The sequence below is a fragment of the Taudactylus pleione genome, unplaced genomic scaffold, assembly GCF_031769625.1.
Source record: "Taudactylus pleione unplaced genomic scaffold, aTauple2 ptg000556l, whole genome shotgun sequence".
NCBI lineage: Eukaryota > Metazoa > Chordata > Amphibia > Anura > Myobatrachidae > Taudactylus > Taudactylus pleione.
This window is the reverse complement of record NW_028284958.1, coordinates 20,631,490-20,703,578: the sequence shown is the minus strand read 5'-3', so window position 1 is coordinate 20,703,578 and position 72,089 is coordinate 20,631,490. Positions and strand designations below refer to the sequence as shown.

General features: G+C 45.4%; 2 protein-coding genes across 2 annotated transcripts; both read left to right on the top strand.

The window, feature by feature from the left end:
• Positions 1-60,653: 60,653 nt before the first annotated feature.
• Positions 60,654-62,737, top strand: LOC148481949 (uncharacterized). Its single transcript, XM_088452704.1, has 3 exons — positions 60,654-60,995; positions 61,135-62,563; positions 62,664-62,737. The coding sequence occupies exons 1-3, from the start codon at positions 60,654-60,656 to the stop codon at positions 62,735-62,737; spliced, it is 1,845 nt and encodes a 614-aa protein (XP_088308830.1).
• Positions 62,738-62,858: 121 nt separating this feature from the next.
• Positions 62,859-63,728, top strand: LOC148481948 (uncharacterized). Its single transcript, XM_088452703.1, has one exon. The coding sequence runs from the start codon at positions 62,859-62,861 to the stop codon at positions 63,726-63,728; it is 870 nt and encodes a 289-aa protein (XP_088308829.1).
• The last annotated feature ends 8,361 nt before the right edge of the window (positions 63,729-72,089 follow it).

Here is a 72,089-nt window from a genome sequence, read left to right as displayed (position 1 = left end):
GCCTGTGGATAGAGCCCTCCCTCTCCTCACATCCACACCCCCAGGACCCAAACCAGCTTTTCTCTAAAGCCGACATTTCTAGTCTGTTTTCCCCAAACAGACTTCTCCTGGGGGTTTCAGAACACATATGACAGGAACCTAAGACATACATATAAGCCATTCCACACTTCTCCAGTGCTTCTATCACATATCCCCCCCTTTTGTTTCGATCTGTGAGGCGGAACAACTGCAGCCCCCAAACAATGGACACGTGACAAAGCATATGCATTGGCCAGCTGGCTTCCTGGCCTGTGTTCTACCATAAATTGAAAGGTTTGTAATGCCAAGAACCATCTCGTTATTCTCGCATTACTGTCCTTGTTTTGTGAGATCCACTTCAGAGGGGCATGGTCTGTGATCAATCTGAACTTTCTTCCCACCAAGTAGTACCTGAGAGTCTCTTAGGTCCACTTTATGGCCAATGCTTCTTTCTCGACCATAGCATAGTTTCTTTCATGTACATTTAATTTCCGTCTTAAGAAGAAAATCCGGTGTTCTTCACCCTCTTTGCTTTGGGACAAGATCGCTCCGATGCCTACATCTGACGCATCGGTTTGTACAATAAACTCTCTGTCAACATCAGGGGTCATCAGAACTGGTTGGGTACATAACGCTATTTTAAACTCCTGGAAAGCCTTCTCTGCTTCAGGACCCCATTCCACCATGACTTTCTGTTTGCCTTTGGTAAGGTCAGTCAGTGAGACTGCAATGGTGGCAAAATTGGGTATAAACCTCCTATAATACCCAGTGATCCCTAAGAAGGCTCTCACCTGCTCTTTATTCAGGGGTCGTGGCCAGTTTTGGTTTGCCTCAATCTTATTGAGCTGTGGCTTTATCAAACCTCTGCCAACGGTGTACCCAAGATATTTTACTTCTTCCATCCCCAGACAACACTTTTTGGGGTTGGCTGTCAAACCTGCCTTATATATGGAGTCCAACACTGCTTGTACTCTGGGCAAGTGAGACTGTCAATCAGGACTATGAATGACCACATCATCCAGATAAGCAGCAGCAAACTGTCTATGTCATACTTAGAATCATATCCATCATTTTTTGAAAGGTAGCAGGTGCCCCATGTATCCCAAATTGCAACATTTTGTATTAAAACAACCCGTCAGGTACAGAAAAAGCGGTCTTTTCCTTGGCATTCTCAGTTAACGGCACTTGCCAATACCTTTTGGTTAAGTCAAGAGTAGTTAAATATCTGGCTGTCCTCAGCCTTTCAATTTGTTCGTCCACCCTAGGCATAGGGTAGGCATCGAACTTTGACACACTGTTCAATTTCCGAAAGTCATTGCAGAATCGCACACTCCCGTTGGGTTTTGGAATGAGCACAATGGGATTTGCCACTCACTATGCGATTCTTCAAATACACCCAACTCTAACAATTTCCTTCGACACTGATTCTCTTTGGGCTTCTGGTAACCTATAGGGTTTTAGGTTAACCTTAAAACCTGGGTCAGTGATTATGTCATGTTTGATAACCGTGGTTTTCCCTGGTAGGTCAGAAAACAGCACCCTATTTCTGATCAGAAATTCCTTAACTTCCTGCTGTTGACTGGCTGACAGGGTTTTTGCCACTCTCACTTCGGGTACCATGGGCCCTGGGTTAACTGGAGAGGCTCGGACAGCTGACAGCTGACAGTGTTGCTCTATCCTTCCAGGGTTTTATAAGATTTCCATGGTATATCTGTACTGGCTTTCTTTTCCCCGGCTGGTAAACTTTATAATTGACCTCCCCCACTTTTTCTAAGATTTCAAAGGGTCCTTGCCATTTAGCCAAAAGTTTACTTTCTACTGTGGGAATCAACACCAACACTCTGTCCACAGGAGCAAAGTTGCGTAAGCAAGCATTGTGGTTGTATACCCTCTGCTGTGCCTGTTGGGCCTGTTCCAAGTGCTCTCTTACTATCGGCACTACAGCAGCAATTCTTTCTTGCATTTGAGAAACGTGCTCAATAACTGTTTTATATGGACTGGACTGCCCCTCCCATGTCTCTTTGGCAATGTCAAGTAACTCCTTTGGATGTCTCCCGTACAATAAATCAAAGGGGGAAAACCCTGTGGAGGATTGGGGAACCTCTGTTATGACCAACAGCAAATAAGGTAACAAGTAATCCCAATCGCTACCATCTTTGTCCACTACTTTTCTTAGCATGTGTTTTAAAGTTTTATTAAACCTCTCCAGTAGCCCATCAGTCTGGGGATGGTACACAGAGGTTCTTCATTGGTCAATTTTAAACAAGCGGCATAACTCGTTCTTGATTTTTGACATAAATGGGGTACCTTGGTCAGTCAGGATCTCCTTAGGTATTCCCAACCTGCTAAAGACATGGACTAATTCTCTAGCAATGGCCTTGGTTGACGTATTGCGTAATGGTATCACCAGAATATATTGATGGCCCCAGGCAGTTTTCATTAATGGCCCAACCAAATCCATAGCTATTCTTTCAAACAGAACCTCAATAATGGGTAACGGATCCAAGCGACTTTTGAAATGTGGCCTTGGAGCATGATACTGACATTCAGGGCAGGATGCACAATAGTCAGAAACCTCTTTATGGACCCCGGGCCAAAAAAACCTCTGCACAATTGACTCAGTAGTTTTCTCTACCCCTAGGTGGCCTGCCATTATATGAGCATGGGCCAGATCTAATACTGTTCTTCTGTCTGCTTTGGGAACTATTAATTGTTCCACAATATCTTTTCCCTTCTTAGTCACCTGATACAACAAATCCTGACATACTGCCATGTGAGGATATGACAAAGGATTATCAGGGTCTATGGGTTTACCATTGATCACCTTGACATTCTCCCTGGCTTTTACCAGAGTAGGGTCATTCAACTGCTCCACGGCAAAGACCTCTCTCCTGACCTCAAGATCATGCAGGCGGTCCACGGGCTCAATAACACTCCCCACCTCAGTGGGAGGCACACCACTTGGCGAGCCACCATCAGGCTCCGCATTCTCTAATTCGCCAATCATACTAGAAAAAGGGAACATCTCTGACTCTGCTACTACGTCAGTAACCCTCTCAAACGAGTCAGGGTGATTTACCTCTGTGCAAAATCGGCTTTCCCACAACTTCCAGAAGTGAGCAAAGTCTCTCCCCAATATTGCATCATATAACAAGCCCTGTATCAAACCCACAGAGACTATCACGGAACCACATGGTGTTTCTATGTTTATTTCTGCAGTATCATAATACCGGGTATCCCCATGAATGCAGGTCACATCAACAGTTCTCCCCTTACGCTTCAAGGGGTTCACCAGTTCAGCTTTCATAAGTGTAACCAGGCTACCAGAAACTAACAGAGCCTCTACTTGGTTACCTTCTACAGTGAGTATACACATGTGCTTATCTGTCTCAACCTGCCGGTCAGCAGTACAGGCTGGCTGTGCAAAGAAAGACATCCTGCGGTCGACATGAGCAGTATCACATTGCATATGTTCAGAGGTAAGTGAACAATTAGCCGCAATATGGCCTAAACCACCACATCGGAAACATTGAATTACATTAATATCTAGTCTTTTATGGGGTATCAACCTTTCTGGCCTGGCTGGCCCATCTCCAGGTTCCACACCCCCAGTCTTGAGTACATTCAACCGCCCAGGAACAGTCTTACCAGTGTCAATGGGAGTTCGCCGATGCGCCATCGGTGGGGCACACTCATCAGCTCCTCGGCCGCCAAGTACCTCTCCACCAGTTTGACTAGCTGGTCTGCGGACTTAGGGTCTGCATGGCACACCCACTTGCGCAGAGACGCAGGTAGCGATCACAGATACCGGTCCATCACGAATCTTTCCACCATCTGTGGTCCTGTCAGCGTCTCAGGCTGCAGCCATTTTGTGGTTAGATGGATGAGGTCATGCATCTGTGAGCGTGGTGGTTTTCCCATTTGGAACTCCCAGCGGTGGACTCATTGAGCCCGAACAAATGAGGTGACTCCCAAGCGGGTTAGGATCTCCCGTTTTAACTTGGCATAGTCCTTGGCATCATCCAGGCATAAATCATAGTAGGCATTTTGTGGTTCTCCAGACAGGAAGGGTGCCACAAGACTTGCCCACTGCTCTTTAGGCCACTTCTCTCTCTCGGCGGTTCTTTCAAAGGCCGGGTGGCATGCCTCCACATCATCACTCTGGGTCATTTTTTGCAGAAAGTGACTGGCCCGTATGGTGTGAGTGTTAGTTAGAAGAGCAGGGGAAGCATCTCCAGACCGGACTACAAGCTGTTGTACCAACTCTTTTATGGCCTTGCTGTTTTCCGCTATGGCCTGGCAGGTTTCCTCGATGGTGACTTGTTGTTGCCTCTGGGCTGCCTCCAAGGCCAATAGTTGCACCTGGGTGGATTCCTACTGAGCCCTGGTAGCTTCCTGCTGAGCCCTGGTAGCTTCTTGCTGAGCTGCCATAGCTTGGAACAAGGCTTTAACCATGTCCTCCATTTTGTCCTGGGATGTAGGTTGGAAGCAGAATCTGGCTTCCCTAAGCATGTGCGGATGCCACCTCTATGGACATCAAAGGACATAACTTTATATCCACCCTGACGAATTGGTATCTGTCCCTTTAAATTTTAAACGAAAATTTTTCCTTGCTGCAAACTTCAGTGTGTGACTGCCCGCATTCTCCACCAAATGTGACACAGTCAGGATAGGGGTCCCTCTCCTGGGGTAGATGGACTCCCTCTTTACACACACAGCAGCTGTAGAAACAGGATACAATTTAGGGGTTCTCATACAAACTGGTCGGTGCCAGTCTTTATTGTGCCAAATGTATATAAACATAAACAAAACATAAACATAAGTCCTAGCCCGGCTGGGCACTAGCTACACAGCAGATTCCCTCCCTATAATAGTGGTAGGGCCTATTACCCTCACCATCAACAAAACAACTGCACAATACTTACAAGGATTATCACCAAGTGTCTCTGAACAGGCTAGTCTGCCTGCTCTCCCAGGTGTGAGACACTCAGCCACAAACAAACCCAGCTTATATTAGCCATTACCAGCTGCAAGCCCTAATGAGCCAGTTACCAGGCTGAAAGGCCCAAAACCTGGAGTGGCCTGTGGATAGTACCCTCCCTCTCCTCACATCCACACCCCCAGGACCCAAACCAGCTTTTCTCTAAAGCCGACATTTCTAGTCTGTTTTCCCCAAACAGACTTCTCCTGGGGGTTTCAGAACACATATGACAGGAACCTAAGACATACATATAAGCCATTCCACACATCTCCAGTGCTTCTATCACATATCCCCCCCTTTGTTTCGATCTGTGGGGCGGAACAACTGCAGCCCCCAAACAATGGACACGTGACAAAGCATATGCATTGGCCAGCTGGCTGCCTGGCCTGTGTTCTACCATAAATTGAAAGGTTTGTAATGCCAAGAACCATCTCGTTATTCTCGCATTACTGTCCTTGTTTTGTGAGATCCACTTCAGAGGGGCATGGTCTGTGATCAATCTGAACTTTCTTCCCACCAAGTAGTACCTGAGAGTCTCTTACGTCCACTTTATGGCGAATGCTTCTTTCTCGACCATAGCATAGTTTCTTTCATGTACATTTAATTTCCGTCTTAAGAAGAAAATCTGGTGTTCTTCACCCTCTTTGCTTTGGGACAGGATCGCTCCGATGCCTACATCTGACGCATCGGTTTGTACAACAGACTCTCTGTCAACATCAGGGGTCATCAGAACTGGTTGGGTACATAATGCTATTTTAAACTCCTGGAAAGCCTTCTCTGCTTCAGGACCCCATTCCACCATGACTTTCTATTTGCCTTTGGTAAGGTCAGTCAGTGAGACTGCAATGGTGGCAAAATTGGGTATAAACCTCCTATAATACCCAATGATCCCTAAGAAGGCTCTCACCTGCTCTTTATTCAGGGATCGTGGCCAGTTTTGGATTGCCTCAATCTTATTGAGCTGTGGCTTTATCAAACCTCTGCCAATGGTATAGCAGCAGCATACTGTCTATGTCATACTTAGAATCATATCCATCATTCTTTGAAAGGTAGCAGGTGCCCCATGTAGCCCATAGTGTAACATTTTGTATTAAAACAACCCGTCAGATACAGAAAAAGCGGTCTTTTCCTTGGCATTCTCAGTTAACGGCACTTGCCAATACCCTTTGGTTAAGTCAAGAGTAGTTAAATATCTGGCTGTCCTCAGCCTTTCAATTTGTTCGTCCACCCTAGGCATAGGGTAGGCATCGAACTTTGACACACTGTTCAATTTCCGAAAGTCATTGCAGAATCACACACTCCCGTTGGGTTTTGGAATGAGCACAATGGGACTTGCCACTCACTATGCGATTCTTCAATTACACCCAACTCTAACAATTTCCTTCGACACTGATTCTCTTTGGGCTTCTGGTAACCTATAGGGTTTTAGGTTAACCTTAACCCCTGGGTCAGTGATTATGTCATGTTTGATGACCGTGGTTATCCCTGGTAGGTCAGAAAACAGCACCCTATTTCTGATCAGAAATTCCTTAACTTCCTGCTGTTGACTGGCTGACAGGGTTTTTGCCACTGTCACTTCGGGTACCATGGGCCCTGGGTTTACTGGAGAGGCTCGGACAGCTGACAGTGTTGCTCTATCCTTCCAGGGTTTTATAAGATTTACATGGTATATCTGTTCTGGCTTTCTTTTCCCCGGCTGGTAAACTTTATAATTGACCTCCCCCATTTTTTCTAAGATTTCAAAGGGTCCTTGCCATTTAGCCAAAAGTTTACTTTCTACTGTGGGAACCAACACCAACACTCTGTCCACAGGAGCAAAGTTGCGTAAGCAAGCATTGCGGTTGTATACCCTCTGCTGTGCCTGTTGGGCCTGTTCCAAGTGCTCTCTTACTATCGGCACTACAGCAGCAATTCTTTCTTGCATTTGAGAAACATGCTCAATAACTGTTTTATACGGACTGGACTGCCCCTCCCATGTCTCTTTGGCAATGTCAAGTAACCCCCTTGGATGTCTCCCGTACAATAAATCAAAAGGGGAAAACCCTGTGGAGGATTGGGGAACCTCTGTTATGACCAACAGCAAATAAGGTAACAAGTAATCCCAATCTCTACCATCTTTGTCCACTACTTTTCTTAGCATATGTTTTAAAGTTTTATTAAACCTCTCCACTAGCCCATCAGTCTGGGGATGGTACACAGAGGTTCTTCATTGGTCAATTTTAAACAAGCGGCATAACTCGTTCTTGATTTTTGACATAAATGGGGTACCTTGGTCCGTCAGGATCTCCTTAGGTATTCCCAACCTGCTAAAGACATGGACTAATTCTCTAGCAATGGCCTTGGTTGACGTATTGCGTAATGGTATCACCAGAATATATTGATGGCCCCAGGCAGTTTTCATTAATGGCCCAACCAAATCCATAGCTATTCTTTCAAACAGAACCTCAATAATGGGTAACGGATCCAAGTGACTTTTGAAATGTGGCCTTGGAGCATGATACTGACATTCAGGGCAGGATGCACAATAGTCAGATACCTCTTTATGGACCCCGGTCCAAAAAAAACCTCTGCACAATTCGCTCAGTAGTTTTCTCTACCCCTAGGTGGCCTGCCATTATATGAGCATGGGCCAGATCTAATACTGTTCTTCTGTCTGCTTTGGGAACTATTAATTGTTCCACAATATCTTTTCCCTTCTTAGTCACCTGATACAACAAATCCTGACATACTGCCATGTGAGGATATGACAAAGGATTATCAGGGTCTATGGGTTTACCATTGATCACCTTGACATTCTCCCTGGCTTTTACCAGAGTAGGGTCATTCAACTGCTCCACGGCAAAGACCTCTCTCCTGACCTCAAGATCATGCAGGTGGTCCACGGGCTCAATAACACTCCCCACCTCAGTGGGAGGCACACCACTTGGCGAGCCACCATCAGGCTCCGCATTCTCTAATTCACCAATCATACTAGAAAAAGGGAACATCTCTGACTCTGCTACTACGTCAGTAACCCTCTCAAACGAGTCAGGGTGATTTACCTCTGTGCAAAATCGGCTTTCCCACAACTTCCAGAAGTGAGCAAAGTCTCTCCCCAATATTGCATCATATAACAAGCCCTGTATCAAACCCACAGAGACTATCACGGAACCACATGGTGTTTCTATGTTTATTTCTGCAGTATCATAATACCGGGTATCCCCATGAATGCAGGTCACATCAACAGTTCTCCCCTTACGCTTCAAGGGGTTCACCAGTTCAGCTTTCATAAGTGTAACCAGGCTACCAGAAACTAACAGAGCCTCTACTTGGTTACCTTCTACAGTGAGTATACACATGTGCTTATCTGTCTCAACCTGCCGGTCAGCAGTACAGGCTGGCTGTGCAAAGAAAGACATCCTGCGGTCGACATGAGCAGTATCACATTGCATATGTTCAGAGGTAAGTGAACAATTAGCCGCAATATGGCCGAAACCACCACATCGGAAACATTGAATTACATTAATATCTAGTCTTTTATGGGGTATCAACCTTTCTGGCCTGGCTGGCCCATCTCCAGGTTCCACACCCCCAGTCTTGAGTACATTCAACCGCCCAGCACCCTTCTCCCCTGGAACAGTCTTACCAGTGTCAATGGGAGTTCGCCGATGCGCCATCGGTGGGGCACACTCATCAGCTCCTCAGCCGCCAAGTACCTCTCCACCAGTTTGACTAGCTGGTCTGTGGACTTAGGGTCTGCATGGCACACCCACTTGCGCAGAGACGCAGGTAGCGATCACAGATACCGGTCCATCACGAATCTTCCACCATCTGTGGTCCTGTCAGCGTCTCAGGCTGCAGCCATTTTGTGGTTAGATGGATGAGGTCATGCATCTGTGAGCATGGTGGTTTTCCCATTTGGAACTCCCAGCGGTGGACTCATTGAGCCCGAACAAATGAGGTGACTCCCAAGCGGGTTAGGATCTCCCGTTTTAACTTGGCATAGTCCTTGGCATCATCCAGGCATAAATCATAGTAGGCATTTTGTGGTTCTCCAGACAGGAAGGGTGCCACAAGACTTGCCCACTGCTCTTTAGGCCACTTCTCTCTCTCGGCGGTTCTTTCAAAGGCCGGGTGGTATGCCTCCACATCATCACTCTGGGTCATTTTTTGCAGAAAGTGACTGGCCCGTATGGTGTGAGTGTTAGTTAGAAGAGCAGGGGAAGCATCTCCAGACCGGACTACAAGCTGTTGTACCAACTCTTTTATGGCCTTGCTGTTTTCCGCTATGGCCTGGCAGGTTTCCTCGATGGTGACTTGTTGTTGCCTCTGGGCTGCCTCCAAGGCCAATAGTTGCACCTGGGTGGATTCCTACTGAGCCCTGGTAGCTTCCTGCTGCCTGGTAGCTTCTTGCTGAGCTGCCATAGCTTGGAACAAGGCTTTAACCATGTCCTCCATTTTGTCCTGGGATGTAGGTTGGAAGCAGAATCTGGCTTCCCTAAGCATGTGCGGACGCCACCTCTATGGACATCAAAGGACATAACTTTATATCCACCCTGACAAATTGGTATCTGTCCCTTTAAATTTTAAACGAAAATTTTTCCTTGCTGCAAACTTCAGTGTGTGACTGCCCGCATTCTCCACCAAATGTGACACAGTCAGGATAGGGGTCCCTCTCCTGGGGTAGATGGACTCCCTCTTTACACACACAGCAGCTGTAGAAACAGGATACAATTTAGGGGTTCTCATACAAACTGGTCGGCGCCAGTCTTTATTGTGCCAAATGAATATAAACATAAACAAAACATAAACATAAGTCCTAGCCCGGCTGGGCACTAGCTACACAGCAGATTCCCTCCCTATAATAGTGGTAGGGCCTTTTACCCTCACCATCAACAAAACAACTGCACAATACTTACAAGGATTATCACCAAGTGTCTCTGAACAGGCTAGTCTGCCTGCTCTCCCAGGTGTGAGACACTCAGCCACAAACAAACCCAGCTTATATTAGCCATTACCAGCTGCAAGCCCTAATGAGCCAGTTACCAGGCTGAAAGGCCCAAAACCTGGAGTGGCCTGTGGATAGTACCCTCCCTCTCCTCACATCCACACCCCCAGGACCCAAACCAGCTTTTCTCTAAAGCCGACATTTCTAGTCTGTTTTGCCCAAACAGACTTCTCCTGGGGGTTTCAGAACACATATGACAGGAACCTAAGACATACATATAAGCCATTCCACACATCTCCAGTGCTTCTATCACATATCCCCCCCTTTGTTTCGATCTGTGGGGCGGAACAACTGCAGCCCCCAAACAATGGACACGTGACAAAGCATATGCATTGGCCAGCTGGCTGCCTGGCCTGTGTTCTACCATAAATTGAAAGGTTTGTAATGCCAGGAACCATCTCGTTATTCTCGCATTACTGTCCTTGTTTTGTGAGATCCACTTCAGAGGGGCATGGTCTGTGATCAATCTGAACTTTCTTCCCACCAAGTAGTACCTGAGAGTCTCTTACGTCCACTTTATGGCGAATGCTTCTTTCTCGACCATAGCATAGTTTCTTTCATGTACATTTAATTTCCGTCTTAAGAAGAAAATCTGGTGTTCTTCACCCTCTTTGCTTTGGGACAGGATCGCTCCGATGCCTACATCTGATGCATCGGTTTGTACAACAGACTCTATGTCAACATCAGGGGTCATCAGAACTGGTTGGGTACATAATGCTATTTTAAACTCCTGGAAAGCCTTCTCTGCTTCAGGACCCCATTCCACCATGACTTTCTATTTGCCTTTGGTAAGGTCAGTCAGTGAGACTGCAATGGTGGCAAAATTGGGTATAAACCTCCTATAATACCCAGTGATCCCTAAGAAGGCTCTCACCTGCTCTTTATTCAGGGGTCATGGCCAGTTTTGGATTGCCTCAATCTTATTGAGCTGTGGCTTTATCAAACCTCTGCCAATGGTGTAGCAGCAGCATACTGTCTATGTCATACTTAGAATCATATCCATCATTCTTTGAAAGGTAGCAGGTGCCCCATGTAGCCCAAAGTGCAACATTTTGTATTAAAACAACCCGTCAGATACAGAAAAAGCGGTCTTTTCCTTGGCATTCTCAGTTAACGGCACTTGCCAATACCCTTTGGTTAAGTCAAGAGTAGTTAAATATCTGGCTGTCCTCAGCCTTTCAATTTGTTCGTCCACCCTAGGCATAGGGTAGGCATCGAACTTTGACACACTGTTCAATTTCCGAAAGTCATTGCAGAATCGCACACTCCCGTTGGGTTTTGGAATGAGCACAATGGGACTTGCCACTCACTATGCGATTCTTCAATTACACCCAACTCTAACAATTTCCTTCGACACTGATTCTCTTTGGGCTTCTGGTAACCTATAGGGTTTTAGGTTAACCTTAACCCCTGGGTCAGTGATTATGTCATGTTTGATGACCGTGGTTATCCCTGGTAGGTCAGAAAACAGCACCCTATTTCTGATCAGAAATTCCTTAACTTCCTGCTGTTGACTGGCTGACAGGGTTTTTGCCACTGTCACTTCGGGTACCATGGGCCCTGGGTTTACTGGAGAGGCTCGGACAGCTGACAGTGTTGCTCTATCCTTCCAGGGTTTTATAAGATTTACATGGTATATCTGTTCTGGCTTTCTTTTCCCCGGCTGGTAAACTTTATAATTGACCTCCCCCATTTTTTCTAAGATTTCAAAGGGTCCTTGCCATTTAGCCAAAAGTTTACTTTCTACTGTGGGAACCAACACCAACACTCTGTCCACAGGAGCAAAGTTGCGTAAGCAAGCATTGCGGTTGTATACCCTCTGCTGTGCCTGTTGGGCCTGTTCCAAGTGCTCTCTTACTATCGGCACTACAGCAGCAATTCTTTCTTGCATTTGAGAAACATGCTCAATAACTGTTTTATACGGACTGGACTGCCCCTCCCATGTCTCTTTGGCAATGTCAAGTAACCCCCTTGGATGTCTCCCGTACAATAAATCAAAAGGGGAAAACCCTGTGGAGGATTGGGGAACCTCTGTTATGACCAACAGCAAATAAGGTAACAAGTAATCCCAATCTCTACCATCTTTGTCCACTACTTTTCTTAGCATATGTTTTAAAGTTTTATTAAACCTCTCCACTAGCCCATCAGTCTGGGGATGGTACACAGAGGTTCTTCATTGGTCAATTTTAAACAAGCGGCATAACTCGTTCTTGATTTTTGACATAAATGGGGTACCTTGGTCCGTCAGGATCTCCTTAGGTATTCCCAACCTGCTAAAGACATGGACTAATTCTCTAGCAATGGCCTTGGTTGACGTATTGCGTAATGGTATCACCAGAATATATTGATGGCCCCAGGCAGTTTTCATTAATGGCCCAACCAAATCCATAGCTATTCTTTCAAACAGAACCTCAATAATGGGTAACGGATCCAAGTGACTTTTGAAATGTGGCCTTGGAGCATGATACTGACATTCAGGGCAGGATGCACAATAGTCAGATACCTCTTTATGGACCCCGGTCCAAAAAAAACCTCTGCACAATTCGCTCAGTAGTTTTCTCTACCCCTAGGTGGCCTGCCATTATATGAGCATGGGCCAGATCTAATACTGTTCTTCTGTCTGCTTTGGGAACTATTAATTGTTCCACAATATCTTTTCCCTTCTTAGTCACCTGATACAACAAATCCTGACATACTGCCATGTGAGGATATGACAAAGGATTATCAGGGTCTATGGGTTTACCATTGATCACCTTGACATTCTCCCTGGCTTTTACCAGAGTAGGGTCATTCAACTGCTCCACGGCAAAGACCTCTCTCCTGACCTCAAGATCATGCAGGTGGTCCACGGGCTCAATAACACTCCCCACCTCAGTGGGAGGCACACCACTTGGCGAGCCACCATCAGGCTCCGCATTCTCTAATTCACCAATCATACTAGAAAAAGGGAACATCTCTGACTCTGCTACTACGTCAGTAACCCTCTCAAACGAGTCAGGGTGATTTACCTCTGTGCAAAATCGGCTTTCCCACAACTTCCAGAAGTGAGCAAAGTCTCTCCCCAATATTGCATCATATAACAAGCCCTGTATCAAACCCACAGAGACTATCACGGAACCACATGGTGTTTCTATGTTTATTTCTGCAGTATCATAATACCGGGTATCCCCATGAATGCAGGTCACATCAACAGTTCTCCCCTTACGCTTCAAGGGGTTCACCAGTTCAGCTTTCATAAGTGTAACCAGGCTACCAGAAACTAACAGAGCCTCTACTTGGTTACCTTCTACAGTGAGTATACACATGTGCTTATCTGTCTCAACCTGCCGGTCAGCAGTACAGGCTGGCTGTGCAAAGAAAGACATCCTGCGGTCGACATGAGCAGTATCACATTGCATATGTTCAGAGGTAAGTGAACAATTAGCCGCAATATGGCCGAAACCACCACATCGGAAACATTGAATTACATTAATATCTAGTCTTTTATGGGGTATCAACCTTTCTGGCCTGGCTGGCCCATCTCCAGGTTCCACACCCCCAGTCTTGAGTACATTCAACCGCCCAGCACCCTTCTCCCCTGGAACAGTCTTACCAGTGTCAATGGGAGTTTGCCGATGCGCCATCGGTGGGGCACACTCATCAGCTCCTCAGCCGCCAAGTACCTCTCCACCAGTTTGACTAGCTGGTCTGTGGACTTAGGGTCTGCATGGCACACCCACTTGCGCAGAGATGCAGGTAGCGATCACAGATACCGGTCCATCACGAATCTTCCACCATCTGTGGTCCTGTCAGCGTCTCAGGCTGCAGCCATTTTGTGGTTAGATGGATGAGGTCATGCATCTGTGAGCATGGTGGTTTTCCCATTTGGAACTCCCAGCGGTGGACTCATTGAGCCCGAACAAATGAGGTGACTCCCAAGCGGGTTAGGATCTCCCGTTTTAACTTGGCATAGTCCTTGGCATCATCCAGGCATAAATCATAGTAGGCATTTTGTGGTTCTCCAGACAGGAAGGGTGCCACAAGACTTGCCCACTGCTCTTTAGGCCACTTCTCTCTCTCGGCGGTTCTTTCAAAGGCCGGGTGGTATGCCTCCACATCATCACTCTGGGTCATTTTTTGCAGAAAGTGACTGGCCCGTATGGTGTGAGTGTTAGTTAGAAGAGCAGGGGAAGCATCTCCAGACCGGACTACAAGCTGTTGTACCAACTCTTTTATGGCCTTGCTGTTTTCCGCTATGGCCTGGCAGGTTTCCTCGATGGTGACTTGTTGTTGCCTCTGGGCTGCCTCCAAGGCCAATAGTTGCACCTGGGTGGATTCCTACTGAGCCCTGGTAGCTTCCTGCTGCCTGGTAGCTTCTTGCTGAGCTGCCATAGCTTGGAACAAGGCTTTAACCATGTCCTCCATTTTGTCCTGGGATGTAGGTTGGAAGCAGAATCTGGCTTCCCTAAGCATGTGCGGACGCCACCTCTATGGACATCAAAGGACATAACTTTATATCCACCCTGACAAATTGGTATCTGTCCCTTTAAATTTTAAACGAAAATTTTTCCTTGCTGCAAACTTCAGTGTGTGACTGCCCGCATTCTCCACCAAATGTGACACAGTCAGGATAGGGGTCCCTCTCCTGGGGTAGATGGACTCCCTCTTTACACACACAGCAGCTGTAGAAACAGGATACAATTTAGGGGTTCTCATACAAACTGGTCGGCGCCAGTCTTTATTGTGCCAAATGAATATAAACATAAACAAAACATAAACATAAGTCCTAGCCCGGCTGGGCACTAGCTACACAGCAGATTCCCTCCCTATAATAGTGGTAGGGCCTATTACCCTCACCATCAACAAAACAACTGCACAATACTTACAAGGATTATCACCAAGTGTCTCTGAACAGGCTAGTCTGCCTGCTCTCCCAGGTGTGAGACACTCAGCCACAAACAAACCCAGCTTATATTAGCCATTACCAGCTGCAAGCCCTAATGAGCCAGTTACCAGGCTGAAAGGCCCAAAACCTGGAGTGGCCTGTGGATAGTACCCTCCCTCTCCTCACATCCACACCCCCAGGACCCAAACCAGCTTTTCTCTAAAGCCGACATTTCTAGTCTGTTTTCCCCAAACAGACTTCTCCTGGGGGTTTCAGAACACATATGACAGGAACCTAAGACATACATATAAGCCATTCCACACATCTCCAGTGCTTCTATCACATATCCCCCCCTTTGTTTCGATCTGTGGGGCGGAACAACTGCAGCCCCCAAACAATGGACACGTGACAAAGCATATGCATTGGCCAGCTGGCTGCCTGGCCTGTGTTCTACCATAAATTGAAAGGTTTGTAATGCCAGGAACCATCTCGTTATTCTCGCATTACTGTCCTTGTTTTGTGAGATCCACTTCAGAGGGGCATGGTCTGTGATCAATCTGAACTTTCTTCCCACCAAGTAGTACCTGAGAGTCTCTTACGTCCACTTTATGGCGAATGCTTCTTTCTCGACCATAGCATAGTTTCTTTCATGTACATTTAATTTCCGTCTTAAGAAGAAAATCTGGTGTTCTTCACCCTCTTTGCTTTGGGACAGGATCGCTCCGATGCCTACATCTGATGCATCGGTTTGTACAACAGACTCTATGTCAACATCAGGGGTCATCAGAACTGGTTGGGTACATAATGCTATTTTAAACTCCTGGAAAGCCTTCTCTGCTTCAGGACCCCATTCCACCATGACTTTCTATTTGCCTTTGGTAAGGTCAGTCAGTGAGACTGCAATGGTGGCAAAATTGGGTATAAACCTCCTATAATACCCAGTGATCCCTAAGAAGGCTCTCACCTGCTCTTTATTCAGGGGTCATGGCCAGTTTTGGATTGCCTCAATCTTATTGAGCTGTGGCTTTATCAAACCTCTGCCAATGGTGTAGCAGCAGCATACTGTCTATGTCATACTTAGAATCATATCCATCATTCTTTGAAAGGTAGCAGGTGCCCCATGTAGCCCAAAGTGCAACATTTTGTATTAAAACAACCCGTCAGATACAGAAAAAGCGGTCTTTTCCTTGGCATTCTCAGTTAACGGCACTTGCCAATACCCTTTGGTTAAGTCAAGAGTAGTTAAATATCTGGCTGTCCTCAGCCTTTCAATTTGTTCGTCCACCCTAGGCATAGGGTAGGCATCGAACTTTGACACACTGTTCAATTTCCGAAAGTCATTGCAGAATCGCACACTCCCGTTGGGTTTTGGAATGAGCACAATGGGACTTGCCACTCACTATGCGATTCTTCAATTACACCCAACTCTAACAATTTCCTTCGACACTGATTCTCTTTGGGCTTCTGGTAACCTATAGGGTTTTAGGTTAACCTTAACCCCTGGGTCAGTGATTATGTCATGTTTGATGACCGTGGTTATCCCTGGTAGGTCAGAAAACAGCACCCTATTTCTGATCAGAAATTCCTTAACTTCCTGCTGTTGACTGGCTGACAGGGTTTTTGCCACTGTCACTTCGGGTACCATGGGCCCTGGGTTTACTGGAGAGGCTCGGACAGCTGACAGTGTTGCTCTATCCTTCCAGGGTTTTATAAGATTTACATGGTATATCTGTTCTGGCTTTCTTTTCCCCGGCTGGTAAACTTTATAATTGACCTCCCCCATTTTTTCTAAGATTTCAAAGGGTCCTTGCCATTTAGCCAAAAGTTTACTTTCTACTGTGGGAACCAACACCAACACTCTGTCCACAGGAGCAAAGTTGCGTAAGCAAGCATTGCGGTTGTATACCCTCTGCTGTGCCTGTTGGGCCTGTTCCAAGTGCTCTCTTACTATCGGCACTACAGCAGCAATTCTTTCTTGCATTTGAGAAACATGCTCAATAACTGTTTTATACGGACTGGACTGCCTCTCCCATGTCTCTTTGGCAATGTCAAGTAACCCCCTTGGATGTCTCCCGTACAATAAATCAAAAGGGGAAAACCCTGTGGAGGATTGGGGAACCTCTGTTATGACCAACAGCAAATAAGGTAACAAGTAATCCCAATCTCTACCATCTTTGTCCACTACTTTTCTTAGCATATGTTTTAAAGTTTTATTAAACCTCTCCACTAGCCCATCAGTCTGGGGATGGTACACAGAGGTTCTTCATTGGTCAATTTTAAACAAGCGGCATAACTCGTTCTTGATTTTTGACATAAATGGGGTACCTTGGTCCGTCAGGATCTCCTTAGGTATTCCCAACCTGCTAAAGACATGGACTAATTCTCTAGCAATGGCCTTGGTTGACGTATTGCGTAATGGTATCACCAGAATATATTGATGGCCCCAGGCAGTTTTCATTAATGGCCCAACCAAATACATAGCTATTCTTTCAAACAGAACCTCAATAATGGGTAACGGATCCAAGTGACTTTTGAAATGTGGCCTTGGAGCATGATACTGACATTCAGGGCAGGATGCACAATAGTCAGATACCTCTTTATGGACCCCGGTCCAAAAAAAACCTCTGCACAATTCGCTCAGTAGTTTTCTCTACCCCTAGGTGGCCTGCCATTATATGAGCATGGGCCAGATCTAATACTGTTCTTCTGTCTGCTTTGGGAACTATTAATTGTTCCACAATATCTTTTCCCTTCTTAGTCACCTGATACAACAAATCCTGACATACTGCCATGTGAGGATATGACAAAGGATTATCAGGGTCTATGGGTTTACCATTGATCACCTTGACATTCTCCCTGGCTTTTACCAGAGTAGGGTCATTCAACTGCTCCACGGCAAAGACCTCTCTCCTGACCTCAAGATCATGCAGGTGGTCCACGGGCTCAATAACACTCCCCACCTAGTGGGAGGCACACCACTTGGCGAGCCACCATCAGGCTCCGCATTCTCTAATTCACCAATCATACTAGAAAAAGGGAACATCTCTGACTCTGCTACTACGTCAGTAACCCTCTCAAACGAGTCAGGGTGATTTACCTCTGTGCAAAATCGGCTTTCCCACAACTTCCAGAAGTGAGCAAAGTCTCTCCCCAATATTGCATCATATAACAAGCCCTGTATCAAACCCACAGAGACTATCACGGAACCACATGGTGTTTCTATGTTTATTTCTGCAGTATCATAATACTGGGTATCCCCATGAATGCAGGTCACATCAACAGTTCTCCCCTTACGCTTCAAGGGGTTCACCAGTTCAGCTTTCATAAGTGTAACCAGGCTACCAGAAACTAACAGAGCCTCTACTTGGTTACCTTCTACAGTGAGTATACACATGTGCTTATCTGTCTCAACCTGCCGGTCAGCAGTACAGGCTGGCTGTGCAAAGAAAGACATCCTGCGGTCGACATGAGCAGTATCACATTGCATATGTTCAGAGGTAAGTGAACAATTAGCCGCAATATGGCCGAAACCACCACATCGGAAACATTGAATTACATTAATATCTAGTCTTTTACGGGGTATCAACCTTTCTGGCCTGGCTGGCCCATCTCCAGGTTCCACACCCCCAGTCTTGAGTACATTCAACCGCCCAGCACCCTTCTCCCCTGGAACAGTCTTACCAGTGTCAATGGGAGTTCGCCGATGCGCCATCGGTGGGGCACACTCATCAGCTCCTCAGCCGCCAAGTACCTCTCCACCAGTTTGACTAGCTGGTCTGCGGACTTAGGGTCTGCATGGCACACCCACTTGCGCAGAGACGCAGGTAGCGATCACAGATACCGGTCCATCACGAATCTTTCCACCATCTGTGGTCCTGTCAGCGTCTCAGGCTACAGCCATTTTGTGGTTAGATGGATGAGGTCATGCATCTGTGAGCATGGTGGTTTTCCAATTTGGAACTCCCAGCGGTGGACTCATTGAGCCCGAACAAATGAGGTGACTCCCAAGCGGGTTAGGATCTCCCGTTTTAACTTGGCATAGTCCTTGGCATCATCCAGGCATAAATCATAGTAGGCATTTTGTGGTTCTCCAGACAGGAAGGGTGCCACAAGACTTGCCCACTGCTCTTTAGGCCACTTCTCTCTCTCGGCGGTTCTTTCAAAGGCCGGGTGGTATGCCTCCACATCATCACTCTGGGTCATTTTTTGCAGAAAGTGACTGGCCCGTATGGTGTGAGTGTTAGTTAGAAGAGCAGGGGAAGCATCTCCAGACCGGACTACAAGCTGTTGTACCAACTCTTTTATGGCCTTGCTGTTTTCCGCTATGGCCTGGCAGGTTTCCTCGATGGTGACTTGTTGTTGCCTCTGGGCTGCCTCCAAGGCCAATAGTTGCACCTGGGTGGATTCCTACTGAGCTCTGGTAGCTTCCTGCTGAGCCCTGGTAGCTTCTTGCTGAGCTGCCATAGCTTGGAACAAGGCTTTAACCATGTCCTCCATTTTGTCCTGGGATGTAGGTTGGAAGCAGAATCTGGCTTCCCTAAGCATGTGCGGACGCCACCTCTATGGACATCAAAGGACATAACTTTATATCCACCCTGACAAATTGGTATCTGTCCCTTTAAATTTTAAACGAAAATTTTTCCTTGCTGCAAACTTCAGTGTGTGACTGCCCGCATTCTCCACCAAATGTGACACAGTCAGGATAGGGGTCCCTCTCCTGGGGTAGATGGACTCCCTCTTTACACACACAGCAGCTGTAGAAACAGGATACAATTTAGGGGTTCTCATACAAACTGGTCGGCGCCAGTCTTTATTGTGCCAAATGAATATAAACATAAACAAAACATAAACATAAGTCCTAGCCCGGCTGGGCACTAGCTACACAGCAGATTCCCTCCCTATAATAGTGGTAGGGCCTATTACCCTCACCATCAACAAAACAACTGCACAATACTTACAAGGATTATCACCAAGTGTCTCTGAACAGGCTAGTCTGCCTGCTCTCCCAGGTGTGAGACACTCAGCCACAAACAAACCCAGCTTATATTAGCCATTACCAGCTGCAAGCCCTAATGAGCCAGTTACCAGGCTGAAAGGCCCAAAACCTGGAGTGGCCTGTGGATAGTACCCTCCCTCTCCTCACATCCACACCCCTAGGACCCAAACCAGCTTTTCTCTAAAGCCGACATTTCTAGTCTGTTTTCCCCAAACAGACTTCTCCTGGGGGTTTCAGAACACATATGACAGGAACCTAAGACATACATATAAGCCATTCCACACATCTCCAGTGCTTCTATCACATATCCCCCCCTTTGTTTCGATCTGTGGGGCGGAACAACTGCAGCCCCCAAACAATGGACACGTGACAAAGCATATGCATTGGCCAGCTGGCTGCCTGGCCTGTGTTCTACCATAAATTGAAAGGTTTGTAATGCCAGGAACCATCTCGTTATTCTCGCATTACTGTCCTTGTTTTGTGAGATCCACTTCAGAGGGGCATGGTCTGTGATCAATCTGAACTTTCTTCCCACCAAGTAGTACCTGAGAGTCTCTTACGTCCACTTTATGGCGAATGCTTCTTTCTCGACCATAGCATAGTTTCTTTCATGTACATTTAATTTCCGTCTTAAGAAGAAAATCTGGTGTTCTTCACCCTCTTTGCTTTGGGACAGGATCGCTCCGATGCCTACATCTGATGTATCGGTTTGTACAACAGACTCTCTGTCAACATCAGGGGTCATCAGAACTGGTTGGGTACATAATGCTATTTTAAACTCCAGGAAAGCCTTCCCTGCTTCAGGACCCCATTCCACCATGACTTTCTATTTGCCTTTGGTAAGGTCAGTCAGTGAGACTGCAATGGTGGCAAAATTGGGTATAAACCTCCTATAATACCCAGTGATCCCTAAGAAGGCTCTCACCTGCTCTTTATTCAGGGGTCGTGGCCAGTTTTGGATTGCCTCAATCTTATTGAGCTGTGGCTTTATCAAACCTCTGCCAATGGTGTAGCAGCAGCATACTGTCTATGTCATACTTAGAATCATATCCATCATTCTTTGAAAGGTAGCAGGTGCCCCATGTAGCCCAAAGTGCAACATTTTGTATTAAAACAACCCGTCAGATACAGAAAAAGCGGTCTTTTCCTTGGCATTCTCAGTTAACGGCACTTGCCAATACCCTTTGGTTAAGTCAAGAGTAGTTAAATATCTGGCTGTCCTCAGCCTTTCAATTTGTTCGTCCACCCTAGGCATAGGGTAGGCATCGAACTTTGACACACTGTTCAATTTCCGAAAGTCATTGCAGAATCGCACACTCCCGTTGGGTTTTGGAATGAGCACAATGGGACTTGCCACTCACTATGCGATTCTTCAATTACACCCAACTCTAACAATTTCCTTCGACACTGATTCTCTTTGGGCTTCTGGTAACCTATAGGGTTTTAGGTTAACCTTAACCCCTGGGTCAGTGATTATGTCATGTTTGATGACCGTGGTTATCCCTGGTAGGTCAGAAAACAGCACCCTATTTCTGATCAGAAATTCCTTAACTTCCTGCTGTTGACTGGCTGACAGGGTTTTTGCCACTGTCACTTCGGGTACCATGGGCCCTGGGTTTACTGGAGAGGCTCGGACAGCTGACAGTGTTGCTCTATCCTTCCAGGGTTTTATAAGATTTACATGGTATATCTGTTCTGGCTTTCTTTTCCCCGGCTGGTAAACTTTATAATTGACCTCCCCCATTTTTTCTAAGATTTCAAAGGGTCCTTGCCATTTAGCCAAAAGTTTACTTTCTACTGTGGGAACCAACACCAACACTCTGTCCACAGGAGCAAAGTTGCGTAAGCAAGCATTGCGGTTGTATACCCTCTGCTGTGCCTGTTGGGCCTGTTCCAAGTGCTCTCTTACTATCGGCACTACAGCAGCAATTCTTTCTTGCATTTGAGAAACATGCTCAATAACTGTTTTATACGGACTGGACTGCCTCTCCCATGTCTCTTTGGCAATGTCAAGTAACCCCCTTGGATGTCTCCCGTACAATAAATCAAAAGGGGAAAACCCTGTGGAGGATTGGGGAACCTCTGTTATGACCAACAGCAAATAAGGTAACAAGTAATCCCAATCTCTACCATCTTTGTCCACTACTTTTCTTAGCATATGTTTTAAAGTTTTATTAAACCTCTCCACTAGCCCATCAGTCTGGGGATGGTACACAGAGGTTCTTCATTGGTCAATTTTAAACAAGCGGCATAACTCGTTCTTGATTTTTGACATAAATGGGGTACCTTGGTCCGTCAGGATCTCCTTAGGTATTCCCAACCTGCTAAAGACATGGACTAATTCTCTAGCAATGGCCTTGGTTGACGTATTGCGTAATGGTATCACCAGAATATATTGATGGCCCCAGGCAGTTTTCATTAATGGCCCAACCAAATCCATAGCTATTCTTTCAAACAGAACCTCAATAATGGGTAACGGATCCAAGTGACTTTTGAAATGTGGCCTTGGAGCATGATACTGACATTCAGGGCAGGATGCACAATAGTCAGATACCTCTTTATGGACCCCGGTCCAAAAAAAACCTCTGCACAATTCGCTCAGTAGTTTTCTCTACCCCTAGGTGGCCTGCCATTATATGAGCATGGGCCAGATCTAATACTGTTCTTCTGTCTGCTTTGGGAACTATTAATTGTTCCACAATATCTTTTCCCTTCTTAGTCACCTGATACAACAAATCCTGACATACTGCCATGTGAGGATATGACAAAGGATTATCAGGGTCTATGGGTTTACCATTGATCACCTTGACATTCTCCCTGGCTTTTACCAGAGTAGGGTCATTCAACTGCTCCACGGCAAAGACCTCTCTCCTGACCTCAAGATCATGCAGGCGGTCCACGGGCTCAATAACACTCCCCACCTCAGTGGGAGGCACACCACTTGGCGAGCCACCATCAGGCTCCGCATTCTCTAATTCGCCAATCATACTAGAAAAAGGGAACATCTCTGACTCTGCTACTACGTCAGTAACCCTCTCAAATGAGTCAGGGTGATTTACCTCTGTGCAAAATCGGCTTTCCCACAACTTCCAGAAGTGAGCAAAGTCTCTCCCCAATATTGCATCATATAACAAGCCCTGTATCAAACCCATAGAGACTATCGCGGAACCACATGGTGTTTCTATGTTCATTTCTGCAGTATAATAATACTGGGTATCCCCATGAATGCAGGTCACATCAACAGTTCTCCCCTTACGCTTCAAGGGGTTCACCAGTTCAGCTTTCATAAGTGTAACCAGGCTACCAGAATCTAACAGAGCCTCTACTCGGTTACCTTCTACAGTGAGTATACACATGTGCTTATCTGTCTCAACCTGCCGGTCAGCAGTACAGGCTGGCTGTGCAAAGAAAGACATCCTGCGGTCGACATGAGCAGTATCACATTGCATATGTTCAGAGGTAAGTGAACAATTAGCCGCAATATGGCCAAAACCACCACATCGGAAACATTGAATTACATTAATATCTAGTCTTTTACGGGGTAGGAACCTTTCTGGCCTGGCTGGCCCATCTCCAGGTTCCACACCCCCAGTCTTGAGTACATTCAACCGCCCAGCACCCTTCTCCCCTGGAACAGTCTTACCAGTGTCAATGGGAGTTCGCCGATGCGCCATCAGTGGGGCACACTCATCAGCTCCTCAGCCGCCACGTACCTCTCCACCAGTTTGACTAGCTGGTCTGCGGACTTAGGGTCTGCATGGCACACCCACTTGCGCAGAGACGCAGGTAGCGATCACAGATACCGGTCCATCACGACTCTTTCCACCATCTGTGGTCCTGTCAGCGTCTCAGGCTGCAGCCATTTTGTGGTTAGATGGATGAGGTCATGCATCTGTGAGCGTGGTGGTTTTTCAATTTGGAACTCCCAGCGGTGGAATCATTGCGCTCGAACAAATGAGATGACTCCCAAGCGGGTTAGGATCTCCCATTTTAACTTGGCATAGTCCTTGGCATCATCCAGGCATAAATCATAGTAGGTGTTTTGTGGTTCTCCAGACAGGAAGGGTGCCACAAGACTTGCCCACTGCTCTTTAGGCCACTTCTCTCTCTCAGCGGTTCTTTCAAAGGCCGGGTGGTACGCCTTCACATCATCACTCTGGGTCATTTTTTGCAGAAAGTGACTGGCCCGTATGGTGTGAGTGTTAGTTAGAAGTGCAGGGGAAGCATCTCCAGACCGGACTACAAGCTGTTGTACCAACTCTTTTATGGCCTTGCTGTTTTCCGCTATGGCCTGGCAGGTTTCCTCGATGGTGACTTGTTGTTGCCTCTGGGCTGCCTCCAAGGCCAATAGTTGCACCTGGGTGGATTCCTGCTGAGCCCTGGTAGCTTCCTGCTGAGCCCTGGTAGCTTCTTGCTGAGCTGCCATAGCTTGGAGCAAGGCTTTAACCATGTCCTCCATTTTGTCCTGGGATGTAGGTTGGAAGCAGAATCTGGCTTCCCTAAGAATGTGCGGACGCCACCTCTATGGACTTCAAAGGACATAACTTTATATCCACCCTGACGAATTGGTATCTGTCCCTTTAAATTTAAAAAAAAAATTGCTGCAAACTTCAGTGTGTGACTGCCCACATTCTCCACCAAATGTGACACAGTCAGGATAGGGGACCCTCTCCTGGGGTAGATGGACTCCCTCTTTACACACACAGCAGCTGTAGAAACAGGATACAATTTAGGGGATCTCGTACAAACTGGTCGGTGCCAGTCTTTATTGTGCCAAATGAATATAAACATAAACAAAACATAAACATAAGTCCTAGCCCGGCTGGGCACTAGCTACACAGCAGATTCCCTCCCTATAATAATGGTAGGGCCTATTACCCTCACCATCAACAAAACACGTGCACAGTACTTACAAGGATTATCACCAAGTGTCTCTGAATAGGCTAGTCTGCCTGCTCTCCCAGGTGTGAGACACTCAGCCACAAACAATTATTTAGGTGGCACTCCCATGTATAAACCACAAAACTTGCCTGGTGCCCTCCGTAGGTACCCGCAATGCAGGGTCCAACATATAGCTTGTAATAACGGCGGCACTCAGTATAAACTGGATACAGAAGCAGCATTTCAACATTTCGATATGCTTTATTGATAAAAAATACTTCATCCACAATCAGCTCCCGAAGCCGGACGCCATACAGTGACGTCACACGTGCGACCCGCTGACACAAAACATGTATGCAGGCTGATCACTATGCGCGGCACCCTTCAATGACGCAACTTAAGCCTTCGTAGCCATAGTAATGATAGTGAATCTAAAAATGACAGAAGCATAAGTCTAGCAATGTATAGTTCCAACAAACATGTTTGGGTTTTTTTGTCGGCAGGTCGCGCGTGTCACATAACTGTATGGCATCCGGCTCCGGGAGCTGATTGAGGATGAAGTACACATGGTGACATGGGGATATAAGGTTAGTATTTTTTATAACTTTTTGTATACCCTGATGACGATACAATAAAGCGTATCGAAACTTTGGATTTAAACCTGCTTCTGTATCCAGTTTCTACTGATTGCCGCCAATCAGTAGAAACTGGATATATATATAAAACTTTCCAGGAAGGCGGCACTCAGAGACTTCAAAACTTAGTGAACAATTCTTGTTTAATGGATCGACATTTCGGTGTCTTGAGAAAGGAGGTTCGACCTCCGAAACGTTGAACCACTAAACAAGAATTGATCACTAAGTTTTGAAGTCTCTGAGTGCCGCCTTCCTGGAAAGTTATTTGGAGTTTTGCTAAACCCCTAAAGAGGGCAACGGAGCAAGTTCAGTGCGATCAAGCACTTTTTACTGAGTGCCGGTTTATTAGATAATATATATATATATATATATATATATATATATATATATATATATACAAAAAACACTTAGCTGTATCCATAGAAACAGGCAAGACAGACCAGCACACTAGCCTTGTAGCGAAAGTTAATCCATTTATTTTATCATAGAAAAAATGGCATCAAACCGCATGTCAAAAATATTGAGTGGTATATCGATACTTATCAAAATAATGCAGTCTCAAGCATAGTGATAGCTCCCAGCCCGACAGCTGTTTCGGTGTTACCACCTTCATCAAGGGTCAGCCATACTGAACATGTCAGCGGAGGCCATATAAATACCAAACTACCTAATGGTGAAAACAATCACCTGTGTGCACACCTGAACTCTGACAGCACCCGGCGTGACCGGAAGTCTAGCCACGGACAGCGGAACACACGTTGCCGCCCCACCTCACTGTGGTTAGCAACGGAGTTCCGCCCGGCCGGATCTGACGTCACGGACATGACGGAACTCAAACAGTACCCCGGCTCACACCGGACATGGCTGTATGGTTCCGTCTGACCGGAAGTGATGTCATAGTCACTAACATCCTATAACTAGATAAAAGATATCCCGTGGTGCAATCGGCCCCGATCACCATGACAACAGGAGGCTATCAACGAAGGACCGCCCCATGAGGCACAGCACATCAAGGACAACAAAAACCGGGGCAGAACCGTAGTAATATTCATAAAAACTTAGCATCAGTAGCAGCCTCATTCAGTGATAAACAATCTCTACAGTGAATCAATCATATTCAAATAATAAGGTCCAGTATACAAGATTCTTAATATAAACAAAGTTCTAAACTATAAACAAATCGCAAAAAAATTGCAAAAAAAATTGCAAAAAAATGTAATCCCTAATACAATCAGTTCAATTGAACCACTAGCAGCTACTGATAAAATAGCCCTATTTCATGATTACGCTAAATATTAGTTAAATTCAGATAATGCATCACTAACAATATTAATCACTGTAAGGTGCACACATCGTTAAGAGAATGGATCATTTAAAGAAAGAGTATAGTAAATACATAACCAGCATTATACTATTGCAATTATAGTTAACTCCTGCAGTCACTCATAATGCATCATAGAAACGATGAAAAGGTAAATTCCTCATTGAGTCCCAAAGGAGACATCGAATCCAATCGATATATCCACTCGCATTCCCGTTGCAAAAGCAATTTGTGTCTGTCACCACCTCTTCTCAGTGGCGGATGTGGTCTATTGGCATAAAAACAAAGTCCTTCATGCTATGACCATGTCCAATGAAGTGTCTCGCTACAGGCGGTGTACTGGTGTCAATTAAAGTGACAGCTTTTTTAATTGAGGATCGATGAAGTGCAATACGCTCCTTGACCATTCATATGGTCTTGCCCACATATAATTTTTTACATGGACATAGTATCAAATATACCACATAATTTGTCTCACAAGTCATGCGATGTCGAAGCTGGTAACGTATGCCAGTAGTAGGATGACAAAAATATTCCCCCGTTAGTAAATATCGGCAATTGATGCATCCACCACATTTGAAAGCTCCAGTTTTAAGTGTAAGCCAATTAGTATGAATGCTGACCCTTGGACTTACATCAGAAAAAGTAATCCTTTCTTTCAAGTTAGGGCTACGCTTGTAGCAAAATAATGGATTTTGCTGGCAATATGGACCCAATATAGGATCAGTCCGCAAAATATGCCAGTGTTTCAAGATCACTTTTCTCATCAATGCTGATGTGATGGAATATGTACTGGAAATTATCATCCTTTCAGACTTGTCACTTTTAGTATCAGGGTTTAACAAATCTTCTCTTTTCAATGTGAGACTTTTTGAATGGCTTCCTGCACTTCTCCAGTGTCATATCCCCTATCAATAAAACTTTGACCCATCGACTGTATGGCCTCCCGGACTTGTTGCATGTTAGAGGTAGTTCTTACTACTCTCAGTAATTGGGAATACGGCAATCCCTTTTTCAGGGGTTGAGGATGAAAACTACTGGCCAGTAGTAATGTGTTTTTGTCAGTTGGCTTCTTGAAAATTGCTGTAGTAAATGTATTTGTCTCAATTGATACCAACACATCCAAAAAAGAGATGCTGAGTGCACTGCAGGAGAATGTAAATCTTATAGAACCCGATAAAGAATTCAAAGAATCCACAAAGTTTTTCAACGCAAGGGCACTGCCAGTCCAGATCAAGAATAAATCGTCAATATAACGCAAATAGAATGCAATAAAGTGAGAGTACGTACGATTTGACATAATATGTTTGGTCTCGTAATCGAACATGTAAAGATTCGCGTAGGCCGGAGCCATATTAGAACCCATGGCAGTACCCTTGCGTTGAATATAAAATGCATTGTCAAACAGGAAGTAGTTTTTATGCAAGATAACTTCCATAAGAAGATAGAGAAATTCTCTTGGTGGGCCATTGTAATGCGTGCTTGCACCCACTACCCTTCTAATGGCCTCCATACCTTCAGTATTGTCAATGTTAGTGTACAAACTACTAACGTCCATTGTTACAAGCAGACAATTCGCCGGTGGCTGTCCAAAAGATGTTAGCTTATTCAAAAAATCAATAGTGTCCTTAACATAATAGGGCGTTAATTGTACAATTGGTTGTAGATAATAATCTACATATTGTGAAAGGGATTGGCTTAAGGAACCCCTGGAGGAGATTATTGGTCTCCCAGGCGGTTTAATTAAGGACTTGTGCACCTTCGGTAATATATACAGCAATGGTATTTTAGGAAAATCTTGTGTCAAAAAGGTTGCCGTAGGTTCATTGATCCACCCATTAGAAATACCCATTTCAATTATATTGTCTATTTCTCATTTATATAGACCTGTAGGATCATAGGTGAGTTTCTGATAACATGTAGTATCATTCAACTGACGTAAAACTTCATCAATATAATCGGAGCGATTTAATATAACCACACCCCCGCCTTTATCGGCTGGGCGGATTATGATAGTAGGATTGTTTCTCAATGTACTAATAGCCTTAATTTCCTCTTGTTTGAGGTTTTGATGAACTTTACCTCGTTGTTTAAGTATTGGTATAGTTTCACTTTTAACCAATCTAATAAAGGTTTCAATCGATGGGTTATTAGCTGGGGGATCAAAAGAGCTTTTCGTTCTAAACGGAGAATTCATGACATTAATTGTTGGTTGTCTAGCAAAAAAGTCTTTTAAGCGTAATTGCCTCTGAAAATGATATAATTCAGTCTCCCACCTAAAAGCATTCTGTCTATGTGTCTGTACAAAAGATAACCCCTTTGACAGCACCGACATTTCCGCTGTATTAGGGGTGTAGTTTGATAAATTAAACAAGACTACCTCCTTGCTCCCCTCGGAGATTTCTCTGATTTTCTTTCTATGCCTGACACCCCCTCGCCTACAGGGTTTTTTAATTTGTTCTTGCTGCGTGTGTAGACTTTTTCTTTTAAAAAAATCCCTTTGTGTGTAGATGAATTATCTGAATCACTCAATGATGTGTGTGATTCTATATCTGTAAAGGTGTTATCAAGTCTCCTTCTATTGTTGAAACCCCCTTTCCAGGGTCGTCTGGTTATCTGATTAGACAACCATGGGTACACCCTCAAGTCTTTGTAATCCTCTTTTACTTTTTTGTATTTTGTTTTTTGAAAGTTAATAATTCCGCCCTAAATGTGGAAATGTTGTTTTCTGATTTGGACAGCCACTCGGTACTTGTATCAGCTTTCAATATATCTAAACCAGTGGATTCACGTGCAATTATCTCTTTCTTTAAACCTTCAATGTCAGAATTGACCTGTTGGATAACCAAAATCATGAGGTCAAAACTGCATTGGTTTAGTATCAGACACCATTGTCTGCAGAATTCTTTGTTATTTCTGCCAATTGTTGGTTGATTCCTAATGCGGAAACCCCTAGGAATTAATCTGTCTTTATGATATTGTGACAGTGTTAATCCATGAAGCTCTAGCTCAATAAATCTTTTTTTCAATTTAATCAAATCAGAAAAAACATCAATAGGATTGTCCACATCAAAGGCCAACTGATCAGTTTCTGCAAACAAAATTTTCGAAATGTCCTTTTCAAGAAATCTCTTAGTGCCGGTCAAATCTCCAACACCTATATCCATTCTCTAGGTAGACTGTAGTATCTTGATTACAGAAAAAATATATTTTTCAAAAAAGACCACAAAAACATTTAATAATAATAATAATCTTGGTGCAATTTCAATCAAAAAAAGGATTCCTTTCTTTGTGTTATAGCAGTTCATAGGAAAATCGCACACAATTTAGTCAACAATTGGGTGCAGGGTCACTGAATCTCCATACAAAAAACATTTAGCTGTATCCATAGAAACAGGCAAGATAGACCAGCACACCAGCCTTGTAACAAAAGTTAATCCATTTATTTTATCATAGAAAAAATGGCATCAAACCACATGTCAAAAATATTGAGTGGTATATCGATACTTATCAAAATAATGCAGTCTCAAGCATAGTGATAGCTCCCAGCCCGACAGCTGTTTCGGTGTTACCACCTTCATCAAGGGTCAGCCATACTGAACATGTCAGCGGAGGCCATATAAATACCAAACTACCTAATGGTGAAAACAATCACCTGTGTGCACACCTGAACTCTGACAGCACCCGGCGTGACCGGAAGTCTAGCCACGGACAGTGGAACACACGTCGCCGCCCCACCTCACTGTGGTTAGCAACGGAGTTCCGCCCGGCCGGATCTGACGCCACGGACATGACGGAACTGAAACAGCTACCCCGGCTAGCCCGTGGCTAGACTTCTGGTCACGCCGGGTGCTGTCAGAGTTCAGGTGTGCACACAGGTGATTGTTTTCACCATTAGGTAGTTTGGTATTTATATGGCCTCCGCTGACATGTTCAGTATGGCTGACCCTTGATGAAGGTGGTAACACCGAAACAGCTGTCGGGCTGGGAGCTATCACTATGCTTGAGACTGCATTATTTTGATAAATATCAATATACCACTCAATATTTTTGACATGCGGTTTGATGCCATTTTTTCTATGATAAAATAAATGGATTAACTTTTGCTACAAGGCTGGTGTGCTGGTCTATCTTGCCTGTTTCTATGGATACAGCTAAGTGTTTTTTGTATGGAGATTCAGTGACCCTGTACCCAGTTGTTGACTAAATTGTGTACGATTTTCCTATGAACTGCTATAACACAAAGAAAGGAATCCTTCTTTTTTTTATTGAAATTGCACCAAGATTATTATTATTATTATTATTATTATTATTATTATTATTATTATTATTATTATATGTTTTTGTGGTCTTTTTTGAAAAATATATTTTTTCTGTAATCAAGATACTACAGTCTACCTAGAGAATGGATATAGGTGTTGGAGATTTGACCGGCACTAAGAGATTTCTTGAAAAGGACATTTCGAAAATTTTGTTTGCAGAAACTGATCAGTTGGCCTTTGATGTGGACAATCCTATTGATGTTTTTTCTGATTTGATTAAATTGAAAAAAAGATTTATTGAGCTAGAGCTTCATGGATTAACACTGTCACAATATCATAAAGACAGATTAATTCCTAGGGGTTTCCGCATTAGGAAACAACCAACAATTGGCAGAAATAACAAAGAATTCTGCAGACAATGGTGTCTGATACTAAACCAATGCAGTTTTGACCTCATGATTTTGGTTATCCAACAGGTCAATTCCGACATTGAAGGTTTAAAGAAAGAGATAATTGCACGTGAATCCACTGGTTTAGATATATTGAAAGCTGACACAAGTAACGAGTGGCTGTCCAAATTAGAAAACAACATTTCCACAATTAGGGCGGAATTATTAACTTTCAAAAAAACAAAATACAAAAAAGTAAAAGAGGATTACAAAGACTTGAGGGTGTACCCATGGTTGTCTAATCAGATAACCAGATGACCCTGGAAAGGGGGTTTCAACAATAGAAGGAGACTTGATAACACCTTTACAGATATAGAATCACACACATCATTGAGTGATTCAGATAATTCATCTACACACAAAGGCATTTTTTTAAAAGAAAAAGTCTACACACGCAGCAAGAACAAATTAAAAAACCCTGTAGGCGAGGGGGTGTCAGGCATAGAAAGAAAATCGGAGAAATCTCCGAGGGGAGCAAGGAGGTAGTCTTGTTTAATTTATCAAACTACACCCCTAATACAGCGGAAATGTCGGTGCTGTCAAAGGGGTTATCTTTTGTACAGACACATAGACAGAATGCTTTTAGGTGGGAGACTGAATTATATCATTTTCAGAGGCAATTACGCTTAAAAGACTTTTTTGCTAGACAACCAACAATTAATGTCATGAATTCTCCGTTTAGAACGAAAAGCTCTTTTGATCCCCCAGCTAATAACCCATCGATTGAAACCTTTATTAGATTGGTTAAAAGTGAAACTATACCAATACTTAAACAACGAGGTAAAGTTCATCAAAACCTCAAACAAGAGGCAATTAAGGCTATTAGTACATTGAGAAACAATCCTACTATCATAATCCGCCCAGCCGATAAAGGCGGGGGTGTGGTTATATTAAATCGCTCCGATTATATTGATGAAGTTTTACGTCAGTTGAATGATACTACATGTTATCAGAAACTCACCTATGATCCTACAGGTCTATATAAACGAGAAATAGACAATATAATTGAAATGGGTATTTCTAATGGGTGGATCAATGAACCTACGGCAACCTTTTTGACACAAGATTTTCCTAAAATACCATTGCTGTATATATTACCGAAGGTGCACAAGTCCTTAATTAAACCGCCTGGGAGACCAATAATCTCCTCCAGGGGTTCCTTAAGCCAATCCCTTTCACAATATGTAGATTATTATCTACAACCAATTGTACAATTAACGCCCTATTATGTTAAGGACACTATTGATTTTTTGAATAAGCTAACATCTTTTGGACAGCCACCGGCGAATTGTCTGCTTGTAACAATGGACGTTAGTAGTTTGTACACTAACATTGACAATACTGAAGGTATGGAGGCCATTAGAACGGTAGTGGGTGCAAGCACGCATTACAATGGCCCACCAAGAGAATTTCTCTATCTTCTTATGGAAGTTATCTTGCATAAAAACTACTTCCTGTTTGACAATGCATTTTATATTCAACGCAAGGGTACTGCCATGGGTTCTAATATGGCTCCGGCCTACGCGAATCTTTACATGTTCGATTACGAGACCAAACATATTATGTCAAATCGTATGTACTCTCACTTTATTGCATTCTATTTGCGTTATATTGACGATTTATTCTTGATCTGGACTGGCAGTGCCCTTGCGTTGAAAAACTTTGTGGATTCTTTGAATTCCTTATCGGGTTCTATAAGATTTACATTCTCCTGCAGTGCACTCAGCATCTCTTTTTTGGATGTGTTGGTATCAATTGAGACAAATACATTTACTACAGCAATTTTCAAGAAGCCAACTGACAAAAACACATTACTACTGGCCAGTAGTTTTCATCCTCAACCCCTGAAAAAGGGATTGCCGTATTCCCAATTACTGAGAGTAGTAAGAACTACCTCTAACATGCAACAAGTCCGGGAGGCCCTACAGTCGATGGGTCAAAGTTTTATTGATAGGGGATATGACACTGGAGAAGTGCAGGAAGCCATTCAAAAAGTCTCACATTGAAAAGAGAAGATTTGTTAAACCCTGATACTAAAAGTGACAAGTCTGAAAGGATGATAATTTCCAGTACATATTCCATCACATCAGCATTGATGAGAAAAGTGATCTTGAAACACTGGCATATTTTGCGGACTGATCCTATATTGGGTCCATATTGCCAGCAAAATCCATTATTTTGCTACAAGCGTAGCCCTAACTTGAAAGAAAGGATTACTTTTTCTGATGTAAGTCCAAGGGTCAGCATTCATACTAATTGGCTTACACTTAAAACTGGAGCTTTCAAATGTGGTGGATGCATCAATTGCCGATATTTACTAACGGGGGAATATTTTTGTCATCCTACTACTGGCATACGTTACCAGCTTCGACATCGCATTATTTGTGAGACAAATTATGTGGTATATTTGATACTATGTCCATGTAAAAAATTATATGTGGGCAAGACCATACGAATGGTCAAGGAACGTATTGCACTTCATCGATCCTCAATTAAAAAAGCTGTCACTTTAATTGACACCAGTACACCGCCTGTAGCGAGACACTTCATTGGACATGGTCATAGCATGAAGGACTTTGTTTTTATGCCAATAGACCACATTCCGCCACTGAGAAGAGGTGGTGACAGACACAAATTGCTTTTGCAATGGGAATGCGAGTGGATATATCGATTGGATTCGATGTCTCCTTTGGGACTCAATGAGGAATTTACCTTTTCATCGTTTCTATGATGCATTATGAGTGACTGCAGGAGTTAACTATAATTGCAATAGTATAATGCTGGTTATGTATTTACTATACTCTTTCTTTAAATGATCCATTCTCGTAACGATGTGTGCACCTTACAGTGATTAATATTGTTAGTGATGCATTATCTGAATTTAACTAATATTTAGCGTAATCATGAAATAGGGCTATTTTATCAGTAGCTGCTAGTGGTTCAATTGAACTGATTGTATTAGGGGTTACATTTTTTTGCAATTTTTTTTGCAATTTTTTTGCGATTTGTTTATAGTTTAGAACTTTGTTTATATTAAGAATCTTGTATACTGGACCTTAATATTTGAATATGATTGATTCACTGTAGAGATTGTTTATCACTGAATGAGGCTGCTACTGGTGTTAAGTTTTTATGAATATTACTACGGTTCTGACCCCGGTTGTTGTTGTCCTTGATGTGCTGTGCCTCATGGGGCGGGGTTGATCGCCTCCTGTTGTCATGGTGATCGGGGCCGATTGCACCACGGGATATCTTTTATCTAGTTATAGGATGTTAGTGACTATGACATCACTTCCGGTCGGACGGAGCCATACAGCCATGTCCGGTGTTAGCCGGGGTACTGTTTGAGTTCCGTCATGTCCGTGACGTCAGATCCGGCCGGGTGGAACTCCGTTGCTAACCACAGTGAGGTGGGGCGGCGACGTGTGTTCCGCTGTCCATGGCTAGACTTCCGGTCACGCCGGGTGCTGTCAGAGTTCAGGTGTGCACACAGGTGATTGTTTTCACCATTAGGTAGTTTGGTATTTATATGGCCTCCACTGACATGTTCAGTATGGCTGACCCTTGATGAAGGTGGTAACACCGAAACAGCTGTCGGGCTGGGAGCTATCACTATGCTTGAGACTGCATTATTTTGATAAGTATCGATATACCACTCAATATTTTTGACATGCGGTTTGATGCCATTTTTTCTATGATAAAATAAATGGATTAACTTTTGCTACAAGGCTGGTGTGCTGGTCTATCTTGCCTGTTTCTATGGATACAGCTAAGTGTTTTTTGTATGGAGATTCAGTGACCCTGCACCCAATTGTTGACTAAATTGTGTGCGATTTTCCTATGAACTGCTATATATATATATATATATATATATATATATATATATAAAAACAAATTGTTGCCTTTAACATGTGGTGCAATTTCAAGTGTTACCCCTGAAGAAGTCCTTATCAGGACGAAACGTGTTGGGTTACTTTATATGAGCACGTTTCTTGGGGTCGCAACTGATGTGAACCACTGAAGTGTAAGGTGGGGTAATATTTGTTTCTTACCCACAAATGGTGCTTGTCTCTGTAAATTCATCATAGCAAATGTATGGTATATACCGAAAAAAATAGTTTTTTATATATTTTATGGATTTTATGTCATAATAAAATATTAATACTAGTAATGGTATACTGATATGTTTCTTTGAGTGTGCGAGGGTTTGTTCACAGTAAAAACCCGAAAGGAAAAACCATTAAAAGAGAATGAATATCCTATTGATCTACATATCTGATACCACTGAATCTCCAGTGGTTTCTGAATTGGAAGTGCTCTTGGATCCAGAGGGTCTTTTCCAATAAGAAAATAGTTTTGTGAAGGTTGTTCCAATCTTTGCTATAAAGAAGAAATTGAGAAGATACCAATACATGTCATCAATCAAGTTCCAGGTAGAACTTTATCCTTCCTTTTGAAAAGGAATGAATGTCATTTATTGAATGAATTAAGATATGTATAATTAAATTAAGGTGTTATAGATATTCCTCTCTCAAATTTGTTGCATATATAGTGGAGGGAGTAGGCGGTCATATAATGGCTGTGTGGAAGGAGAAGTGGGCTTAGCACTACTTATTCTACGCTACTGCCGCTAACCCTGCACCCGCTCCGCACACACACTACACTACACTGCACTGCACCCACTCCCCGCACACACTACACTACACTGCACCGACTCCCCGCACACACTACACTACACTAAACTTCACCCATTCCCCGCGCACACTACACTACAACACACTGCACCCACTCCTCGCACACACTACACTACACTGCACCCACTCCCCGCACACACTACGCTACACTGCACCCACTCCTCGCACACACTCCACTACATTGCACCTACTCCCCGCACACACTACACTACACAACACTGCACCCACTCCCCGCACACACTACACTGCACTGCACCCACTCCCCGCACACACTACACTACACTGCACCCACTCCCCGCACACACTACACTACACTGCACCCACTCCCCGCACACACTACACTACACTGCACCCACTCCCCGCACACACTTCACTACACTACAATGCACCCTCTCCCTGCACACACTACACTACAGTGCACCCACTCACAACATACACTACACTGCACCCACTCCCCACACACACTACACTACACTGCACCCCAGTGGCGTTATTAGGGTATTTGGAGCCCAGGGCAAATTTGAAAATGGAGCGCCCCCACCCAACTATATGCGCGTGCGGTGAAAAATGGGTGTGGTCACAAGGTACATGGCCATTGAAAAATGGGGCATGTCGACATGCACACACCCCTTTCTTGTCACTGGGAACACTTATTTCCATTTGCACCTTAATGCAGTGCCCCTTATACAGTCCCCCCTATGCAGTGCCCCTAGTAGTGGTCCCCCTTATGCAGGCCCCCAGTAGTACCCCTTATATAGTACCCCCAGTATACAATGCACCCAGTAGTGGTCCCTCTTATGCAGGCCCCCAGTAGTGCCCCTTATACAGTACCCCCAGTAGTGGTCCCCCTTATGCAGCCCCCGATTAGTTCCCCTTATACAGGCCCCCAGTAGTGATCCCCTATATGCAGTGCCCCTTACACAGTTCCCCCTGTAGTATTCCCCCTTATGCAGCCCACCATTAGTTCCCCTTATAGAGTGCCCCCAGGAGTGATCTCCCATATGCAGCCCCCCAGCAGTGATCCCCCATATGCAGTGCCCTTTATACAGTGCCCCCAGGAGTGATCCCCCTTATGCAGGCCCCCAGTAGTGCCCCTTATACAGTGCCCCCAGTAGTTGTCCCCCTTATGCAGGCACCCAATAGTTATCCCCCCTATGCAGTGCCCCCTGTAGTAGTTCTCCCTTTTCAGTGCCCCCTGTAGTGTTTCTCCATTTTCAGTGCCCCCTGTAGTGGTCCCCCCTGTGCAGTGCCCCCAGTAGTAAGCCCCTTATATAGTGCCCCAGTAGGAGTCCCCCTTGATGCAGTGCACCCAGTAGTAGTCCACCCCAAGTAGTGGTCCCCCCCAGTAGTAGTCCCCCCAATGCAGTGCCCCCAGTAGTAGTCCCCCCTATACAGTGCCCTTTATATAGTGGGCCCAGTAGGAGTCCCTCTTGATGCAGTGTCCCCAGTAGTGGTCCCCCCCAATGCAGTGCCCCCAGTAGTATCCCCCCCAGTAGTAGTCCCCAGTAGTGGTCACCCACAATGCAGTGCCCCCAATAGTAGTTCCCAGTAGTGGTTCCCTCCCCTGAAGCAGTGCCTCCAGTAGTAGTCCCCTCCTTAGTAATAGACCTCCCCCCAAAGCACTGCCCCCAGTAGTAGACCCCTCCTTAGTAATAGTCCCCCCGAAGCAGTCTCCCCAGTAGTAGTCCCCTCCTTAGTAATAGTCTCCCCCCAAAGCAGTACCCCCAGCAGTAGTCCCGTCCTTAGTAATAGTCCCCCCCGAAGCAGTGCCCCCAATAGTAGTCCCCTCCTTAGTAATAGTCCCCCCCACCGAAGCAGTGCCCCAGTAGTAGTCCCCTCCTTAGTAATAGCCCCCCCAAAGCAGTGCCCCAGTAGTAGTCCCCTCCTCAGTAATAGTCCCCCCCCGAAGCAGTGCCCCCAGTAGTAGTCCCCCCCCCGATAAATACACACTGAAATTAATCAATAAATAAAAGAAAAATTCTTACCTGAATCCACGCTCCGGCTCCCACCGCCGTCCGCACGTCAGTCCTCTACATTATGGGAGAGACGTCATGACGTCTCTCCCATTACCCACTGCAAGAGCCGGAAGGGAGCCGGCTCTTGCAGTGGGCGCTGCAGCAGTCAATGAGAGTCTATCTGACTCTCATTGGCTGTTGTTTAACACACACATCGCCACCAGCACTGGCGGTGATGTGTGCGCAGCAGCAGCAGCCAATGACAGTCTGTCTGACTCTCATTGGCTGCTGATTCACACACACATCGCTGCCGCTCGGCTATGATATGTGTGCAGTAGCAGCAGCAGCCAATGAGAGTCGTCTGACTCTCATTGGCTGCTGGTTAACACACACATCGCCGCCAGTGCTGGCGGTGATGTGCGTGTTATGCACAGCATGAGCCCGCCTGCCACCCTCCTCCTGGCACTATTGGGCAAGCGCTCAGGGGGAGGGAAGTGTCTCGACTGTGCAGCACAGGACCGGTGCTGGGAAGCCTAGCGCCGGTCCTGTGTAAATGTGTAGTGCTGACCGGTCCCACGGCACCCAGGGCACGTGCCTCGCTCTCCCTGCCCTAGTTACGCCACTGCTGCACCCACGCCCCACACACACTACACTACACTGCACCCACTTCCCGCACACACTACACTACATTGCACCCACTCCCTGCACACACTATACTAAACTGCACCCTCTCTCCGCACACACTACACTACACTGCACCCACTCCCCGCACACACTACACTGCACCCACTCCCCGCACACAGCCTCAACAGCCACCCGCAGGCTGCAGGCAGAGTAAAAACACACAACCAATTTTATTTAATTGGATACCGTGGGTATCCGGAGTACGCATACCTGCTTTAACCTAAAATTGGTTGCGTGGTTTGTGTAGATTTTTAGGGGCAAAACCTCATGACCAATTGGATATTGCCCACAGAGTATAAGCATTATTATTATCATTAGTAGTAGTAGTAGTAGTAGTATTTTCTATGATCTTCTCATGTAAAGGACTTTGAGATCTATTTATGAACAATTGTGTTAATTAGCATCCTTATCGCCAATTATCTGCATGAAATATGCCAGCACTCACTCCTAGTCATTTCCATTCAAAGGAATTTCCCAAACTGTTTAATCATTTGTGTCATCTATGATCATGTATTACCCCAGGTATCTCTCAATAAATAATCCAATCAGGGTGACCAGGCACAGGCCTTTGGGGCAACATCACCATACATTAACCATTTACTTACACACAGTGAATTCACATTTTATATACAACTCATATCAATTTCCTACTAACCCCTAATCCTGACAATGACGACCTGCCTACCGAGACTATGCGCAGACACCTGGAGTTGAATTGCAGAGCAGATAATGGTGGCGTTGTAAGTAACACATGTAGGAAAGTTTAGAAATTGTGTTATGTATGTCAGACAATAACAAACATGTTGTAAAGGACAATGTAACTAACAACCAGAATGTTTTATTATACATGAATGGAAAGTACCCATTAATTAATAATAGACAGGGCCAGTTCCACATGAATGACTAAACTGCGTCTATGACAAGCACAAGCTTACTTCAGAACAAAGCGATTTATCTACTGATCACATCTGGGTTTGCTTATCTGGCTGGTTGCGCTGTGTTCTTTTTCCTTTGCTCTCTCAACCTATTAAGTAGTTGATATATTGCTATGTAGATATAAATCTATTTCCGGTGTATGTCTGATTACCATTATTTGTATTTTCCGCTGACTGTCCTTTTGTCCAGCTTTTCCTATATTTTTAGATCTTTTCATTAACTCCGTTTTGGGAGTAAATTGTCTATAAAATGTCACTTTAGGGTGATATAGAGCAGTTAACCGATATTTTTTATCATGGCTTTATAATGAGAACAATGTATTACACGGGTCCTCACAAAATATAGCAATTGGATGATATAGGGGAGATGCATCAGCCTTGGAGAGAGATAAAGTGGAGTAGTGACCAATCAGCTTCTAACTGTCATTTCGCAGACTGTGCTAGATAAATAACAGTAAGAAGTTGATTTGGGGGATCTCTATCCTTTATCTCTCCCCAAAGCTTGACACATCTCCCCCTATGTATTTTTACACTCTAATGAGCAGTGTCTGGGAGCTAGGAGCTTTGTGATTAGATCATTGCTTAAACTGGCTCCCAACTAATCTCACGGCTTCTCGCTGATCTTAGCAAGTGATTCGAGGAGTTAGAGAAGACTGCACCTCTGCCAAAATAAACTCAGTGCGGCTGGTGAAAATCAGGGCAGACCTTGTGTCCGAAAAAATCACCCTCTACTCCTTCCTGACGTAAGTCAGGAACACTTTAATTTATTTCTGCTGTTTGTTACTGACCAATATTTTAGGTCTAGAAAATTGTATCCCAGTATGTGAGTACAGTATTATAGTTCCGTGCTCAACATATCCCTTTAGCTTGCAGTCACATGACTGCTGGACCCCGGAAGACGCTGCTGGAGTTGCGGCAGCCGTTGGGAGCAGGTAAGCCATTGCTGGGCCACCAGGGATATTATGTCGACATTCTATCATGTCAAAATGTCATCAGTGTCAACATTATGAACGTCGACCTGGTCAATGTCGACGTGTTAAGCATGTTGGCATTATGACCATGTCGATATTCCCATGTTGACATTATCAATGTCGACATTATGAATCAAGATATCATACCACACCCATTTTTGCAGACAGAGACAAAACGTGTTTCCTATTAGCACTGCACTAATATTATTTGCAAAGTAACATTATATTATTGTAACAAATTGTAGAATTAAAGGAAATCCTTGGGATTCATTTGAGATTTTGATAATTTTCTACATGTTTACTGTTGTTTCAAAGCAGCTAATTCCTATACTTTTCTGTGCATTGCATTATAAACCACTGTGCAGAAAATACTTGTACAGTATGTATGCATTATATATGTCTACGGCGTAAGTCCAGGGCGCCCTTAACTATTAGCTGCGGGGGGAGGGTTAGGTTTAGGTAGCATACCGGGGTTAGAGTTAGGTTTTGGGGCGGAGGAGGTTAGGGTTAGGCACCCCTAGGGGAGAGGGATAAAGATAGGCACCACTGGGGGGGTTAGGCACTAAGGGGGAGGTTTAGGATGAGGGGTGGGGAGGGTTAGGGTTAGGCTACAAGAAGAGAGGGTTAGAAGGGAGGGAAAGTATACAGAGGAGTGATGGGCCTGATGTTGGGTACAGAGGAGCGATGGGCCTTATGCTGGCACACATACGGCTGATGTCAGACACAGTGGAGCAATGAACCTGATGGTGGCACACGCACTGCTGATGTCGGGCGCAGAGGAGCAATGGGCCTGATGCTGTCACACACAGGGCTGATATCGGGCACAGTGGAGTGATGGTCCTGATGCTGTCACACATAAGGCTGATGTCGGGTACAGTGGAGTGATGGGCCTGATGCTGTCACACAGACACGTCGGGCACAGTGGAGTGATGGGCCTGATGCTGACGCACATACAGCTGATGTCGGGCACTGTGAAGCGATGGGCCTGATGCTGTCACACGCACGGCTGATTTTGGGCACTGTGGAGCGATGGGCCTGATGCTGACGCACATACAGCTGATGTTGGGCACTGTGGAGCGATGGGCCTGATGCTGTCACACGCACGGCTGATTTTGGGCACTGTGGAGCGATGGGCCTGATGCTGTCGCACATACAGCTGATGTCGGGCACTGTGGAGCGATGGGCCTGATGCTGTCACACGCACGGCTGATTTTGGGCATTGTGGAGCGATGGGCCTGATGCTGTCGCACACATGGCTATTGTCAGGCGCAGTGGAGCCATTTATTCTTTCTGCGCATCTATGTCACACTCCACATGCGACCAGATAGGCTGTCTGAAATAGCCTGCGCACAGAGTTGGAGCTGCGATTGAGGTGCACAGCGGACACATGGTATCAGAAATGTAATGTAAATGTAGTGAGCGTTCCTGGGCAGTGATGGGGAGGAGGCTTAGTGCCCACTTGAGATGGTCCTTCTAATGGGCATGTTATGGGAGTGTCGCGGGCGCGTTAGCGAAAGTGGCTTCGTACACAGATGCTCAGCCGCTATGTGTGCAGTTTACAATCCCATTCATCATTTGCAATATGTGAAGAAAGATGTTTTTCTTGACTAATTTTGCTGTCTAACAATGTCTTTTGTGCAGTGTGATGTGTTTATTTCTTTTTATACACAGAAAAAAGAACATAAATAAAACTGCATGTCTTGTGCAGAGACACATGTGACGTATTTACTGTGAGAGCTGTTCTAACTAACCAGAATGTCACGTGATATTTGTCACCGAGAAAGGAAAATAAAATGTAGGTTCAGATGAACACATTCTATAGTGACCTTTAACCTTTGAAAGTTAGACAGCCGGATCTAGAATGGGAAATGATCAGCACAGATGGGTAATACAGAGGGGCCTCCTGCAATTTGGAGAGAGTCTTATTCAGAGGCCTTTGCTATGTGATTGTGCTAATCCAACTCCTGCTAAAGAAGTAAAATTCACTTTTCTGATATACTGAAACATAAGGAAACACTTTAATGTCTGCAGTGTCAAATAGTGAAAATTTGCATTAACAAATGAAATCATACACCTACTAGCTGATGTACCCGGTTTCACCCAGGTAGACCTTAGACGTTTACTGTTTGCATTTCCATCTCACCACTCCAGTAACACATTAATCGTTTACCTCGATCGTAATGTATGCCCTCCCTCACTGCTATAGTAGACATTACTCTCCCTCAACTGTGTACTAACACATTTCCCTCCCTCTCCCATGTTGTAACACATTCGACACTCCCCTCCCTCACTTGTGTAGAAATACAATCCCTCCCTCTCACCTCTAGTAACACATTACTCACCCCTTTAGTAACTTATTCCCCTTCCTCACTTCTGTAGTAACACATTACCTTTCTTCACCCCATAGTAACACATTTCACATTCCCCTCCCTCACCTGTGTAATAACACATTCCCCTCCCTCCATTGTATAGTAACACATTCCCCTGCTTCATCTGTGTAGTAACACATTCTCCTCCCTCACTTGTGTAATAATACAGTCCCCACCCCTTACTTATGTATAACACATTCCCCACCCATACCTGTGTAGTAACACATCCCCCTCCCTCATCTGTGTAGTAACACATTCCCCTGCCTCATCTGTGTAGTAACACCACATTCCCCTCCCTCCATTGTGTAGTAACACATTCCCCTGCCTCATCTGTGTAGTAACACATTCCCCTCCCTCACTTGTGTAATAATACAGTCCCCTCCCTTACTTATGTATAACACATTCCCCACCCATACCGGTGTAGTAACACATTCCCCTCCCTCATCTGTGTAGTAACAAATTCCCCTCCTTCACCTCTATAGTAACACATAGCGGCTGAGCATCTGCATATGATGGATGTATTATTCCCTTATCACTGCTGTTGTAACACATTTTCCTCTCTCACCTCTGTAGACACATTCCTTCTCTCACACCTGTAACTAACACATTTCAGTCCATCACCTGTGGCCTAAAGGCTATTGAGGAATGAGTGAAAACACATTTTATCTCTTTGCAGTGCTTTCTACCTTATAATTCACGTCAGGATCATACAGCTAGTGTCAGCTGCAGCACAGTCCAATATCCAAATAGTGGAGCCACACCAACTGCCAGTGATGTTTGGCAGCACTTGGGATGACAGTTGGTGGGTTAGTGGGTGCTTATGTCATGGAAGGAATATACTCCCCAAATTAAATGTTTCTAGAGCCAGGGGTTTGGACTGGGCATTAATGAATCAATCAGTCAGTCAGGACATTTGTATTTATTTCATACATATATATTAGGGGTGTGCACCGGCCACTTTTCGTGTTTTGGTTTTGGATCTGGATCTTTCTTCGTGTTTTGGATCTGGATTGGTTTTGCCAAAACCACCCTTCCGTGTTTTGGGTTCTGGGTTTTGTGTTTTGGATCTGTATTTTTTTTTAAAAAAAAGCATAAAAACAGCTAAAATCACAGAATTTGTGTGTTTTTCTGCTCCTATGCTATTATTAACATCAATAACCTTAATTTCCACTCATTTCCAGTCTATTCTGAACACCTCACACCTCACAATAGTGTTTTTATATCCAAAAGGTTGCACCGAGGTAGCTGGATGACTATGCTAAGAGATACGAGTGGGCGGCAAAAACACGTGGTCCATCTAGGAGTGACACTGCAGTGGCAGACAGGATGGCAGTTTGAAAAACTAGGCCCCAAACAGTACATAATTCAAAGAAAAAAAAGAGGTGCAAGATGGAATTGTCCTTGGGCCCTCCCACCCACCCTTATGTTGTATAAACAGGACATGCACACTTTAACAAACCAAACATTTCAGCGCCAGGGTCTGCCACACGACTGTGGCTGAAATGATTGGTTCGTTTGGGCCCCCACAAAACAAGCTGGCAATTAATCTGTCCCTGCACAAACTGGCTCTACGGAGGCAAGATGTGTCCTCATCCTCCTCATCCACCGATTCCTCACCCTCTTCAGTGTTGTGTACATCCTCATCCTCACAGAGTATTAATTCGTCCCCACTGGAATCCACAACCACAAGTCCCTCTGTACGTTCTGGAGGCTGGTCTCCCTGGAAGAGTTGATAATTCATTTTATGAACATCATCTTCTCCACATTTTGTGGAAGCAACCTCCTACGCCTTTCGCTGACAAGGTTCCCGGCTGCACTAAACACTCTTTCGGAGTACACACTGGAGGGGGGGCAACTCAGGTAAAATAGAGCCAGTTTGTACAGGGACCTCCAAATTGCTTCTTTTTCCTGCCAGTACAGGTACGGACTGTCTGACATGCCTACTTGGATGCTGTCACCGATGTAATCCTTTAACAGACAGACGCACGCTTGTCGCTGCTGCTTTAAGGATGCAGGTGCGGCTACAGCCCACACATTTCACAAAGACAGAAAAAAAAAGAATTTTTTTATTGTTTGTGGAGCGCACTTTCAGGGTTACACCACCCTTTAACAGACAGACGCACGCTTGTCGCTGCTGCTTTGAGGATGCGAGTGCGGCTACAGCCCACATATTTCACAAAGACAGAAAAAAAAAGAATTTTTTTATTGTTTGTGGAGCGCACTTTGAGGGTTACACCACCCTTTAACAGACAGACGCACGCTTGTCGCTGCTGCTGTAAGGATGCAGGTGCGGCTACAGCCCACACATTTCACAAAGACAGAAAAAAAAAAGAATTTTTTCATTGTTTGTGGAGCGCACTTTGAGGGTTACACCACCTTTTAACAGACAGACGCACGCTTGTCGCTGCTGCTTTAAGGATGCAGGTGCGGCTACAGCCCACACATTTCACAAAGACAGAAAAAAAAGAATATTTTTATTGTTTGTGGAGCACACTTTGAGGGTTACACCACCCTTTAACAGACAGACGCACGCTTGTCGCTGCTGCTTTGAGGACAGTATCATATGCAGTGACAGTAGACTTGTCAGAAATTGTTGGCACGTCCTTCAGTCCGGACCAGATGTCCAAACCGGCCCTTGACTTATGACACAGGCGCACGCTTGGCGCTGCTACTGTGTTGATGCACGTGCGGCTACATCGCACACAAGTCACAAACACATAAAAAAAATAGTTTTTTACTTTTTGGAGCACTTTGAGGGTTACACCACCCTTTAACAGACAGATGCACGCTTGTCGCTGCTGCTTTAAGGATGCAGGTGCGGCTACAGCCCACACATTTCGCAAAGAGAAAAAAAAAGAAGAATTTTTTTATTGTTTGTGGAGCGCACTTTGAGGGTTACACCACCCTTTAACAGACAGACGCACGCTTGTCGCTGCTGCTTTAAGGATGCAGGTGCGGCTACAGCCCACACATTTCACAAAGAGAAAAAAAGAAGAATTTTTTTAATTGTTTGTGGAGCGCACTTTGAGGGTTACACCACCCTTTAACAGACAGACGCACGCTTGTCGCTGCTGCTTTGAGGATGCAGGTGGAATCTAGACGGGATTTGGAACCGGGGACACACTACCTCCACCAATTGTCTAAATCCCACTGCACTAATGGCGGATACCGGACGCACGTCTAACACCAACATAGCAGTCAAGGCCTCAGTTATATATTTTGCTTCAGGATGACTGCTGTCGTACTTCATCCTCATCGCTAGGGACTGTTGGAGGGTCAATTGTTTAGTAAAAGTAGTGGTGTTCCTACTTCCTCTCTGGGATGATGAACAACTCCCAGCAGCAGCAACAGCACTAGGAGGAAGTGGTTCTTGATCTTTCCCTATTTTATTTTTATCGGAGAAAGTTTGGCCCTCCATTTATGTTATATTGATATATACGTGCGGCTAAGGCGCACACAAACACAGAAAATATTTGTATTTTTGCTGGAGAGTAGTGCACTTTGTGGGTTACACCACCCTCTAAGAAATGAGCCAGCCGGCTCTTTACTTTTGGGACACAGGCGCACGCTTGGCACTGCTCCTTTGTTGATGCACGTGCAGCCACAGTGCACACAATTCACAAACACAGAAAATATTTTTTTATTTGGTTTGGAGTGTACTTTGGGGGTTACAGCACCCTTTAATGGTCAAGCCAGCCGGCCCTTTACTTATGACACAGGCGCACGCTTGGCACTACTTTGTTGATGCACGTGCGGCTACTGCGCACACAATTCACAAACACAGAAAATATTTTTTTATTTGGTTTGGAGTGTACTTTGGGGGTTACAGCACCCTTTAACGGTCAAGCCAGCCGGCCCTTTACTTATGACACAGGCGCACGCTTGGCACTACTTTGTTGATGCACGTGCAGCTACTGCGCACACAATTCACAAACACAGAAAATATTTTTTTATTTGGTTTGGAGTTTACTTTGGGGGTTACAGCACCCTTTAACGGTCAAGCCAGCCGGCCCTTTACTTATGACACAGGCGCACGCTTGGCACTACTTTGTTGATGAACGTGCGGCTACTGCGCACACAATTCACAAACACAGAAAATATTTTTTTATTTGGTTTGGAGTGTACTTTGGGGGTTACAGCACCCTTTAATGGTCAAGCCAGCCGGCCCTTTACTTATGACACAGGCGCATGCTTGGCACTACTTTGTTGATGCACGTGCGGCTACTGCGCACACAATTCACAAACACAGAAAATAATTTTTTATTTGGTTTGGAGTGTACTTTGGGGGTTACAGCACCCTTTAACGGTCAAGCCAGCCGGCCCTTTACTTATGATACAGGCGCACGCTTGGCACTACTTTGTTGATGCACGTGCGGCTACTGCGCACACAATTCACAAACACAGAAAATATTTTTTTATTTGGTTTAGAGTGTACTTTGGGGGTTACAGCACCCTCTAATGGTCAAGCCAGCCGGCCCTTTACTTATTACACAGGCGCACGCTTGGCACTACTTTGTTGATGCACGTGCGGCTACTGCGCACACAATTCACAAACAGAAAATATTTTTTTATTTGGTTTGGAGTGTACTTTGGGGGTTACAGCACCCTTTAATGGTCAAGCCAGCCAGCCCTTTACTTATGACACAGGCGCACGCTTGGCACTACTTTGTTGATGCACGTGCGGCTACTGCGCACACAATTCACAAACACAGAAAATATTTTTTTATTTGGTTTGGAGTGTACTTTGGGGGTTACAGCACCCTTTAACGGTCAAGCCAGCCGGCCCTTTACTTATGACACAGGCGCACGCTTGGCACTACTTTGTAGATGCACGTGCAGCTACTGCGCACACAATTCACAAACACAGAAAATATTTTTTTATTTGGTTTGGAGTGTACTTTGGGGGTAACAGCACCCTTTAATGGTCAAGCCAGCCGGCCCTTTACTTATGACACAGGTGCACGCTTGGCACTACTTTGTTGATGCACGTGCGGCTAAGGCGCACACAATTCACAAACACAGAAAATATTTTTTTATTTGGTTTGGAGTGTACTTTGGGGGTTACAGCACCCTTTAATGGTCAAGCCAGCCGGCCATTTACTTATGACACAGGCGCACGCTTGGCACTACTTTGTTGATGCACGTGCGGCTACTGCGCACACAATTCACAAACACAGAAAATATTTTTTTATTTGGTTTGGAGTGTACTTTGGGGGTTACAGCACCCTTTAACGGTCAAGCCAGCCGGCCCTTTACTTATGACAAAGGCGCACGCTTGGCACTACTTTGTTGATGCATGTGCGGCTACTGCGCACACAATTCACAAACACAGAAAATATTTTTTTATTTGGTTTGGAGTGTACTTTGGGGGTTACAGCACCCTTTAACGGTCAAGCCAGCCAGCCCTTTACTTATGACACAGGCGCACGCTTGGCACTACTTTGTTGATGCACGTGCGGCTACTGCGCACACAATTCACAAACACAGAAAATATTTTTTTATTTGGTTTGGAGTGTACTTTGGGGGTTATAGCACCCTTTAACAGTCAAGCAAGCCGGCCCTTTACTTATGACACAGGCGCACGCTTGGCACTACTTTGTAGATGCACGTGCAGCTACTGCGCACACAATTCACAAACACAGAAAATATTTTTTTATTTGGTTTGGAGTGTACTTTGGGGGTAACAGCACCCTTTAATGGTCAAGCCAGCCGGCCCTTTACTTATGACACAGGTGCACGCTTGGCACTACTTTGTTGATGCACGTGCGGCTAAGGCGCACACAATTCACAAACACAGAAAATATTTTTTTATTTGGTTTGGAGTGTACTTTGGGGGTTACAGCACCCTTTAATGGTCAAGCCAGCCGGCCCTTTACTTATGACACAGGCGCACGCTTGGCACTACTTTGTTGATGCACGTGCGGCTACTGCGCACACAATTCACAAACACAGAAAATATTTTTTTATTTGGTTTGGAGTGCACTTTGGGGGTTACAGCACCCTTTAATGGTCAAGCCAGCCGGCCCTTTACTTATGACACAGGCGCACGCTTGGCACTACTTTGTAGATGCACGTGCAGCTACTGCGCACACAATTCACAAACACAGAAAATATTTTTTTATTTGGTTTGGAGTGTACTTTGGGGGTTACAGCACCCTTTAACGGTCAAGCCAGCTGGCCCTTTACTTATGACACAGGCGCACGCTTGGCACTACTTTGTTGATGCACGTGCAGCTACTGCGCACACAATTCACAAACACAGAAAATATTTTTTTATTTGGTTTGGAGTTTACTTTGGGGGTTACAGCACCCTTTAACGGTCAAGCCAGCCGGCCCTTTACTTATGACACAGGCGCACGCTTGGCACTACTTTGTTGATGAACGTGCGGCTACTGCGCACACAATTCACAAACAGAAAATATTTTTTTATTTGGTTTGGAGTGTACTTTGGGGGTTACAGCACCCTTTAATGGTCAAGCCAGCCGGCCCTTTACTTATGACACAGGCGCATGCTTGGCACTACTTTGTTGATGCACGTGCGGCTACTGCGCACACAATTCACAAACACAGAAAATATTTTTTTATTTGGTTTGGAGTGTACTTTGGGGGTTACAGCACCCTTTAACGGTCAAGCCAGCCGGCCCTTTACTTATGACACAGGCGCACGCTTGGCACTACTTTGTTGATGCACGTGCGGCTACTGCGCACACAATTCACAAACACAGAAAATATTTTTTTTTTTGGTTTGGAGTATACTTTGGGGGTTACAGCACCCTTTAACGGTCAAGCCAGCCGGCCCTTTATTTATGACACAGGCGCACGCTTGGCACTACTTTGTTGATGCACGTGCAGCTACTGCGCACACAATTCACAAACACAGAAAATATTTTTTTATTTGGTTTAGAGTGTACTTTGGGGGTTACAGCACCCTTTAATGGTCAAGCCAGCCGGCCCTTTACTTATTACACAGGCGCACGCTTGGCACTACTTTGTTGATGCACGTGCGGCTACTGCGCACACAATTCACAAACAGAAAATATTTTTTTATTTGGTTTGGAGTGTACTTTGGGGGTTACAGCACCCTTTAATGGTCAAGCCAGCCAGCCCTTTACTTATGACACAGGCGCACGCTTGGCACTACTTTGTTGATGCACGTGCGGCTACTACGCACACAATTCACAAACACAGAAAATATTTTTTTATTTGGTTTGGAGTGTACTTTGGGGGTTACAGCACCCTTTAACGGTCAAGCCAGCCGGCCCTTTACTTATGACACAGGCGCACGCTTGGCACTACTTTGTAGATGCACGTGCAGCTACTGCGCACACAATTCACAAACACAGAAAATATTTTTTTATTTGGTTTGGAGTGTACTTTGGGGGTTACAGCACCCTTTAACGGTCAAGCCAGCCGACCTTTACTTATGACACAGGCGCACGCTTGGCACTACTTTGTAGATGCACGTGCAGCTACTGCGCACACAATTCACAAACACAGAAAATATTTTTTTATTTGGTTTGGAGTGTACTTTGGGGGTAACAGCACCCTTTAATGGTCAAGCCAGCCGGCCCTTTACTTATGACACAGGTGCACGCTTGGCACTACTTTGTTGATGCACGTGCGGCTAAGGCGCACACAATTCACAAACACAGAAAATATTTTTTTATTTGGTTTGGAGTGTACTTTGGGGGTTATAGCACCCTTTAACGGTCAAGCCAGCCGGCCCTTTACTTATGACACAGGCACACGCTTGGCACTACTTTGTTGATGCATGTGCGGCTACTGCGCACACAATTCACAAACACAGAAAATATTTTTTTATTTGGTTTGGAGTGTACTTTGGGGGTTACAGCACCCTTTAACGGTCAAGCCAGCCGGCCCTTTACTTATGACACAGGCGCACGCTTGGCACTACTTTGTAGATGCACGTGCAGCTACTGCGCACACAATTCACAAACACAGAAAATATTTTTTTATTTGGTTTGGAGTGTACTTTGGGGGTAACAGCACCCTTTAATGGTCAAGCCAGCCGGCCCTTTACTTATGACACAGGTGCACGCTTGGCACTACTTTGTTGATGCACGTGCGGCTAAGGCGCACACAATTCACAAACACAGAAAATATTTTTTTATTTGGTTTGGAGTGTACTTTGGGGGTTACAGCACCCTTTAATGGTCAAGCCAGCCGGCCCTTTACTTATGACACAGGCGCACGCTTGGCACTACTTTGTTGATGCACGTGCGGCTACTGCGCACACAATTCACAAACACAGAAAATATTTTTTTATTTGGTTTGGAGTGTACTTTGGGGGTTACAGCACCCTTTAACGGTCAAGCCAGCCAGCCCTTTACTTATGACACAGGCGCACGCTTGGCACTACTTTGTTGATGCACGTGCGGCTACTGCGCACACAATTCACAAACACAGAAAATATTTTTTTATTTGGTTTGGAGTATACTTTGGGGGTTACAGCACCCTTTAACGGTCAAGCCAGCCGGCCCTTTATTTATGACACAGGCGCACGCTTGGCACTACTTTGTTGATGCACGTGCAGCTACTGCGCACACAATTCACAAACACAGAAAATATTTTTTTATTTGGTTTAGAGTGTACTTTGGGGGTTACAGCACCCTTTAATGGTCAAGCCAGCCGGCCCTTTACTTATTACACAGGCGCACGCTTGGCACTACTTTGTTGATGCACGTGCGGCTACTGCGCACACAATTCACAAACAGAAAATATTTTTTTATTTGGTTTGGAGTGTACTTTGGGGGTTACAGCACCCTTTAATGGTCAAGCCAGCCAGCCCTTTACTTATGACACAGGCGCACGCTTGGCACTACTTTGTTGATGCACGTGCGGCTACTACGCACACAATTCACAAACACAGAAAATATTTTTTTATTTGGTTTGGAGTGTACTTTGGGGGTTACAGCACCCTTTAACGGTCAAGCCAGCCGGCCCTTTACTTATGACACAGGCGCACGCTTGGCACTACTTTGTAGATGCACGTGCAGCTACTGCGCACACAATTCACAAACACAGAAAATATTTTTTTATTTGGTTTGGAGTGTACTTTGGGGGTTACAGCACCCTTTAACGGTCAAGCCAGCCGACCTTTACTTATGACACAGGCGCACGCTTGGCACTACTTTGTAGATGCACGTGCAGCTACTGCGCACACAATTCACAAACACAGAAAATATTTTTTTATTTGGTTTGGAGTGTACTTTGGGGGTAACAGCACCCTTTAATGGTCAAGCCAGCCGGCCCTTTACTTATGACACAGGTGCACGCTTGGCACTACTTTGTTGATGCACGTGCGGCTAAGGCGCACACAATTCACAAACACAGAAAATATTTTTTTATTTGGTTTGGAGTGTACTTTGGGGGTTATAGCACCCTTTAACGGTCAAGCCAGCCGGCCCTTTACTTATGACACAGGCGCACGCTTGGCACTACTTTGTTGATGCATGTGCGGCTACTGCGCACACAATTCACAAACACAGAAAATATTTTTTTATTTGGTTTGGAGTGTACTTTGGGGGTTACAGCACCCTTTAACGGTCAAGCCAGCCGGCCCTTTACTTATGACACAGGCGCACGCTTGGCACTACTTTGTAGATGCACGTGCAGCTACTGCGCACACAATTCACAAACACAGAAAATATTTTTTTATTTGGTTTGGAGTGTACTTTGGGGGTAACAGCACCCTTTAATGGTCAAGCCAGCCGGCCCTTTACTTATGACACAGGTGCACGCTTGGCACTACTTTGTTGATGCACGTGCGGCTAAGGCGCACACAATTCACAAACACAGAAAATATTTTTTTATTTGGTTTGGAGTGTACTTTGGGGGTTACAGCACCCTTTAATGGTCAAGCCAGCCGGCCCTTTACTTATGACACAGGCGCACGCTTGGCACTACTTTGTTGATGCACGTGCGGCTACTGCGCACACAATTCACAAACACAGAAAATATTTTTTTATTTGGTTTGGAGTGTACTTTGGGGGTTACAGCACCCTTTAACGGTCAAGCCAGCCAGCCCTTTACTTATGACACAGGCGCACGCTTGGCACTACTTTGTTGATGCACGTGCGGCTACTGCGCACACAATTCACAAACACAGAAAATATTTTTTTATTTGGTTTGGAGTATACTTTGGGGGTTACAGCACCCTTTAACGGTCAAGCCAGCCGGCCCTTTATTTATGACACAGGCGCACGCTTGGCACTACTTTGTTGATGCACGTGCAGCTACTGCGCACACAATTCACAAACACAGAAAATATTTTTTTATTTGGTTTAGAGTGTACTTTGGGGGTTACAGCACCCTTTAATGGTCAAGCCAGCCGGCCCTTTACTTATTACACAGGCGCACGCTTGGCACTACTTTGTTGATGCACGTGCGGCTACTGCGCACACAATTCACAAACAGAAAATATTTTTTTATTTGGTTTGGAGTGTACTTTGGGGGTTACAGCACCCTTTAATGGTCAAGCCAGCCAGCCCTTTACTTATGACACAGGCGCACGCTTGGCACTACTTTGTTGATGCACGTGCGGCTACTGCGCACACAATTCACAAACACAGAAAATATTTTTTTATTTGGTTTGGAGTGTACTTTGGGGGTTACAGCACCCTTTAACGGTCAAGCCAGCCGGCCCTTTACTTATGACACAGGCGCACGCTTGGCACTACTTTGTAGATGCACGTGCAGCTACTGCGCACACAATTCACAAACACAGAAAATATTTTTTTATTTGGTTTGGAGTGTACTTTGGGGGTTACAGCACCCTTTAATGGTCAAGCCAGCCGGCCCTTTACTTATGACACAGGCACACGCTTGGCACTATTTTGTAGATGCACGTGCAGCTACTGCGCACACAATTCACAAACACAGAAAATATTTTTTTATTTGGTTTGGAGTGTACTTTGGGGGTAACAGCACCCTTTAATGGTCAAGCCAGCCGGCCCTTTACTTATGACACAGGTGCACGCTTGGCACTACTTTGTTGATGCACGTGCGGCTAAGGCGCACACAATTCACAAACACAGAAAATATTTTTTTATTTGGTTTGGAGTGTACTTTGGGGGTTACAGCACCCTTTAACGGTCAAGCCAGCCGGCCCTTTACTTATGACACAGGCGCACGCTTGGCACTACTTTGTTGATGCATGTGCGGCTACTACGCACACAATTCACAAACACAGAAAATATTTTTTTATTTGGTTTGGAGTGTACTTTGGGGGTTACAGCACCCTTTAACGGTCAAGCCAGCCAGCCCTTTACTTATGACACAGGCGCACGCTTGGCACTACTTTGTAGATGCACGTGCAGCTACTGCGCACACAATTCACAAACACAGAAAATATTTTTTTATTTGGTTTGGAGTGTACTTTGGGGGTAACAGCACCCTTTAATGGTCAAGCCAGCCAGCCCTTTACTTATGACACAGGTGCACGCTTGGCACTACTTTGTTGATGCACGTGCGGCTAAGGCGCACACAATTCACAAACACAGAAAATATTTTTTTATTTGGTTTGGAGTGTACTTTGGGGGTTACAGCACCCTTTAACGGTCAAGCCAGCCGGCCCTTTACTTATGACACAGGCGCACGCTTGGCACTACTTTGTTGATGCATGTGCGGCTACTGCGCACACAATTCACAAACACAGAAAATATTTTTTTATTTGGTTTGGAGTGTACTTTGGGGGTTACAGCACCCTTTAACGGTCAAGCCAGCCGGCCCTTTACTTATGACGCAGGCGCACGCTTGGCACTACTTTGTTGATGCACGTGCGGCTACTGCGCACACAATTCACAAACACAGAAAAAATATATATTTTTTTAGCACTTGGGGGGAGCACCCCTGATGGACAGAGCACCCCCTGGACAACACTACAGCACCCCTTTAGGACTGGGACACTGCACAGGACTTTGGAGTGGACACAGCCCCTATGGACAACTGACTGCACAACACAGTCCAGCCAGCCCCTATGGACTTTGAAGTAGTGGACACAGCCCCTATGGACAACAGCAGCACAGGACAACACAGCCAGCCCCTATGGACTTTGAAGTAGTGGACACAGCCCCTATGGACAACAGAAGCACAGCGCAGCACAGCACAACGCTACTCTGCACTACACTACACTACACAGCCCAGCCAGCCCTAACTCCCACCCTCCCTCTTCACTGTCCACAGCCGAGTGAGAAAAAGGTGCCGACGCGGGTACCTTATATAGGATCCAAAACCCGCGAGACCCGGAAGGTGGGATGATGACGTTTTGCCTCGATTTCAGATCCGAGTCAGGCGGGAAAAGTCGAGCCTGACTCGGATCGGCCTTGGATCGGGTGGCTCGGGGGGGGTTCAGATTTCAGAAATCCGAACCCGCTCACCCCTAATATATATATATATATATATATATATATATATATACATACACACACATATATGACTAATTCCCAGTTGAGTGCAGTGAAAAGTAATGGAAGATGAAGATTAAGGAATGGATGTATTAAACTGTTTTTTTCCCCCAAAATACAATTTGAAATGTGTCTTCTTGGTGGTTTTAAAACCATGTGATTTAATAACTGCACAACCAGCCACAGTTTTATCAAACAGCAGATCACAAACTGCAATGCTAGTTTTGTGACCTGGCATACATACAAATAGTGCAATGTATAAATGGATGATTAGCAAAATCATACAAATAAATCACACAAAATTATGTGGTTCTCAATGGCAAAATTGGAGATATAAAAAATAAATTTTGGAACAAATCCACGGAGAAGTCACCACATGACCCAGATGATGTCACCCGGTTACACCCCCTTTGGCGCTTAATGCTGGCATGCATATTCCATTGAGAGCCCCAGATGGGGCATAGCTACACTCCCATGGGTGGCCAAACCGCCACCTATTACCGAGCTCTGGCGATGATTCAGCAGAGGACAGATGGTGATTCCTGATTATCTGGACTCTGCGCATGTGCAAAATGTGTCCTGCACAATTGCACCCATGCCCCCCTATGCCCTTTTCCTGAGGTTTGGGGGTGATGGTCGCAGGGGCAGTGCTGAAATCGCAGGTGCTGACAGGAGGTGTCTCTTCGCTTCAGACGCCACCTACATCATTTGAATTTCAGCAGGATGGAATTACAAAGCCGCTTTTGTGCGGCTTTGTTATTCCAGCTACTGCTTAATCAGCCCCCCTGAACGATCTGTTTACAGCACTCAGGAGAACATATAAGGACTAGAGCTACATTTTTTAAGCTGTTCAGCAAATTATTTACCTCATTTCCCTTTAGACTATGACAGAAAGAAGAATTTACTTGGCATTAAAGTAATTTCCGGTGAGTGTTCGGGTTAGTGTTTCTTTTTCAATAAAAATGTATTTTAATATATGATTTTGGACTTTTCTCTATAATGGGCAGGTGTCTGTGGGACCCTTGTAGATTCTACTGAAACTACAGCTGTAGGCTGTAGCAGAACTATAATATTACAGGACACACTGGCAGCCATTGACTGGAAGGGCTTTTTGTTCAATAAGTACCAGCACAGGTAGTTCCACGATAACTGTAGGAACAAGACTGCAGAAAATAGCTGGAGGCAGCAGCTTTGAGCCACTCAAAACATTCACATACATCTATCTTGCTCAACAAATACCACAAATATCGCGTGTGCGCCAGTGAGAAGACCCTTCCATAGTATTAGGGAATATTTTATGTGTGATAAGTGAAATTTTGGATTACATTTTGCCCCCATGTAAAATGTTTCACATATTGCACTGAATTGTCTAGGACTATTGATGCTATAATAAAATAATATAAAATATACGGTAGGTAGATAATTAAAATGTCAGATAACAGATACTGGTATTTTTTAGATCCAGCAAGTTATTTATTTTGTTATAGAGTAAATTGCTTTGTGAGCAGAATGTAGAAGTGCCTACTGCTAGGTACATTGATGATGTAACCAATATAACAAGGACCAGATCTGCCTGCAGCCTCTGGCACCCTCCCGTGCAGTGTGCTTCTTTCCATTAGTTTTCTCATATGACTTCTCAAACTAACCTAATTTGATCTCGAGCATTCTGCACATAAGAAGTAAAATACATCAGCATGGCCAATCAGCTACGGATTCAAAACCAGTCAGGTGTTCAGTTACCAAGGAAAATCTCTTAACACAAGCTCACTATGAGTTTAGCTTTATGGATCAGAAAGGGAAATTCAGTCACCTTTAATAGACGGTTGATTAAGGGCCTGATTCAGTAAGTATCACAGTTGGTAATACGCACGCGATCGGGCGATTGTTGCGGTCTGTGTATGCATCACAGTGAACGTGTGCAAGCTAGCTATTGTGATCGGGACTGCGATCGCAGAGGCTATGCAGACCCCTCGCAGAGTGACTGACAGGGAGCACCGCTTGTGGGTGGTGACGGGGGGTGGTCGGGGAAACACAGGTATGCCAGTGCATTCGCACGCCTTTGCAGGGGAGTGCATAAATTAGCCGCTGCGATGCCATACGCAGTGTGAGGTCTCATAGCGTGCATAGTTGTTAGCAATTCTTGAGTAAGGTCAGGGCTTGTGCAAGTGTGTGTGAAGCTGCGATGGTACTTTATTGTACCGATGGTTTCGCTATTCTGCTAAACATTACGGATGTATGTAAGGTGAAATGGGCTTCCTTATGTTGAGCTGAGTTTGCATTGCGATCACAAGGGATTAGCATGCTATCGCAGTTGAACTGTGTGCGTACGCAGTAGGGATGTGCAGTACGCAGTATTGCGATCTGTAGTAAACCAGGCTCTAAGTCCGCAGTCTAAAGAGCTACTGAGCCCCAGTTTCTAATTTTACCACCTGTCTTCCACTCTGGTAATTTCCTATCCAATTTCTCAGATGGTCTGAGGTCTGGAGATTCAGGAAGAGGAGATACAGAGGCCTCTTTGTACCCCCTTGATTGCTGTGTGAATCTATGGACATACCTAATTAATAAAATCCTGTACAGTACATCCGCCGATGTGCATGCTGGTACTTGTAGTGTCACAAGAACTTGCACTATATTTAAACACGGGCCAGTAGGGCACCAGCAGTAGTACGTATCATCTTTAGGTCCAGGTTCTCCCACTAGATAGGCAATCCCGATGCTGAGTGGAATGGTCTGTTACAAAAGGGGAGAGATGATTGTTTGCTAATTGTTTTATTATTATTTTTTTCTTTACCCTCAGCTAATGTAGGGTAAAACCAGAAGTTTTCTGCATACTGCATGTGTTTTCAAACCACCACTTATTGCCAGCAGCTTGAGTGTTCACCCTCCAAACAACTGGATAGAAAATTCTTCGGCTTGGATGTGGAAACCACTGGCACATTTGGCTTTCTGCACTCATCCATGTAGCGAGCTCCGCATTTTGCATTGCAGATCAGTTGTGGCCTGAGGGCCAGCAGTTTGACTGCTGTTAGAGATTGTATTGTATATTGGTCACTAGCATGCTCTCTAAATTGCATATGAATTACTAAAATGATAATCTGTCGTTAGGCAAAAAGTGTTTCAAGTAATGCCATGATCCTTATTTCTGTAAGCTACAATACAATACAATACAATACAAAATAAAACACTGAACTGTCTCATGAAAATCAAGAATGCTGCCAGAAGTGACAATAATTTGACTGAGCCTTGTGCAGAAATAAACTTATATAATTTGATATTACATTGGTGCATATTTAGAAATCTAAAACTTAGGGCCACATGTAATAGGGTGAGAGTTTAGAAAATGTGAGAGTTTGAGGAGAGAGAGTACTTTATGTACAGGAACGTAGCTTAAACACCTAGGGATTTGAGTGCACAGATAGGAATCAGTATAGTGGTATTGATAGGGTTAAATTTGGTAAGTTTTTGTCAGCCTATTAGGATAGTGTAGGTCATACTGGTGGGAGGAGTTTAGTGATTTAGTTCAGTGTTAGGCAGGGCTCTGCCTCTTCTTTTTCTTGGACTTTCAGGCAAGTACAGGATATTTGGGCTGTGATAAAGCCTTTCTTTATACTTTAGCTTCCTACTTTCTTACTTTCTCTATTCTGCCTTTCCCTCTCTCTATCCTAAGTGTGCTGCCTGCAGTAGTATAGTAATAAAATTCAACCCCCCCCCACCTCCTCACCTTAGTGCTTGCCGAGATGTCCAGGCCCCGGCGCTCTGCACCTATACCAGCGCGTTATGCAGAGTCCCTAGGGACTCTCACACGCAGGCGGGCCTCCTCTTGTCCGGCCGGGGAGAGGGAGCTGAGGGTGTCTTTCGGCCTCCCCCCCGCCGCAGACGCTCCCCCTCCATCACCAGTCGCCGCAGCTCCAGCTCCGGAGTCTGTGGATGGCTCCGGGGTTCAGGGCCAGCGGGGGCGTGGGCGCACGCTGGCGTCCTCTCCCAGCGATAGCGGCAGCTCTATTCAAGCTGTCCGCAGGCGGGGTAGGCGCCGGCGTGCTCCCGCCTCCTCCCCCAATAGCAGCGGGAGCACCGCTGCTGTACCACGTGGTCGGGGAGGCCGCCGGCGGGCTCCAGCCTCCCCACCCAGTAGCGCGGCGGCTAGCGCCAATAAAAAGGGGTCCCGGCGGCCCGCGGGTGTGCGCCCGCGGGCAAATGAACGGCCCCGTCAAGGCAGCAGTTTGGCGGCCGGGTCCTCTAGGGACGACGGCGCCATTTTAGAGGCAGAGGGCGGCGGCCATTTTGGCTTACAGAGGTCAGGGTCAGAATTAGGAGGATCTCCTGATCCTTCAGGATCCAGTCAGGGTGAGGAAGGTGCTGTGTTCCCGCAACGACCATATGCCAGGCAGGGTGATAGGCAGGTTAATATGCGCGTGCATGGTTTAAGGGATTGGGGGTCCTCCCATCCCTATGCTGCCAGCCGCACAAGTGCCCCTCAGGCCATTAGTACCCCTGCTCCTACGCCCTCCCCAGAGTTAGGTGCACTGACAGGAGTGTTGGTGGCTCTGGTAGGCGCACTTACGCCTCTATTACATAATGCGAATGGGTCCGGTGGAGGGGATCAGACTCCTGCGTTACAGCAATTGACGCCACTTGTTGCGCAGTCTGCGATGTGTAGCCTACCTGCACCTGTGACAACCACCATTTCTCTTTCTCCTCTGTCTCCTCCGTCTCTCTCTTCCTTGCCGGTTGGTACCAGGCCCTCAAGGTCTGGTCCCGCCACACGGGGTGGGAATGAAGGGAATGTGAACACGTTGTCGCTGGCCTCCTCCTCTGTTGTTGCAGGTCTCTCCGGAAGAGGTGTGGAGGAATCCGCGTCTTATAATTCCCGGAAGTAATTTCGGGTGGCGGATCCGGTCGTTCCTGGACAGTCCGGCGTTTCTGCATCGGGTTCGTTGGCCGAGGGTCACAGATCCAATGACACAGGATGAAGGGGCGTCCACTTCGGGTGAGTCGGATAGTGAGTGGAGTGAGGGGCAAGTTAGTTCAGAATCTAGTGATACATCCATTTCTAGCGGAAGTCGTAGGCATCACCGTCGTAAAGCCAAGTGGCCGCATCGCTCACGTGTATCTAGACGGTCGCGTCGGCGTCGTCGGTCCTCCAGTGAAAGCGGGGAATCGGATATTAGCCCAGGGGACGTCGTCCGCTGTGCTAATACGGCAATTCTCCGTGGGCTAAGGCCGCGTATGCGTGAGAAAATTAATAAGGGCAAGTACGTTGACGTGTTTGCTCTTACGTCCAAATCTCGCAAAGCTTTAGCCGCTGCAAAAAAGAAAGGGGGCATCGGGGAGGATGTCCATCGTTCTTATATAAATTGGCTCAGTGGCTTTTATGTTTTTGCGGGCTGTTACCTTAAAACCCGTCCGGAAGAGGCCATGAACGTGATACGATACCTTCACCTGATTATGGGGCTTTTCCGTACATCACGCGGCCCTGTATGGCGACGGTACAACGAGGAGTTTCGCCGCAAACAGTCAGGCGTAAAAATTATGGATTTGGGGTGGAAGGACGTGGAAGTCTGGTTGGAGGTAACACAGCCCGCTCCTCTGACCACTGAGGTATCTTCCGGACGGAAGACCGGCGGCCATGGAGCCGCCCAGAGTCGTTTCTCTAAGGTTCCGGCTGCCAAAGGCCGTTGTTTTGCTTTTAACAACGGCAATTGTGCAGCGAGAGCCCGGTGTCGTTTTCGACACCACTGTCTGCGTTGCGGTGCCCCCCATCCAGCCAAGGAATGCCCCAGATTGCCTGCCCCTGCTTCTTCCGCTGGCTCCAGACCTACTGGGTCCGGTGCCGCTCCATAGAGCTCCATCGCCAGTCCGCGTGGAGGCAATCCGTAAGTGGTTGTTTAAGTACCCATTGCGCGAGACAGCGTTGTTTTTGCTTGATGGCTTCACCGAGGGGTTTCAGCTCCCGGTGGTGGGTAATGTGCTGTTAGGGGAACCCAAAAACTTACGTTCAGCTTACCTATTGCCGGGTATTCTGAAAGACAAAGTGGCCAAGGAGGTGCAGCTGGGGCGCATAGCTGGGCCTTTTGCTGCCCGTCCTTTGCACAATTTAGTTCTCTCTCCAGTGGGAGTGGTGCCCAAGAAGGCCCCCGGGAAGTTCAGGTTGATACAACATCTATCCTTTCCAGCTGGGGGGTCGGTGAACGATGCCATACCCGAATCGTTAGCTCGGGTTTGTTATCAGTCATTCGAAGATGCCCTTAGTTTAGTGAAATTGGAGGGTACGGGGGCCTTGTTGGGTAAGGTCGATGTGGAGTCTGCCTTTCGCCTATTGCCTTTGCACCCCGACTCGTTTCGGTTCATGGGCTTTAGGTTGGATAATGGATTTTACTTCGACAAGTGTCTCCCCATGGGATGCTCCGTGTCGTGTTCTTATTTTGAAGCCTTTAGTTCTTTCCTGCATTGGTGTGTTTGCGTGGGCACTGGGGAGTCCGGGGTGGCCCACTACCTCGATGACTTCCTATGTGTTGGGCCGGCTGGTTCCCCTCATTGTGCGGAGCTTTTGTTTTCTCTGCAGGCTTTGTTTAGTGAGTTCGGGGTCCCAATTGCTTCCGATAAAACGGAGGGGCCTTGCACTCGTCTATCGTACCTGGGTATCGAGATCGATACGGCTGCCGGTTGTTGCCGTTTGCCTGCAGAGAAGATAGTGAAGCTTCGCGACGCCATTACGCTTGCATTGTCACTAGGTAGGATTACCTTGAGACAAGGGCAATCGTTACTAGGGCTCTTCAATTTTGCATGCAGGGTAATCCCCATGGGGCGGGTTTTCTGTCGTAAATTAGAGAGAGCGACCACAGGAACACGCCGACCCCATCATTTCATACGATTGTCTTCCGAAATTAGGAGAGACCTTCGAGTTTGGGATGTCTTTTTGGAAACATACAATGGCATTAGTTTTTGGTTGCATCCCCCAGCTGCCAGTGCACAGCTGCAGCTTTTCACGGATGCTGCCGGTGCTACTGGTTTTGGAGCCTACCTGGAGGGCTCTTGGTCCGCTTCCCAGTGGCCTTCATCTTGGGTTGCTGGGGGGCTGACCAAGAATCTTCTTTTACTCGAGCTGTTTCCCATAGTTGTTGCCCTGGAGTTGTGGGGTGATCGGCTCCACAACCGGCATGTCATATTTTGGTGCGACAACTTGGGGGTAGTTTATGCTATTAACCGGCAGAAGTCTACATCCTTGCCGGTTCTCAGGCTCCTTGCACAGCTTGTTTTGCGCTGTCTGGCATGTAATGTTCACTTCGAAGCAAGGCATGTTCCCGGCGTAGACAATTCCATTGCAGATGCGCTATCCCGCTTTCAATGGGTTAGATTTAGGGAACTTGCACCTTCTGCGACAGCGATTGGTGATATCTGCCCCCCTCACTGTTGGCAGGTTATTTGTCCGGAATGGAAGGGTTAGCGCGGCACTCGCTCGCCCCCAGCACGTTGAGGTCCTACCAGTCTGCTTGGAACCAGTGGGAGTCCTTTTTCTCCCGCAAGCGTGATGGAGGTAAGCGGATTTACCAAGTCTTTTTATCTTTTATATGGGGTCTATATTCTGCTGGTAAGTCCAGGGAGGTGGTGGCGAGAATCATTTGCGGCGTTTCGTTTTTCTTGCGCTTGCATGGGCGTCGGGATTTTACCAAGGGATTCTTAGTACAAAGGGCTGTTAAAGGTTGGGCTAGAATGGCCCCGGTTCAGGATGACCCCAGAAGACCAGTTACTTTTTCGTTACTTGTTGAGTTTGTGATTGTATTGTCTGATGTTTGCATGTCCCCTTATGAAACGATACTTTTCCGGCTCGCTTTTGCGATGGCCTTTCACAGGGCTTTTCGCATCAGCGAGTTGGTAGCTGCTTCTCGTCAGGCCCCTCCTGCTTTACTTTATTCACACATTATCGTCGCCCGGTCTCTGATGTGTAAGCTGCAGCGATCCAAAACAGATCAATTGGGTAGAGGTCGCTGGGTGTATTTGGCGGCATGTTCGGATGCACGCGTTTGCCCGGTTGCGCTGGCCAGACAGTATTTGCGCCTTCGGCCCAACTTGCCAGGTGCGTGGTTGATCCATGGTGATGGTTCCCCCTTGACCATGTATCAATTCCGATCTGTCCTTCAGCGGTGTACCCAGTCCCTCGGCTTGCCTCAAGGGGTATACGGTTCCCATTCCTTTCGGATTGGGGCGGCTACAGCCACAGCCCGTGCTGGATTGTCGGTTTCAGAAATTAAAGCGCTAGGGCGATGGAAATCGAACGCTTATAAACGCTATGTTCGGCACTGATATGTTTGCTTCTGCATTGTATATTGTCTTACTATTGTATTATTATAACTTGGAATTTTTCTGTTACCGCTCTTCACCGTTATCGGTGGGGGCCCTGAGGGATTTTGCCCTGAACCACGGAAACTGATTGGCTATTGTTATCCGGGCAGGTTTTTTCAGGTTTTCACCTCGGGCCAAGTTAGTTTTATACTGCAGTTAGTTATACTGCAAAAGCAACCAAAGAGTTTTTAAGTCTAAAAAGTGGAATGTTATGCAATGGCCAAGTCAATCCCCTGACCTGATTCCGATTGAGCATGCATTTCACTTAATGAAGACAAAACTGAAGGGAAAATGCCCCAAGAACAAGCAGGAACTGAAGACATTTGTAGTAGAGGCCTGGCAGAGCATCACCAGGGATGAAACCCAGCGTCTGGTGATGTCTATGCGTTCCAGACTTCAGGCTGTAATTGCCTGCAAAGGACTTGCAACAAAGTATTAAAAAGTGAAAGTTAGATTTAGGAATGTTTAGTTTGTCCCAATACTTTTGGCCCCTTAAAAAGTGGGAGGCACATATAGAAACTGTTGTAATTCCTACACCGTTCACCTGATTTGGATGTAATTACCCTCAAATTAAATCTGAAAGTCTGCAGTTAAAGCACATCTTGTTTGTTTCATTTCAAAACCATTGTGGTGGTGAATAGAGGCCAAAATATGAAAATTCTGTCAATGTCCCAATATTTATGCACCTGACTGTATGTTAAATGCTTGAAGTGCTTATTTTTAATGAAATATACTGTATCTATCGTGCTCTTTTTCTATTCTCTCCAGCCAGTTGCCATGTCAGAATTAAGGTGTGTCTCTATCTTACACAGGGCCGGATTAACAATGGGGCGGGTGGAGCTACAGCTCCAGGCCACCCCATGAAAATAGGCCCACAGGACCAACTGCAGTGCAGGTAGTGGTGACAGGAAAAAAAACTATTTCCTGTCACACCACCCCAGCATTCTGAAGCCCTGTCCTTCCTATCTAACCTAACGGCCACCGGAATCATTGCTCATTATACCCTGTCTCCTGCCGGCCGAAGCCCCGCCTACTGAGTCAACTCTGCTCAAAACTCCTCCCCCAGACTGTCCAAGACTCTGCCTTCAGACAGCCCTGATTAGCGCTAAGCCCCGCCCCTAATTCGCGCTAGGCTCCGCTGTGAGCTGTGAGAAATAAAACCTGCAATGCCATAAAAAAACAATTGAAATCATTGAGACAGGTAACCCCAAACACACAAGCTTTTCCATCACAATTATGTACAGTGCAGGAAAGTAAAAATATTTTTTATTCTCGTTTTGTTTGTGCACCAATATGTATTTTATTTCACTGATTTTAGATATTAAAGATAATAGAATATTGTTCCTAATTGGAGGTGCACCATAATTTTTCTTTGCCTTGTGCGTCATTAACTGTTGATATGCCTCTGTATGTGACGTCACATAGGTACCACCACTCTCTGAAGCAGCTGTGCCCGACCAGTGAGCACAGCCACTGATCTGTCAAGGTGGCCCGGCTGGGTGACTGATACTCCCTTGCTGGCTGCTTGGCTTCTGCTGATTGAACAGGCCCACGGTGTTGTTATCTGCTGGCTGCTACTAACGATGATCACTGCACTGGTATGCAGGCACTGACAAGATTTTAATGTTATATATATATATATATCAAACAAAAGACCTGATTCAGACCCAATCGCTAAGCTGCGGACGCTCGCAAAAGGGGCCTGGTATGCAAATCAAGTGATTGCTCTTTGCGGTGTAAGGATGCCTCTATATCTTAGTGAGCGATGGCAGTGAGCGTACGCAGGACTATAAAACCTCCCACCTGTCACTCGCTGCACATGTCATCTCCAGGAAGTGTGTGTTTAATTGGGAACATCGAGGGCCATCGGAGCTGCTCGCAGCGCTTGAGGTAGACCATACCCTCCCGCAAGCACTGCGAGCAATTCAGGATAAAAAACAACCAAGTGACGTGTACAATGACGCTACTTTGCTAATTATGCACACCCATTAAACTCCGTTTTGGCACCCAGACACGCCTGCATTTGCACATCCACACCCCCGTTCACAATCGCCTTCCCCTGTTACCACCCACAAACGGCGCAATCTGTCACTCAAAGTAGCGGCCAGGCTGTGTAGAATGAGCGCTCATTTCCCGATCGCTAAGACTGGCTTGCACACGCGCATTGCAAACCATACGCATTTGCAGATGTGCGATTATCGGCAAGAACGAGCGAGCGCAGCTTATCGATCGGTTCTGAATGAGCTTCAAAGAACGAAGGCGCAGGCACTTAAATATAACAATGCCAGTGAAATAAATAACTCAAAATACAAATATAGCGTCACACAGGACTGAGGCTTTATTTGTCCAGAGTGTTAAAAAAAACAACAAGTATTTTCTGATTCCACCTGTGTGCTCAAAATTAATAATATGATGTAAGGCTTAAGCCCATTTATTTTATCTCTGGTATGACGCCTTATTGTACATCATATTATTAAGTTTGAGCACACAGAGGTGGAATCAGAAAATACTACACCATTGGGGCGCATCATGTTGGTTTTGATATATATCTGTGTATTTTAGAGTCTTTTGACGCAGCAGCATCCTTATGCTAATGCTGCGACCCATTTCATTAATAGTGAGACGCCCACTTGCAGCGTCTTGCGGCGTTGCAGTGCGATCTCTGTGCGTCTTTAGACCATCTGTGCACCAATGGATGCATCCGATACTGTTCTGCATCTCTAAGCGCTAACAATGGGAACGCATGCACTGTGCGACTGGGACTCATGCACAGAATTAAAAACATTGGCCAACTGCATGCGGTATCAGACCCTATGTGACTTTGTTTTGGATCTCACTATGGTGTCTAGATCTAACAACTTCTCAGTATATCTATTAATGGGATAAGGTATTTTTATAGAGAAAGATGTCACAGGGCCTGATTCAGAGCCGCTCGTAAGCGGCCGCTCGTTCCTTCAGAGCGATGTTCGCACATCTGCGCATGCGTATGGGTTTTAGTACGCATGCGCGAACCAGTCAGTGCGGTCAGAAATCGTGTGCTCGCAAAATAGCGAATGGCTGCTAATTTGAGTGGCAGGATGAGGCGTTTGTGGGTGGTAACAGGGGAAGGTGCTTGAAAACGGGGAGTGGAGATCCGAACGCAGGCGTGCCAAACGGTCAAAACAGGCGTTTTAAGGGTGTGCATAATTAACAAAGCAGCGTCATCGACCACGTCACTTGGTTGTCTTTTAGCCTGAACTGCTCGCATGATTGCGGTAGGAAAATGCTGCCACAAGAATAGCGAGCAGTTCATACGCCTTTCGATGTACTCAATTACTCTAATAAATAGCGGAGATGACGTATGATGCGAGCGGCCAGGGGGCGTTTTTTTTAAAATAGCAACCGCATGTTTTTTTCGCTCGTTCAGACATAGAGGCGTCAACAGACCGCAAAGAGCGAGCGCTTAATTTAAATATCCGGCCCCTTTTTCAGAACGTCTGTCCGCAAATAGCGTTCGGCTCTGAATCAGGCCCACATTCATTACATCACTAAGTGACCCGTGTGCTCTTTAATAGAGACATTTTCAGATTTACAGTATGTCATCACTATGTGCCATTTTAACAAGGAGTGTTCTTCTTTGTAGACTCACGCATTACACTACTGATATAAGCAAAAAGGGAAGAGCGATTCTGGGGTCTATTTACTAAGCAGTGGTAGGAGACAGAGTGAAAAGTGATAAGGTGCCAGCCAATCAGCTCCCAACTGTCATCTCACAGGCTGTGTTTGAAAAATGACAGTTGGGAGCTGATTGGCTGGCACCTTATCACATACTTATCACTTTTCGCTCTGTCTCATAACACTGCTTAGTAAATAGACCCCTTAGGCTTTTAAAGGTTGGGACTAGTCACACCACACAACACAGGCCATAACTGCTGTGCAGACGGGATGTAGTCAGGATACCTGCTGGCGCTATCCCGCCCACCGATATCCCGACACCGACATCCCGAAATGGGACTAAAGATATCTTTAGCCTATCTTTAGCCCCACTACAGAATCCCAATACCCGGCTTACCGATCGTAGGTAAGCCGGGCGTCGGCATCGGATAGCCGTGGGTGGGGGGAGGGTTAGGTTTAGGGCTCCCGGGGGGACTTAATGTTGGGTACCTCCCCAGGAGGGTTAGGGTAGGGGAAGGGGGTTAGGGTTAGGCACCATTAGGGGGGATTAGGCACCCCTCCGGGTGGGTAAGGATTAGGGGGCGGGGGGTTAGCTTTAGGCACTAACGGGGGGGAAGTTAGGCACCCCTAAGGGAGGTTTAGGGGGGGGAAGGGTTTACTTACCTGGCGATGTTGGGATCTCCTCCGTCGGGCTGATGCCGCTGACATTTCAATCCAATTCCGTGCAGACCACACCCCCACATCACTAGTCAACCCCCCAAGCACTGGACACACCACTTGCGGTGCACACAATAGGCCCTTTATAAATTTCAGCTCCAGGCCCATGTGGGCCTTCATCTGGCACTGATCTTACATCATTCTAAGTCAGCAGAGTGACATGTTTAATTGCTTGCTTTGCAGAAATGCATAATCAGGGAAAGGGCTTCTCACAGCAACATCACTGTGTTTGAAATGTTAGCATTCATGTCAGAATTGCAGAATTGAAGGAAAGTCCATTAGCCAAGCGGATCTTGTGTCTTTTCCACACTGCGCATGCTCTAAAGTTGAGCGCACACAAGTACAGGCAATATGCTTTAGTCGCATCTCCACATGAGACTGAGACCTACAAGTGCAGTAGAATCTACGGGGGGTCAAAGCCCACACGGAGACTGCACACGGGTCCCCTTCTCTCTTAAACCACCCATGTGTACTAGCTATTTTATTTGTTGGCTTCATATATAAAATATGCCGCTTTAGTGGTTCTATAATGGGGAGTATGAAGACCTGGGAAAGCAGTATTCAAATACCAGGATAGGCATGGCTTTATGTTCACTTAATATACTTCCCTTTATTGCTGCTTTATCAGTTCTACTCAGTAACACAGTTAAAACTATGCAGAATAGTATGGTAGTCAGTGGGGCAATTGTACCACTTTAGCCGGAACAGGATTTCTGTGAGGAGTGGTCCACTGTCCTCACAGTCAGGACTGCTGGGGTATTTCCCACATTTTGGGTTCTCCAGTGTTTTTTCTGTCCTTTAGTAGGATAGAGTAGGGGTCTAGGGCTGCCTAGCATTTCTAAGACCATGGGTACACCCCTGAGGAACACGGCTATGCACACACTGATCTACTGTTGTAAGCATGCAATATGTACCGTTTCCATTTAAATTTACCGTTAGTCTAAGAAGTATATGAAGATGTAAACAAATAGATTAAAAAGTAATTGTAAAGTACCAGTTCCCTAAATTCTAGGGCTGCTGGAATAAGTTAAATTACTTCAAGTAAGAAAAATGTATTTACTGTTGGAAATCTTAAACATTACCTTCAGATTTCAATAAGTACAAATTTGTCTTTCCTTGTGTAACCTATCCAGTTTCCTTTTTGGATCTGTAGTCACAACTTCCTCTCAGCAAATTCCATAGTCTGATTACTTTCTGGGTTTCTTAGAGGATAATTCGTGTCATCAGTGTGGAATTCTCATTTGCTTCATAGCTGCCAGACATCGCCTCCAAGTGCTTTTTATTCCCCTAAAAACAATTAATGTAGTTATGGAGGTTAAAATGTTGATAACATTGGTCTTTTCGTCTCTCTTGCAAGCGTGTCAAAGTAAGAAACAAGCACAACTTGAGAGTCTTACATTACCACAAAAAGATGGAACATATCCATGAATCAGTTTTGACAACTAGCGTCCTTTTTTCAAGAATTACATAATGTGTATTCTTTAAGCCAGTCATGACGTAATACAATGGCATTTCTTACGCAGAATCTGGTTATACAGAACGTTCTGAGAACCAGTAAAATGGTAATTACTGCTGACACAAGGTGAAAATGACAAACCCACAGATATGATCACCAAGTACTTTCTCATACTCTCACTGTGAGGAGCACTGCTAAGGAATATAATAAGGAGGGGAATGCCGTGGCAAAAAAAGTATTTTTAAATAGTTACAGTACTCCAAATTACAGAAGAAACCCTCATCTGGAAAATTCTTAAGTATTAATAAACATTTTGGAAAACAGATCAGATCTTCACTATCTATACATAGTTAAATAAAGTCCATGGTAGGCGTCTGTCTGATTGTTCGGACTAATCTGGAGAACCACTGGACCGTTTTCACTTTCTCGCATTTGGCAAGGAAGGTTTAGGTATGTGACACATTAATGTATGACATAAGGGAGCCGAGCAGTGACCATTGTAGTGAAGCAAGTCAATGAAAAAAAACAGACAAGCGCTTTCTTGGATTACGCCGCCTAAACCGTTAAAGATATATCACGACTTTATTTTATACCATGTAGAGATTGATACGTATTATCCTGTTTCTCCAGAAAAATTTCTGTAAACCCTGTTTACTGATACAAAATTTAAGTTTTTCCCTTTTTTACCGGTCCTATTTAATTTATGGGAAATGATTCTTTCATTTCAAATGAGACCGATTCCCGGTAAGAGTCGGCTTTGGTATGACAATAAATAAAGCACAGGGACAGACACTTAATGTGGCTGGAGTTGACCTCAGTGGAGACTGTTTTGCTCATGGACAACTTTGCGTGGCCCTTTTTCATGTCACTTCTAATTGAAATCATTTCATGTTGACGTCAGGAGGAAAAACAACTAATGTCGTCTACAAGGCAATCTTATGAGACCAAGGTTAAAAAAGACTATCGCTATCAATTCAAAAGTGCTCCCGTGGGAAGCCGGGGCTAGTCGCTAGTATTTGTATAAATATATAACCAGAGTCCCAGTATGTGAAGAAGCTAATATGAACTACTTATTTTGTTGTTCATGAACACATCACAGCCGACTTAGACACAAATTTCTTAGAGATAAAATCATGGGCCTGACGCGGAGGTGCACGCTGACTGCACACAATGCCATATACACTCAGATAGAAGTACTACACATGCGTCATGACGGTACTGCACCTAGATGCTGTGGATTTCAAAGAGTATTCCTGGGAGGTAACAGGGGTGGGGTGGGCTGGCCAGATTCAGTTGCGACCGATAGTGCACTGAAATGGATTAGTGCCATTGCCAGTGGGCATCTCAGTGGGAACAGGGTTGGTCATGACATTAGCATTGCAAGCCTGCAGGTATAACGCTGACTGGTGCCCCACAGCCTGCAATTTGCCACACAGGACTGATGCTGCACTGGGGACTACGACCCTCGGGATACCCTGGGGTGGTGAATGGTTGGACACATGATCAGTGCTCCTGAGGAGAGGAGATGTCAGACAGTTAAGGTGGAGTGATATGCAGAGAAAACCCTGCAAAACTGAGGAGAAGATGTTATGGGTGAGTCCGGGAAGACGAGGGGCAAATGCATCGGTGTGTGGATCAGCATGCTGATACCGGAAGGAGATGAGAGGGTCAGTAGCAAGAGAGACCACTGAGGAGCAGAGACATTTATGCTGCACAGTCTGAATAGCCATTTGCTGGAGAAGTGTGGAGACTCTGTTTCAGGAGGCAACAGACCCGTTGTGCAGAGAAGAGGATGGTGGCTATATACCCACTGTTCTGCAGTTTGGTCGCGGATAAAAGCAAAATGGTGATTGTTTACCCCTCTGACTTGTGCAGATCAATTGAAGAACAGCTTGGAAGCAGCCTCAGCAAAATTGCAGAGACCAGTGAATACCCTTTGTCACGGACCTGGTTTCAAGATGCTCCAATCTCTAACCGCTGTCCATAACTTTGTCAAGATCAGCACTCACTTGAGTCTGTGTGATGTGGGTCTGACATGGAGCTTATAAAAAAAATAACTACCTGGTCTGTCTTCAGAAATGATTACACTCCAGTATCCCCCAATGATTATTAATCTGTTACCAATAATTGCCACCATAGAAGTTGGTGCAGGAACAACACACTCCAGGTAGAAAGTTTCTGATCTCCCTACGCAATTACAATAAGGCCCTAGTAATCATTACCCAAAAAATAATCTGTAGTACAGATATGTAGCAGGGATTAGCTGAATCCACATGCAAACTGGATCCGATAAGAATCACAGAGAAAAATATTATTAAATTAACTTTAATATGAGAAACATACTCCCAATGCTTAAAATAGATATAACACAATTAAGAATGACATACAAAGATAGTCTTTAGCAAATAATTGTCTTATAAGGTAAAAGTTAACAGAAGTCTCAATGACATGAACCTGTTTTCGCAGAGTAGCAGGAAGATAAAGCAATTCCCAAT

Bases quoted from the DNA above. Each gene is read 5' to 3' on its own strand.
- LOC148481949 (XM_088452704.1), top strand. From the start codon at position 60,654: ATGCGTGAGAAAATTAATAAGGGCAAGTACGTTGACGTGTTTGCTCTT. The intron at 60,996-61,134 runs GTAACACAGCCC...GCAATTGTGCAG, and splicing joins ACGTGGAAGTCTGGTTGGAG to CGAGAGCCCGGTGTCGTTTT. The intron at 62,564-62,663 runs GTGATCGGCTCC...GCCGGTTCTCAG, and splicing joins TGTTGCCCTGGAGTTGTGGG to GCTCCTTGCACAGCTTGTTT.
- LOC148481948 (XM_088452703.1), top strand. From the start codon at position 62,859: ATGGAAGGGTTAGCGCGGCACTCGCTCGCCCCCAGCACGTTGAGGTCC.